At 44.3% G+C, this 51,993-nt stretch overlaps 1 protein-coding gene across 1 annotated transcript; it reads right to left on the reverse strand.

The window, feature by feature from the left end:
• Positions 1-4,983: 4,983 nt before the first annotated feature.
• NDUFA10 (NADH:ubiquinone oxidoreductase subunit A10) lies at positions 4,984-47,255 on the reverse strand. Its single transcript, XM_075153826.1, has 10 exons — positions 47,017-47,255; positions 45,683-45,851; positions 44,851-45,066; positions 43,956-44,042; positions 40,271-40,392; positions 37,544-37,623; positions 33,692-33,746; positions 27,574-27,659; positions 19,334-19,442; positions 4,984-5,446 (listed from the first exon to the last, which is right to left on the reverse strand). The coding sequence occupies exons 1-10, from the start codon at positions 47,101-47,103 to the stop codon at positions 5,378-5,380; spliced, it is 1,080 nt and encodes a 359-aa protein (XP_075009927.1). The 5' UTR covers positions 47,104-47,255; the 3' UTR covers positions 4,984-5,377.
• Positions 47,256-51,993: the final 4,738 nt, after the last annotated feature.

The following is a 51,993-nucleotide window of genomic DNA, read 5'->3' on the forward strand; positions in this document are numbered from 1 at the left end:
CTTCTGCAGCAGCCAGGGCTTCTAGGAAGGCAAAGCCAGGACAGACAGACTCCACACTTCTGTCTCGGCCACTGACAACAACAGGAGCCTGAGTTTTACCCACATCCCAAGATAAAAGCAAAGGACTTTGTCAAGTTCCTTCTTTTTTACTCCTTCAGATGCTCGGGTCTCCCCTGTAAGCAGAAAACAGAACCCGAAAGCAGCAAATGGAGTCTCTGTTGCAATGGCAAATCCCACCGTGCTCAGCAGTGGCTTCCACCAGTTTCTGAACGCCCTCACCTCTCACGGGATGACAAAAATCAACCTTGTCTCCCAGAACACCCAGAGACAATGGCAGGCACCAGGAAATGGGCACAGCCTCGGGGCCGACATGGGCCATGCCAGGGCTGGACAGGTCATGCTTACTTTATCTTAGCACTGTTTTGTGCTTTTTTTTGCAGGCATCAACTTCCTTTATACAACAGAAACTGTGAACCTTATATGTAAGAATTTTGTTCCCAAAAAGAAAATAAACTTCCACACAAAATAGTAATCTATTTGAACTAGCCTTCTTGCAAGCAAGAAGAGGAACCAAAAAAGAGCAAACCTGTGTATCAGTGGCTTGATAAATCACGCTGACATCGCATTTCTTGAAATGCAGTGGCATTGCTGCGCTATTCTGGCACCACAATGCAGTACAACCCTGTCCCCCTGAAGAGCTGGTTCCCCACGAATGCTGAAAGGAGGACGCTTACAGCAGCAAGATAAGGAACCCAGAGAAACCAAAACCCTTGCTCTATCGCAACTTTTAGCCCACAGCTGGAAGAAGCACGCTCCCATTTGGCATGCCTGCGACCCCACACGCAGCCAGATCCACCAGTGATCCTTCCTTGGCCACACACTCACGTTTCTCTGCCTTACGCCTGTGTGCGGAGACACAGCGGAGGGCTGGGAAGGCTCTCCGGTAGGTGCAGCAGCCCACACGCCAACCAGCGGATGCAGCCGTTATCCCCCATGCAGCACGACTGTCTGGGATTGTGTCTCCAGGCCATGCTCCATGAACTGCTGATCCAGGAGCAGGTGGAGGAATGAGGTGTGGTGTCTGCCTCACCTGGAGGGAACCACAGCGGCTGCCACAGATTTCAATGCCCGGCTATCTTTGAAGACGCCTGGTACCCACTAAGCTAATTGAGACGAAGTTTTCTCCAGCAGGCAAGATCTAGGTATCATTTGTACCTGGAGTTTTTGTTTGGGAGGGTGGAGAACACCAGCAGGAATCAAAAAGTCAGGAGTGGTCCCATCAGATAGAAGCAGCTAGGCTGGGCTCCAGCACCTGCAGAGGAATTACACAGCTTGTTTTGATCTCACTGTGAATATGTATTTGGCAAATAAAGACTTAAAGCTGGGAACCGGAGCAGAACCTGCAAGTTTCATGCCATCCTGCCACCTGTGATGCTCACACAATGATGCTCTCTGAGCAGCAGCTATGTAAAGAATGCTGACCTCTTATCAGGGTTAAAAGGGTCAGAGCAAATTAAGTGCTTCTCACTGAGTGACTATGAGGGGAAATAATTTCCCTTTCTCAGGAAAGCACTCTAGCATGAGCTCCTTTCTCTAGCGTGATAGATGACACCAAAACTGGAGCAAAGCAGTCTCCCGGGTGGCCAAGGCTCTGCTCATCACTGCAGCGAGACTGAGACATGGCACCTTCTCGCCAGTGCGGCAGAAAGACAAGCTGGGACCGCAGAGCTGCGCCTTTCTGCCAGGGAAACCTAGACCTTACCTCCCTTCAGCCCCGAGGAAAGCATCAGAGAACACAATTTTGAATGTCTATCCCATCTTTCAACCAGTGTTTTATAAAACACTCATTTCACATACGAGCTAAGCAGGGTCACGGGAAGCAGCACTGTCAGATAGACTCAGTTTTGACCAACATGGATGGGAGCTCCCAGGGCCATGCATCTCTGAGAAGTTTGCCCAAGACCACGTGCAAGTCAACAGGACAGGAACATATGGAAGAGTCAAACCTTTTCATTGCCCTTTGGACCTCCTTTTCCTCCAAGACTTCCTTTAATGCAGACGGCTTTTGAAGTTCTCCATAAATGCTCAGCTTACACTAAACCTGAGCAGGCATATTTCTGGAGAGCAGCCTGTCAGGTTACAGTGTGCCATCCCACCTCCCTCTGCTCTGGTTGCTTCCATTAACTTTTGCACAAATGATTCATTTTGCCCAGTCTTTTGTAAACAGCATTCAAAGCCAGCTGGAATTTGTTGTGCACCTAAATTACACTTGCTCAGCAAGCTCTTCCACAGAAGGGATTCATTTCAATCTTTGCCTGTGGTGGGGGCACAGCAACGCACATCCTTCTCTTTCACTGCAGCAGCTCTTTCACAGAACTGAAGCAGCATGGTTAACATCCAAACCTCACCGCTATTAAAACATGAAAGTTACACCTTGAAGGAGGAAGGGGAAGAACAAACTCACTGGATCTCTTAATTGTAGCCCTGGGCCAAATGTCACTGCTGAAGAGCACAAGGTGGGCAGGGGCACGTGAGGAGCCAATACCTCAAGCTGAAGTGCAAAGCACGAGGACGCTCAGACACATGCAGTATCTTCAGCAGAGAGGCTGACCTTGTCACACCCCAGACAGTTTCAGCTGTCCCCCAGCTGATGAGGAAGCTATTAATGGACACATTGGGAAAGCACAAACACTCACCAGTCAACCACAGCAAAGGCCAGAGGGGGATGGTTAAGAGACCAAATCTGAAATGCGGTAAGCCGAGTTTTTAGAGTGGGACAGGTGTTGGCATGAAATCACAGGTTCCTGAGGCTGAGAGGCAATCTTCACAACCTCATCTGAGGCTGCAGCGTGTCAGGCCTTCATTTTGGAAGCAGGACCCATTCCCACCTACCTCCTCCTTCCTTTCACCCCTGCTGTGCAACCATTAAGTGAACCCAAGGGGGAGTTAGTCACTGGACTACTGGACTGACCAACTTCAGCCATCGGGAAAGCCAGTAGTTCTGCCCATAAAACATGGCCGATAGCTTTAAGCGAAACACCACCATTCTCAGGGAATCTGCCTTTGCAAAGCAGGCAGAATCAAGCACGGTACATGACAGGCAAGAGGCAAACTTCCCCATGTGTTAACATAGGCAATGGGAACTCAGGATAAGAGGACAGACTGCAGACGATATCACATGCGCACCTACACAGAAGCGTGGAGAGGACTTGAGCCATTTTATCTTTTCCAATCTAATAAAGAACTGGAGATAAATTCATCCAGTTGGCACAGCATAGTCTTCAAAAGCCAAAAACTTTACAGCTGGCTTGCTAAGAGATGTTTTTTTGAGGTGTTGGAGTGGGAAGGAGGGAAGAGAAAAACACAGCTAACGCTCCTTCCTACACCAAGGGGAGAGAAAGTTATTTCCTTCACAGATTTAGTTTATAAACAGTTCTACTTTTAAAGCAGAGTTAAAACCAGGATAAAAAAGTATGTTCAACATGCATTTTGTCATACCACTGTTTGCCATACAAGCCAACACTGCTCCTCCTGACTGGAATTAAACTCCTTTACATCCAAAGCTCAGCTCCGGGTGTACTGCTGGAGCAGGCAGGGAAGGCTCTTAGAAATGCTCTGCACCCCGCTGTGGCCCACTATGGTGAAGTTGAACACAACAGCTTCACCAGCACTACACACAGCACAAAATGCCTTTCTAGGAGATCTGACATCAGGTTGCACGCACATTGCCAAGTGAATTACAGCACCTGGAGAACACAGCAATACTGAGATGGAGGACACCTGTAAAAACAGATGTGGACTACTCCAAAGGGAGCCTAAAGCCACAGCAGATGTTCTTTTCAACTCCACACACATTACTGACTGCTGCAAGATGGTACTCTGGACAGGTAAAGAAAAGTTAACACTAATTGCTCAGGATCTCATTGCATAGGAGAAGACAACAGTGGCTCAAGCTTGCAGGTCCTCAGGCACCCTTCTTAGTGCATCTCCTCCTTAGGGGGAGACATGGGATAAGGAAGTACACTGCTGAGCTGCAACACGCATAGGTCCAGTGCCCAATAACCAGCCTCTGGAAGGTGAAAACGCACAAAAATCTTGCAACAGTTAAAAAAAAACGCACAGCCTCGCAGGACTAACTACACCAGTTCTGCTGCATTTTCACACAAGTCCAAGGCACAGTGCCGGCCTTGCACCCCAGCACTTGCTCATCATTGTGAAGCCACCAGCTGCATTAGCGCACGGTGGCACCAAAGCAGAGTCAGTCCTTTTGCGACCAGAGGTGAAACTCTATAAAGCCATAAAACATGGAAACAAAGAGCTAAGAGATCAGTGAGAAGAGCCACATTTCTATCCCACTGCTCATTTATTTCAGTATCTAACCAGGCCCCCGAGGCTCTTGTTAAAGGAGTCTTTTCATACTAGTTTTGATACGAGAAGGGGCATGGGCAAGACTTGGTTGCTTAATTCAAAGGCATTGCCCTGAATACTGGAATGCCTGGCAGCACTTTTACTCAGTGATTGAAGTAGTTAGCCCCTTGCTGGAAACGCAGAATTACTGCAGACTAAATCTAGACAGCATTGCTTGAACCAATGCCAAGGTGCCTCATTTGTGTGACTAACTAATACCAAATGAATCATTTCTTTAAAAAGAACTCCAACTTGGACTTTCAGGGACTTGCAAAAATAATAATTATGTTTGTCTTTTATACCCAACATTTTGATCTATAGCACCCATTCAAAGGAAGAAGCTATGAGTACAACTGCTGGCAATTATTTTGAGTATTGTTTTATACTTTTAAGCAGATATTTTGCTGTTCAAATTGAGATCAACGCTTATTTCCTTCTCTCAATAAACTTTATGTTTGCCTGCTTTGATGCTGACGTCCAGTAAGAGGCTTTCAGAACACGATGCAAGCACGTTTTTTTAGCATGTGTACTCTTCTAATGAAACTAATAAAACACCATGCATGACAGAGCAAGAAATGAACTTTGTGAGAGCCAGGAGGATACAGGTTTAATTTCTCTTGATTCAGCAAAATAACAATAATCCTGTGTAATAATATGCCACAGTCTTGATGAAGAGAAAGTTCAGCATCGATCTTAAGTCTGCCCCTGTAATACCAGATCACTTTGCTATCACTCATTGACTATCAAACATCCAAAGACAAAGCACCCTGAATTCATCAGGGAAGAACAAACCAGAATAAAGTGATTTCCCTTCTAGGAGTCCATTCTCTTATGCTGTAGCTGGAAGATGATTTAACCAGCATTTTCTTCGCACTACACAATTGATGCAGAGCAGGCAGACTGAACTCCGCTTCTTCTTCACTCAAGTTCTGCGGTCCATCGCGGTTAGGGCTCCAAAGGGAGGCAGATCTCATTTCAGCCAGATCCACTTGTCACCAACATCAGCATTGTAGCCTTGCCTAAAATTGCGACCAGGGAGCTAGAGAAAGCAGAAAGTTCAGTCAGAAACATTTCTCTTTTCACTCTTTATGGAAATTTTTAGATTCTTTACAAAGTGCCTCATGGTATCTGCAGAAATGCAACGTAAAATATTTTTTTACAACATAATGATTAGCACTCATAGAAAAATCAGTCCCTTCGAAAAATTTGAGCCGTGCAGCTGGAGGGGGGGTCCACAAAAACCACTATGCCATAGTATATATAAATATTAGGCCAATATGTCAACGGCACAACAGCATATTCCACCTGGATTCATCCAATTCTTCTCCCCTACACACCCATGTGCCCGGTTTTAGTAGGAGATGACCCTTCTAATCGTAGCATGGAGTAAAGGAATTGAATCAGCCAGTAGAATCTCATACCAAAATAGGCACACATTATTAAATACATGAAATATTTCATGCATGAAATACTGAGTTAATTACTACATTAAATTAAACCATTCAAATGAAATTGCATATTTAGCCTTCAAGAGCTGAACTTAACTTTATTAAAGCAAAAGCAGTATCTGCCGGTCTTCACAAGCAAAGCCAGAAACCACTACTTGCTGGAAAAACTGAAGTTTCTCGAACCCCGTACCCAAATTTCACCGGTACCCTGGGCCCTAAGCAACATGCTGCCTCTGAACCTTGCTGACCTTTCAGGCTGCAACTCTTCTGCACAGACCCTTAATGCTGCTGGGAGCAGCCTCCGCTTGGGCAGCTCAGGCACACAGGTTAGCCTGACCGACCTTCCTGTACCCATGGTTCCAAAACCAGGGCTCAGGGAACCAGTGCTGCCGCATGAAGTCACCTCTCTGTACAGTTCGTTACACATCGCTGTACGCGAGACGACAGAGGGCTGGGGACCGCAGCGGGAAGCCTTTCCTTCTGACAGCATCTCAAGAGCTCGAGCTGGTTGTACAGGTCACAAGAGCATCACGCAAGGAGTGGTTCGAGCCCAGCGAACCAAGAAACACAAGAGGGAAAGGCTGGATGGACTGGAGCGCTGGGAGGGGGACATCAGATGTACTAGGAAAGCTGGACGGTCCGCACACTCACCAGGGAGGGAAAGCAAATTATCACAGAGACAAGAGCAAACGGAGGTGAACAGCAGTGGCCTAAACAGAGTCTTAGCATTTGGGAGTTCAAGAGTTGTGTCTAGACCTAGAGATGAGGATCTGTTACCTCCAAGTCTGTGAAAGGACGTGAGACACTGAAGCACACAAGCCCCTTCCTGGTAGTCCATCTAGCCAGCCAAACAGATGTCCCACAAACAAAGCCTTCCACAAGGTTCAGGAAGAAGGACACACACAGCTGTGCAGACCGTGCATCGGGATTGAAAGCCAAGCCTGGCTCCTCTCAGCCTGTTGTCGTGTGCAGCCACATTGCAAAAGCACTCAGGCAGCATTACAGACACAAAAATTCAGCAGCCAAGCCGTTCTACCTTCAGCTTTAAAGATTTGGGAAAAGAGGCTTTTTAAGTAGCAGCCATTTTAAGGGATTACAGACACAGCTCACAGGACTACAAGAGAAAGCCTGCCAGTACGGTTAAAATAGCAAACTCCCCTTACGCAGCGTACATGCTCTCTCTGCAGGCCAGGAAAGCGCTCCTCCAGGCCAAGCAGGGCTGCATCAGGTCAGCAAAAGCACACTTATGTGACAGAAGACTCACCACAAGTGTGCCAACAACGCTGTCATCAAAATCATCTCCTACCAACTTGCTTTGCAAAAGCAACACAAATTTTTTGTGCGGTTTCAGCCTGAATAAACATAAACCAGGCTCTGTACCCGCTAGATAACTAAGCCACGGGAACAAAACCTGCCAGTGACAGGATCAGTGCAAAAAGTAGCCCCTTTGGCAATTACGCTGAACTGAGTGATCCTACAGAGGAAACAGACGTAGATACATTTCAACCTTTGAGTCTCAGGTGTTAAAGCAGTCCCCATCAGAAAGTACTGACCATGACCTGAAATGCCAGAGATGGTTAGGTCCTAGCTCCAGAAGGAGAGTCTACCTCCAGAACCTCTCTTCCTATCTCCAGGAATGAAAAAGAGACAGAACACAGCGTACATCTTTGAGATACAATACTGGAATCAAGGAGCAAACCAAGATGAAAAAGCAAATGAGTTTTGTGAGAAAGTCTGAAGCAAGCAGAGATGCTATAATAAAACCCTTCCTTTAAAAATAAGCTATCCACTGGCAGCCTTTACAAATAATTAAGCACAGATTATCTGCTCATGTCCACAAAAACACTGGTTTCACACAGGACCCCTGACTTCTCCTGATGATTTTTCCTTTCAGAAAAAACTGTAAGAGTATCCCGTTTGAGAGAGCTGCCCCTGCAGAGAGAAGCAAGACCCAGTCTTGATGAAATGTATACTCAGGCCACAAAAACAGCTATTTAATCCAGGATGGGGGCAGGGGGTAGGGTGGGAGGTGTTCTTTTTCTTTTTTTTTTTTTTTTTATTTGAAGGTCAGAAAATAGGACACTTCTTTCCCTGAAACATCAAGCTATCAGAAGACTTCTACCTCCTTCGTGAGACATTCCCCACCTTGCTTTGTCACAAGCCATTACAAGCCATTCTTGATCAGTTTTTCTAAGGTTTCTCATTTAAAGTTGTCTTTAATGTCTTGCCTAAATATCAGAAGAAACCATGCAGTCCTGTTAAGAGTTACTCCTGCTGAGCAAAGGGGAGATGCGAGATGAAAATAAATGATTACTATCTCTGTCCCGCAAAATTTACAGTGGTGAGCTAGGGAGGACATTAGACCTGCTGTGACCAGCCTGTATCTATTAATTCTAGCACAAAAACAGCTCTCCCTCGTCCTCTCCAGGCAGCACATAATTGGCCCTTTGATACTTCAAGAGATTCCCAGATAACTAGATTATTAAAGCAACAGGAGCTCTCTGGGAAAATACGGGAGTTTACAGTTTTGTGTCTGGGTAAATCTGCCCTCTTTAAAAGATACAATATCAATCCCAACAGAATTCAAATTCATTGTCCAAAACAAATTCCCCATGTGCCTTTGGTTAAAGACATGCAATACATCAAAGTGAATTTTATAATAAGTATTCATCCATACTCCATCGTTCACAGTGGGCCTTGGCAAAAGCAGACGAGTTTTGGGATATGTTACAGCCAAGCTTTCAAAATAGCCCAAAAAATGGGAAGAGGAGGGCACAGTAAACAAATCCTTTACTACCTAGCAAGCAGAATGATGTGAATTTATGTTCTGCGCACTATCTGCACCAGGTACAAGTAACACAGAAGACTTCCCGAGAATGGGTTCTTCAAAGCTCACATTTTACAGCCATGTCCATAGTAAAAAAGCTGCACAACTAGGAACAACGTAGGTCTGTCCCAGAGGGAAGGAAGCTGGTGATCTTTTAGCACTTATTAAGCATTTGGAAAAATACTGGAACAGGAGTCATTCCTGTTCTTGCGGTCTTCTGCCTCCCCTCCAGCTCCTCACAGGCCCACCTCCTGCCAGAACAAGCGTTTGCTCAATGTCACGAGGAGCCTGGATTAAAACAGCCAAATGAAAAGCGTTGCAGCGATGTTGCACAGCGTGGCTGAATGGACTGAATAGCATGATGCCAACAAGAAAAGGTCCTGCAGTACCCATCCTCTCATCTCTTTTCTGCGCAGTCCAAGCCAGTTCTGCAGCTTTGCTGGATCATTCCACAAGCTCAATCAACCCCCTCGCCCAGCGAGAAGCTCTTCACCTCTTCTGGCTGCGTTAGTTTTCAGTGACTCTGCAAGCTCAGTCAGCCTAACACATACCAGACCGCTGCAAAGAAGAGTGGTGGGAGCACCAGGAAAGATCTGGGGGTGCGGGGCAGGTGGTAGGATGTGCTTTTTTTGGTGACAACAAAGGGTTAAGTTGATGCTCCAAACTGCACCCAGCTGAAGTTCCCAGCCTGTTCTGCCCACAGCTGCTTAGCCAGCACAAGGGCAGGGATGGGAACAAGCGACCAGCCCTGAGGCTGCTGGTATTGCAGCCAGAAGAGGTAAACCATGCAGCCTAGAAAAGAGATGACGGAAGGGAGATAGGACAAAGCTCTGTGTAACTTGCCAGTAGCTGTGAGAACACAGAGAGGGACTGAATATTCACTGTCTCTTCCAGTACAAGATAAAGGTGCCATCAAATGAAGTCAATGGCTTGAAGGACTCCTTGCTGAAGGATACTGCTGACACAAAATTTAGAGGGTCTCGATGGGAAACCAGGCAAGTAGTTGGAAGTGACTTGCATTTCCCATGCGACTTGTGCATTACGAGTAAGTTTCCCAGTCAGAACTCTAACGAAAATCAGCAAGGCCACATCATTTGCAAGTGGCTGGCACTTTCACAGCACTGCTCCATGTTTGTTACCTTCAAATCACACTTGAGTAAGACTAAAGAAAAGGTGTAACTTAATGGCCACATTAAAAATAATGTAGTGCATCCTATTACACATGATTAATTATTAACAACACACTTCCACAGGTAAGTAAAAGGAGTAGCATACAGGGTCAAATAAATCCCTTCAAACCGTCTTAGTTCCTTCACTGACATCAGCCCAAAAAAACCTATGGAACCACCAACAGGTTTGTCCAGCACCAAGAGGCAGAGAAACCAGTTGACCATCACACCAAAGCTGAACCATCTTTCCCAATAAAGTAAGAAAAGCTGTGTTGTTATCACAGCACCCATCTAGACACAGATTTTGCAACACAAGAATTAAGTCTCTGCCCTCAAGAGCTTACAACTGAAGCAGCACTGAACAAGCGAACGGGAACAGAGATCCCACTAGACAAGTCCAAGAGCTCACACGTATCCCTGCGGCAGGAGGTAAACATGAGCTCCTGCAAGGTCACTGCCAAGTAACCGATTTTTCCACTCCATGGAAATGGATGAGATAGAGAATCAAGTCTTGGTCTGCTGCATTACACTGTGCAGAACTTAAAAGTTGGCAGCAAGGATTACCTCAAGAAGTATGCTATAAAATCCACCGCACAGAGCATGAAACTAATGAAATGAGTTGTACTCAAAGGTAGAGCCAGCTCAAAAGAATGAAACTGCTCAACTTTAAAAGAGCATCAGTAAAAAGATGAAAACAAGATCATCTCATCAGTTAAATTAAGAACTCTGCCACAGAAGTGTCTGTCAAAACTATAAACATGATGAAAAGCCCTATAAAGTGGCATAGGCTGCAGAGCAGCAACAAACAGCTTCATCCAGCTGTTCGCTATACTGCGGCTGCATTTCATAGCTCCTCAAAATAATTTCAAACCAGACATGTACAGGTAGAGCTCTGGAGAGTTTTAACAATCTGAAAAGGTCCACATCCATCAATTTAGAGCATATCTTGTTTTCCAACATTTCAGGAGCAAAAAGAATTATCATTTTTTCCCTTCTATTCCTGTGCTTCTTTCTACTAATGGCTGGGCTTCACAGCTAAAATAGATCTATAAATAGCATGTTTTGAGCAGCGCTGATCAAAGAGCACTTAAAAACAGAGTCATTACTCCACAAGCATGGGCTCATTCATCATTATCCAAACCTTTTCATTTAGTGGCTGTTTATAACAAGCATAATAATAGCACCTTCCATCACTGCTATTAGCGAAGACTACTGCTTTTTCCAGTAGAAAACCTGACTTCCTCAAGTTTATTGTCAGTTGTTGGCACACAGCTAAAATCTGAGAGAATCTAGAAACATGTAGCTTCATATACTGGCTGTATTCCGGAAGGGTTTGGGTCCTATGTTCCAGAGCAAAAGATATGAGGGGAAGGGGGTGTGATAGCCCCCAAACACACATTCAAGGTGTATATGGTTTGGTTTCCAAAGGATTGGCATAGATAGATGTTTGTTTACAGCTCGACTCCTGCCATTCTTTACTCAAACAAAATTCTTAATGCTGTTAACATTCATTATAGCCCAAGTAACAAGAGTACTCAAAAGCTTTACTGAATTGAGGTTAGAACAATCCCAGTTTGCTGAAATTGTTTAATGAATGTTGTCCTACCCTTCATTCATTCATTAAAAAAGACAGACAAGACAGTAGAAATCTTTTGGAAAGAGAAGTGTCCATAAGGAGGACACAACATATTTCTTTAAAGCCGAAGTATTTTTTTATTTCAAACAGCATAACTGAGTTTAAGCAGGAATCCGATTTTGTGACTTGCAACTTGAACAACTACAAACACCATAAACAATCTAATGTACATCTCTAGTCTTACTTTTGCAGGACAGCCAAGAATAAATAAGCAACAGATTATGGCTAAATATTTTGTTGCAGCTTTTTTCCACAGGGCCTACTTGCCCTAGTGACTATCCTCCATAGTAGCAGAATAATATCTACTTTGGTTTTTTCTCGGCAAATTTGTTAGAAATGCCAGTTATCCACTACAGAGTGCAAACCTACCACAGGAAAAAGCCAAGTAACTACATCCAAGCCAAATAAAGTGTTATACTAACTGTAGACTTGCTTTTCTAACTGGACAGGTAAAATGCAAAAAGCTTCTTACAATAGCTTTCCTTATATTACATTACTCAAAGTAGCAGCAGGTCTCAGCAATGCCAGTTCTACATTAAAAAGCCCAAAGGCACTTATCAGCAGAAAAATGCTATCAGGAAACAAGGAAAATAACATACTAATGCCATCCCAACCAAAATTGTACCACCTCACCTGCACAGTTCAACACCTCAAATTGACACTATTTCACAGTTTAAGATCCATGAAGATGTTACCCCTGAGAAGCTGGAGTAAAGCAGGGAGAGCGAGAAATAAATCCAAGTATACTTATCTTTTCCTGATCTAGAGCATGATTTTCAATATAAGATACCACAATGAAACTGTCCTCTGAGGGTTGGATTATTTTTTTTTTTTAATTAAAGTTTCCTAGGAGATACAGAAGAGGGGAGTGGGAGCAGTTCACCTGCAACTTTTCTCCACTTTGCTTAATCACTAACAAAAGATCTTTCTTCCAAGCTATTTTCCTTGTGGTTTTATTTTATTTTTTTTATTTAATACAGGTCTACCCTGGAGATCACATTCCTACATGGGTATGGGATTAAGAGGGGTTTGGGAGAGGGAGGATGTGCTGCCACATAAAAAAAGTGGTTTCTTTCTTAAGGCTCAGTGGCGGACTGTCAAGTTTGAAATGGATTATTTTAATGCCAGTGGGATTTTACTGTCTTTTTGATTTACAAGGTACCCAGTGCCTGGGACAGCATGGTCTGTCATCTAAAACAAAACAGACGCAACTACCAAGACCAAGATTTGAGATAGTCCCAAGGTCTCTCAGGTTCCTTCCCCACCGTATCTGGGATAGATATCCCTGCCAATTGCCCATGATAGTTTGTAAGGGAAGAAGGGTAGAGAAGCTACACGTTTTTAAAGCAGCAGAGGAGCTGCTCTCATGCTCTCTTCCGTACCTACAAGATTGGTGAAAGTGGAGGAGGAGTGGGAAGGCAGGAAGAGAAGGAGATAACATGCCTATTCCCACCCCTTTCCAGGTACCCTTCAGGAACAACTTTGTCATTCCTAGGTTTGAGTTATTCTTCAGGTTCTTCTGGTCTTACCGATATTTAGCCAGGCAACATCTTGTTACTTTACAAAGGGCTAAAAATATTTTTGCAGAGATAAAACAGGAAAAAAACTTAAATTAAGCCTTTCCTAATTTATTGGGTGTCTGTTTTCATTCCTTCCTGGGTTCAAGAGCAGACAGGGCTGGGCATTACAGCTGCCAAACACCTCCATTAAAATAAGAATTAGGAAGGGAGACCTTGATCCTAAAAAAATGAAAACTTCATCAAGCCAAGAAAAAATGGCAGGAGAGAGAAAACAGAGGATTGTATCAAAGACAGCCACTATGGTAACAATCACAAACATGGAGAACAAAGACATCCTAACCTCCCTACTTCTGCAAAGGCAAGAGTACCATGGGAGACAAGTCATGGCTTAGATAAGGCTTACTGTAGCAGTTGTACTTTATATGTACGTATGGGTAATGTCCTTTGCGCATACAAGTGGAGTTGGTCAAAGGGATTTTTTTAGAAGCCTGTAGCTTTTCTTATAACCCAAAACCTGCAGCCAAAGGCCAAGATGTTGAGGACCCCACCATGCAGTATCACCACATTAAACCTCAATGCGTCATTTTGACACAAATACTCCCTGTTGTTGATCCAGACTCTGGCTTCCTGAAAGCACAAGTATTTCTTTTGTAGTTCAGGCTATTTTAAATGGGGGATTTGTGTGTAAGCCAGGAGTGCTCTGCACTTTAAGAGGAGATGGGAAAGCTAAAAGACTTCCTAACCCTCCCGTTTGCCAGCAGCCATCCTCAGCCCCTTGCAACCACAGCTGCCCAGAAGGCTCAGGGCTGCACTTCACATGCAACCTGGGCCATGTCAAACCTGGAGAAAGCCTTCCCCTAGTGTTCTCTCTTTTGGGCTACTTACGATCTTCACATGATAAACACATGTTCCTACAATACTCTTGTTTTTGTGTTGTGAGGCTGGGAGTTGACTAATGTTGCAGGCTCACCTTCCCATCACTCAAAAGCACTCTGTGTTACAGATGTTTCCCTGCAACTAGCAAAGCAGACATCCCACACTTGAGGACTTCCCACCCCTGAGGTTGCGTCCTTATGAAAAAGAGGGAAATAAAGAGCCTGGGGGAATGGGCTTCTCCTCCCCTCCAACCTGTTGCTGCTTCTCCATGGCTGATACACAAGACTGCAGGGGACTGCCAGCCACACGCTCCCAGGTCCTGGGGCAGAAGGGAGGAGGATGAGGAGCAGGAGATGAAGATGCAGCTTGACAAGGCAGTTGAGCTGGTGCAACTGCTGTGGAAAGGCAGCCATCCCACCCCAGCCACATGCTGCTGCTACTTCCCTTCCACAGCTCTGGTATTCACCTAACTGCAGAAACCCATTCAGTTTGGCAATCTAGCATAAGACTAGTCCAGGAATAAAAAAAAATAAATCCCTGCTAGGTTAGCAATCTGAAGGGACTTGCCAGAGACACAATTATGGGAGCTAGATTGCACCTTGTAGCAGTAGCTAGGTCTTTGACTAGCTAAAGCTTTCCTTGCCCCACGCTCAGCATACCTATATTCCAAAAGCAGCCTTCCACCAAAGGAAAAGGGTGGGAAAAAAAATGACAGCCTTCTCTTTACCTTTCAGTGTCATATTTATTTGCTTTCTTGATGAGTTAAATGTTAGGCAGAAAAATCTGAGCCACCCATTTTGTCTCTGCGTAATATGGAGCTGCACTGACAAGGATGGATAAGGGACAATCAATACCACTGCCAAGTAAGAGTAAGCCTCTGCTTTCCTCATGTGGCGAATATTGCACACGTGCAAAGTTTATCTCACCGCAGAAAGTAACATCGCACAATTAGACGGTTCAAAGGAGGACGATGAGAACCATCAAGGAAAGGAGCCAAGGGATGGAAGCTGAAGTGTGCCAGGATCAGTAAATAGCCAGTGCATGGTGGGGAAAAGCAATAAGAGGGTCAAGAAAGGAGGGGAAGTATGTGGCTCACCATTTCGATGCAAGAGCAGAAGGACAGTTCAGACTGAAAGATGACAACTAAAACTGATCTAAGAAAGTCTTACACAACTAAAACTGATCTAAGAAAGCACTCACTGGAGCTGGAAGTCATATTGGGATAGGAAGCATCTTTGAAGGTAGTTCAAGAGTGTGGAATAAATTCTTCAAAGAATTCATCACAACTGTCTGCTTCAAGGGTAAGGCACGCATCCCTGACTTCCTTTTTTCTAATTGTATAAGTTAGGCTAACAAAAGATACAACATTTTGATATGGGATTTGCCTTAGTACAAAAGGAACTTCTAGATGCCTTGGCCTGTCTTGTCTGAAGAAGAATCTGCGTGCCCAAGCATTTGGTTATTTTCTTTAATATACACACAAGCAGTTATACTTAAAAAAAATCCCAGCAAACTATAAAGAAGATAGGATACCCTTCCCAGCGTGCAATCTTACACCCCGGAGAAAGGATGGGGGAGGGGGAAAAACCCAAACAAACCCTAGAGCATGAGATGCAAGCCACAGTTTTTAAGCATACTACTGAAAATTGCCCTCTTCTCCTTCAGGGTTTCTTAGACTTGTGTTTAAAGACATTGCGGCAAGCCATTGGACAAACAGAGGAGCATGAACCGAGGTCGGGGTGAGTGGGCTAGCACAAATGCTTTCTGCTAGGGCTGATGACATGAGAAAGGAGACTAGGTTTTAAGCATTTTGCTTTCACCTTGAGTGAACACCAGCAAACACTGGACTCCAGGCTCTGGTACACCTTGTGATAAGCAGCCCACTGTTTTGGGGTTTTTTTCAGTCTTTTTAAACACGAAGTTCACATAAATGAAATGCTGATCATTTCCCTATGATCTGCAGTGAAGGAAGAGGTTGCAAAGACTATTTTAAAGTTCTCCAGCTTTGTTTTCAGAGGTAAAGACGTAGGCGATGGCTTGAATATGAATCTTAGACAGCTGCACTTTTATGTATACAGAAAAGAGCATGCACGTAAAAGAATCCTTTTTTCACCACCCCTAGGAGATTCAGCAGGACTTGCCAACAGCATTCGGGAGTGTGAAGTACATAAGTACATTATTTAAGTACACTGATTCCATTAAACAGAACCGTTTGTTTTCGTTTTCTCTGCAAACACATCTGCCTAAGTGCTCCAGCTTCACAGGGCGCACATGGAGTTTGGAGCACTATCCATGGGGATTGTGCGCGGTTGGAAGAAAGCAGAGAGATACAGCAGTTGTTAGGAAAAAAAAACCAGAGTAGTCAAGTCTTTACTAGTCTGACAGTTCCTAAAATAATGTTGCTTCACTTAAGAACGAACATGCTTATCTCTGTGATCTACAGAGGTAGAGACTAAAAGGTTACTTTTCTCTTGCCAGAAGAGCATCTTTAGAAGTTTATGAATGCCTGAACAGAATGGCTGAACCCTGCCAGATGACTTTATGGTTAGAGAAGGAGGCAGAAAGCCACCTCCTCACATGTGAAAAGAACGCTTACAGAAGAAATTTAGAGGATATACATAAAAAAGCAAGTTTCTAGTATTCAGAGCTGTATGTGGCTACCTCATTATTTTGCATGAAAGGCACATATACTAAAATCTTGGACTCTGAAGAGCGTTTCCTCCTCCTTCTCTGTTGCTTCTGACTAATGCATATTTTGAACAATAAACAGCTTCTGCCTGGAATTTGCGAATCCCTGAAAACCGCCATTATTAGGCAGCATGAATTGTGTGCATGCAACTCTGAAAAGCACAGCAGTTTGCTGCTTATTGGTATGATCAAGGATTTCTGACTAGTTATAGGATTGCTGAGGAAAAAAATCCCCTACGCAAATCATTGTATTTATGTGGTAAACATCATTACACTAACTTTAAAAGCACGTATTTCCCACAAGGAAAAGTTAAAGTTTTGTAATTATACCATAATTAAGTCTTTACTTACAAGTCATGTGAGCCCAAAACCTTTATCTGTCTTCAAATGCAAAAGTGGTAGCACAGCTATAACCATCCCTGCATAAACATGGGCAAGGCAAGGGTTTACGATTCCCTTTCGTTAGACCCAGCAACCTCGTAGCCAAGATTTGTATGTCTAGAAGTTCATCTGCTTTTTCTGTCTGCACTGGTTGGTCTCATGCTATATTAACTCTGAATATAAGCCTTGCCTTACAAAGAAATTCACACCTTCATTTGCTAAACAAAGTTGGAGGGAAAAACACAGATCTTCAAAGTTTCAACACAAAGAATTGAATTCTTAGAATATAAATATAAAACGGCAGGTGGGGCTGGCTTTGTGCTTCCCTTCCCCTTCCAGTAGCTTACGGGAAGTAGGAAAACTCAGCACATTTTGCATTGTGCACCATCCCTATAGACCCCCCCATCCTTGAAGGATTACAAGTGTCTAAGCATTCAGACGAGAGAAAAAGAGTAGCTAGTATTGCCTGAATTTAACAGAATGCTTCATGAAATGTACAACTCCTCCTTATTCCAAAGGACATTATCACTTTCCACAGTACTTTCCTGAATCAGGGCCTAAAAGCATGCCTGCAGAAGGGAGATTATATTTTGGCAATGTTTTTTTGCACTGACAGTGTTCAGCTTCTGCTGTCAACTAACTGGCATCGAGCAGAGCAATCCAAGAGCCCGCTTTCCTTCCCAGGTATTCATATTCCTACTCCTAAGCATCCCTTTGCTACATCTGCAAGGCAAGTCACAATTTTTCCTGGAAGCCAGCTATTTGATGAGCCAGGGCATTCTCAGCTTCTTGCCAGCACAAAGAGGAATGTGCTGTTGTACAGTTAGAGAAAAAAAGGCTTTCAGAAGTATTACCCCCAGTTCTCAGCACGCAACACCAAGGTCACATCTAGCTGTGTGTCAGGCAGCCTCAATAATTCCCAGCTCCACTGCAAAGTGACATTTCAGCCAAAAAACCCCATCATCTTCGAGAAGAAAGGCACTTTCAGTACAGATGGATGTTGCATGCTGGCAACAAGTCATGCAGCAGATCCTTCTGAAATATGTGCTGCACACGCACAGACGTCTCTTGGAATGAAGGACTCCAAAAATCCTTAGTCTGAGCTTGAAGTTTTGGACTTAAAAATCTAAGTGATACCAAGAAGCACGAAATTCTGATAGCAATTTCTCAGATGGACCAGGGAGTTTTCAAACCCATTAGACAACCTCAAGGAGTATCGAGATGATTTCTGCTGCTTTAACCTTTAGCTTTAGCCCCTTTCACAAGCTGGAAAGACTACATCTCAAGTGAGGCAGAACAGCATGAGCCTCTCCACTGTATAGTTAGCTGAGGAGGAGCGAATTATGTTGAATATTTACAGGGACTTCTGAATGGACTATTCCAGAAGAAAAAATTGGTAATCCGGAGTTTCCAAACAAGTCCACAAACCTGTATCTTACATTTCAATTTCAGTAAGAGACTGTATACCAACAGGAACAGAAAAATGATAGTGTTTTGACTATGCAAATCATGGTTTACAAAAATTTATATAGATCTTCCTTCCTTTGTCTTCAGTGATTGCTTAAAAAACACAGTGGCAGAGAGATTATTTCAATCCAACTTGCAAATACACCATCACCTGTAACTTCTGTTTGTCTAATCAGTATTAATTATCATCAGTTCCACAATTTCTCTAATGAGAATTTACAATACCTGGGCCTTAAGAAAACACCGCGTGGTACAAGAGGACCCCATGCCAGCTAAATAACAATAAGCGATAGGGCAAAGTGCTAAGTCAATTGGAAGCTGTTGTCTCCAGAACCAGAAAGGCAAGAAGCTAATTAAAACATTGTGTGGGAGCCTGCATGAGGTGTAAGAGAGCGCTGGGCCACAACAGGCTTTGGATGTGTGCCTGCGTACAGAAACACACTATTTAAAGCAACAACAGTTTTGAGAAGCAATGTAACATTCATACCTCCTCAGCCTACTCCAGAAAAAACACCCCCTCCCTCAGCATTTTATAAGCAGTCGTCTTCATAGAAGTCGCCATGGGTTTCCAATTTTCTTGTTTGACTCAAAGGATTATTTTAGATTTCAGAGGTCAGAGACTAATCGGGGCAGGAGAAACAAAAACAAATGAAAACCACTTATCCTTTAGTCCACATCTAAAGATCAAAAAAAGAAAATCAGCTTATGAAACAAACCATTTGCTTCATTGTGCCTCTAGACTTCAAAAAAGGTGGGGATCTGGGCAACGTCCAGAACTTACTCTTAGAAATGTGTATCCCTGTGCATGAGATTGACACCCAGGCTGTGCACAGGACAGTTACGAACGTGCTTACACCTTGGCAGGGACAGTTGCCTGGCTTCCATACAACTGCTCCCCTTCCAGTATTACTTACCGATCGATATTCGTAATAGATTTTATCATATTCATTGCCTCCAATTGTGATTTCTGGAATGAAGCGAGGGATGGCTGTAGGATCAAGCACTCCATCTTTGTCCTGAACACTGAGGGGAAAGAAAGAAGGAAAGGAAGGAAAAAGGAGCAGTTAGTCCACATCCTGCCCCAAAGACAGCAACATCAATTCTGAGTTTGGCCAAATATTAAAGAACCACTTTTCTGTTAAATAATACTTCCACAGTATTTGGCTCTTTTCCAGTTACGATGAATACATAGTCCTTTTCCTCACACAGTTCCCGTGGGGGTTTTTTACCTCCTTGCCTCTAGTTTGCTCCTGCTCCAACTTCTCCCTGCTTCTCCATTCCCTCCCCCGTGTTCTTCCTCCCTGGACATGCTCTGTCATTCCTGGGAGCCTTCTCCATAAGGCAACTCCGGCTTTTTGCTTTCCTATATAAGCAAGGTAAAACCAGTGGTTTTATTGAATCCCACACACTATCTTGCTATATCAACTTCATTTAATTGCCTCCTGATCGCTTAATTTTCACAAATGAACCCTCACAAGGATTAAAGTAAGGTGGTGATCTTCCCCAAATTCCCATCCTAAATGGATTGACACTGAGGCAATCACACGGTTTGCAAGCAGGCAGTGCCTCGAGCATCCTGCCTGAGAGTAACCAGGGGAAGCTTGCTGCAGCAGCTGTAACGACAGATACCAGGATCCACCAAAAATCCATGCTGCACGGCGCCAGCACTTTCAAATACCCCAAATTTAAAATGTCTGAGAAACTGCTAGAAAGCCACCTTCTGCATACTGGAATTATACGTAGACCAACAGTGCCACCTATACATATTTGGGGAAAAATACATCCATTTGCAGTGGACAGTGACCAAATTCTAAATTCAACACTTGAAACACTGCAAATTGTGTTGTTTTCCATGAATTCCATTTCTTTACAAATATTTACATACACATAAAGCGTATAGCCTGACCAAAGCAAAGTTAACAATCTTTAAGCAATTAATTTTTTTCCCTAAATTACAAATTTCGGGACCTTACCTCACAGCACTGAACAGCTTCAACAACTAGTCTGCTAACGTTTCCTGACACACACACTGCAAATTTTCCTACTACAGACAAATTAGTAAGGAAAGACAATAATCTAGTAAAAGTTGAGGTGGGAAAAGGTAATAATAAATGCCCTTTTACAAGGCCAGGATGAACACCAAAGATGCTTCCTATAAACTACTACATTATCTATCTTCACATACATTAAATGTGTATTTCACATGCTGGAAGCCAGGAAAAGGAGCCCTCCTTTGCCTCCTCACCAACACAGCAAGAGCTCTTTTCATGACATGCTAGCACCAGCCCTCCTGTGGGCCACTCCCAGCCTTCCCACTCCAGGACAGCTTGGAATAACTGAGCTGGGATGGAAGAGCTTGTCCAAAGTGGTGATCTGATGATGCAACTGGTTTTATTTCTGAATCCCAGCATACTTTGGAAGAAGCACCTTTGCACCTACTAAGTCTCCTCTCTCAGGGTTCTGCTGAGAAGGAATCAGCTCTAATATGCACTGCTAATTAACCTAGAACTAAAATAAACATACCCCAGCAGAAAGCAGCGCTTCAGCTACCAGCTCTTCATTCCTTAAGTACAGTCCATACTGCAATCACACTTATAATCAGTACCAACGCTGCGAGCTTTAATCTGCATTTTCATTGTGCAGAGAGCAGAGACAGCAAGCTAAGAAGTTTGATTTCAACAGGACCACATGCAGGCAATGTTTAAAGACCTTGCTGAGCTCAGGCTTAACAGCAGAGGCTGTAGAAGATCCACTAGTCTATCAGTGAATAAACATCTCCGTCCCTTCTTCCCACAGAAATGGGAGAGTCAGCCCTCTGTCAAGTAGGAGCACATGTGCTGGATCTTACAAGTCTGTAGGAGAAAGCAGATAAAATTTGTCCAGGAATATATGAAGTATAACTTGACACATACAGAGTCTAGTAGTCAATCGGTCTGCAGTTAACCCATTCCTTCATGAATCTCAGACAAATGGCAATTGTGGAGGACAATTCCCAGGCACAATTTTAGTTAGTGGCCAAGATGAAAACCTGCTGCTCTTAAAAATTCTTTGCTCTCACAACCACTGCCTCCAAAGCAGCCACTGCACAACAAAAAAACACAAACATCATGCTACCAAAGATGGCTTCTCCAGCTTCAGCTCTGCTCTGTACCTTAAGAAGTAACTTTGAATACTAACTAAAAGCACCACCCAAAGACACCTGCCACAACAATGTCTTTAACCACAAAACCACATTCACTTGCCAGAACTAATTCACTGCTCAGCAGGAAGCATTTAAAGGCACCTTTGATGTTTCCTCAGTTTTCTCTCTCTCTCCCCCAGCACAGAAGTATCACTATTTATTATTTTCTGGCACTTAACCATATTTTCTTGAAGCAGCTCGCATCATGCAGTAGCACAGCTTCCCAGAGCGTGCTTTACCTGCCCATAAGATTATGTGACATTTCAAACTTAACTGAGAGCATGTAAGTAACTGCACGGTCCTAATACCGTAGGAACATTAGATTTTAGCTCACCATTGTTGCAACCGTCCATAACCCTATTAGCTAGAGCTCTTCCCATTGATACACAGGAATCACATTCGTAAGTACGTTAGCAATGGGTAGCTCATCTCTTCTCCAAAAGCACCTATTACACACCCACTTCACACATTATGTCCAGCACGACATGCACGAGCAGGTACTGAGGAATCAGGACTGACACATTCCTGCCTCTTTTCAGAGGAGGAAGTCCTGCTTCCCTTACAGGCAGCTTACAGCAAGGACACACAAATTTTTCAGGGAACCTGCAGAAACCTGATGACACACAAGTAACTTAGCTTTTTTTTTCCCCCACCTATGTATAAAACAAAGTCCCAAGATTGCCTACCGCAATGAACATTAGAAAATCTTATGATCTTATTTGCTAAAGGTGCAAGGCAGGGTAAAGTAGACTGCTTCGAAAAGTCAAGTAAACAGAAAGACCAGTTTGCATAGCCTGAGCCATGATTTCTCAACAACTGATGCTGGCATAATCACAAAAATTGAAGTGACAACACACAGTATTAGAAAACCACACTTTCTACCTAAAAGCATTCACTGGCCTAAGAGGCTTATAGCCAGCAAAACAAAAGCATCCCAAGTTAACTTCTGTGCTTAAACATGAAAGTAACTTGAGAAATAGCAGGTGGATCTCACTGGAAAACAGATTATTTTCTTGCACACCTTGAAACCAGCTTCTCACCGACCGGTTATTATGTTTCAGGTTTGAATCTGAGCGAGTGGGTGGCATTCATTCCTCTGCTATTCACACCCTTATTACCTCGGCCAGGGCTCCTCAACCCCTGCTGCGGTCGGCTTCCCTGCCTCCCATGGGTAGGCTGCAACACGTGCGAGTGAGCCAGCGAGCGTGTGATACGCTCACGATTTTGCCCATGCTTGTGAGAGCAGGGGAAAGGAGAAATGCTCCTGGCTTACACCGTGGGCACATAGAGCTGGGTGGGAGAGATGGTTCCTCCATCCAACTCTTACCGTACTGACCTCCTCTGTCCCTGCGCTCATTCAGCAGGCACGTAGGACAGCAGTGGGCTGTGTGTCCTTCCTTGCCTGTCATTTCTTCCTTGCCCATTTTCTCCAGAACTAAGCAAAGGCAGAGCAATGATGTACAGACCTCCTTTTACCAAAGGGACTCAGACTCCACCGTTCGGTTAGGCAGAACAAGTGTGCCATGCCCAAGGTGACCATGGCCACTCCCTCAGTGAACAACAAGCACTCACCACGAACACCAAGAAAGAAAAAAGAGCTTCCCAAGAAAAGCAGGTTTGCAAGAGAAGGTAAGAAGGTGCCACAACAGTTCTTCGAATCTATAAAAAGCCACCACAAAGAGGAAATTACAAAGAACTGTTTCAGTTGAAGCAAGAGAGAAGCAAAACTGCCAAAGGAAGCAGTTTTTAATAGTGCCAGAAGTTTTACAATGAGTGGTTTATGAGATTTTGGAGTCTCCATGACAAAAAGTTTCAAAACCAAGTCCAATGCACCTCTTGCAAGCACTTCTAGTCCTGCTATTTGAAATCAGACAAGACAGACATTCAAACATGGACACTTCTGCCCTTTGCTAAGCATGCTTGATTACACTGTGAAACAGTGCTGAGGGTCGCTTTCCCTCATTCACTCCCATGCTTCCTCGTTGCAACGTTTCATTTAACCAGAGCAAAATGAACAGAAAGGAAATAGAAGCCAAACTCTGGGGTTAGCAATAGCTTCAAGAGCTAAACAAATGTCAAGAAAACTTAAAAATCACTAGTTACTGCACATACAAGGTCCATCAGTAACAACCTCAAAATATATGTCTGATGTCCCGCCAAATACAATACTGGAGGATTTACTACACAGGGTTTGTGGCACACTAGTAGTTATTAATGAACAAAATTGAACAGATGAGAGTGGCAAACTATTTCATGGCTAGATTGTTTCCAAATGGAAACAGATCCCCTTTTCATCAAGGTAAAACAAATGCCGATACCTATCTTTTTAAAATTAAATTAGTGGTGGCTTAAAAAAGCCGAAAATTTGCCTATACAAAATATGTTCTGCTATAGCAAATTCTGAAGGAGCTGTGGAGATGTAACAGATTTAACCGTGGACTTGTCTGATGAAATACAGTGAGCTGCCCGCAACAGCTGGTAAAGTAACACAGGGGATGTTACACAAACCACAGCTCTTCCTTCCAAAACATTATTTATTTTGCAATGCATGTAGACAGTCACACGATTTCACTGGGAAGGGCACAGATAAAACATGCTTGAGAGAGTGCAGTGGCAACAGAGGAACTCCTTGACACATTTCAAAAAGCCAGCAGAGTGGTTTCTGTTGGACACAGCGCTTGGCGAGGAAGGAAAGATGTGGAGAACATCCTCTGGGAGATCCCTCCAGCTTACATACAAACAAATATATACATTTTTAACCTTTTACCAAGACATGCCTCAGTCCCACAACCACACTACTCTCTATTAGGGCAAGGGAGAGAGTACTCGAGGGCAAGGCGGGGAGATAAAAGGTATCATTATGCAACTGATTTTATATGGGTGCGGCTCACTCTTTTGATTAGCTTCCTTATTTGCATTACCAAAGTAGTCAGAGGCCCTGCTGGGGTTTCTGTGCGTTAGACCCTATATACATGCAATGAAAAAGTTATCCTCACCCCTGCCCATCGATACCCTTCCCCCAGACACGCTGGTAGAAGCTGAAGGTGGAAGAGGTGAAACTGCCAACAGCCACGCCAGCAGCGGAGCAGGATTACGACTGCAATGCCCTGCCTCCCGCCGCGCTGCCCCCCCGACTCCCGGACAGCATCAGATCTGAAACAGCCCAAGTCAGAACGAGTGGGCTGTGCAAAATGCTGGGAGGTCAGCAAAGGAAGCAATTGCGGATGGAAAAACAGACAAATACCTGCTGCAGCATTCCAGAAACACCCACGAGAGGGCAGCACGTGCCGGCATATGGAACAGGCAGCCCACCAGGAACGTGCTAAAAAACTCTTTCCGAAAGGACAAATTAATGTAGGCATGGGACACCTGCAAATCTGCAGAAGGCTGGGTACCATAAGCTCTTTTCTACTTGGGCATTGGAAAAAGTGAGGAAAGCATCAGCTTTAACGTTCATGAACTAGCACCTGAAATTGCCATTTGATGCTCCGGGATGCTATTCCAACACTGAAGACATGCAGCAGACTCCCTGCAGTGTTTGTTCGGTCCTTACACCATCTGTTCCCTGTCTGGCACTGGGCCTGACATGTTTTCATGAGTGAAGTTTGTGCAAGCTGTGATGGGAGACTCATGTCTGTCCTGCACTTCCGGAGTTAACATGAGAAGAGATTATGTCCAAACCTACACATTTTTTATAAAAAGTTATGAAAGTGCTTCTCCCAGGCTGCCCAACATATTGCCCACAATTTCCTCATTCAGCTGAGCAAGGCACGAGCACAAAATTAGCACCAGATCTGTCGTTACACAGTTGATCAATCCCCTAGTACCCCAGCACCAAATGAGGGCTCAAAGCAAACACCGTGCACATTCATCATCTGTCCGAACATGAACACTATCTTGACAATGCTATTCTGAAGGAAAGGGAAACAGCAAAACTCAAACCATATGAACATTTAAGTTAGCAGTTTGTTGCACTGTAAGATCATAACAGCCACACAGTGCCAACAGAAGAAATAATTTTGTATTATCTACAATGACAAGAGCCTTGTACAGGAGACCCTCTCACCCTCCCCCATGGTTCAATGAAAAATTGAGTCCTTATCAATGCAATTTATTCCCTTCTACAGCTGCGAAGTACAATTTTCATACAATACCTTAATACACTGCTCTTTAACTGTATGCTTTCCTTTAACTCCCTCCTACACTCTGCAATTAATAATCCTTTCTTAATACATGTACTAGTGTGAACCTATAGGAAAACAAGCAACTCCTCTTTCAAAGGAAATCTGATTTCGATAGTTTTGCAGGGTCTAAGTCACCAGATGCTATCCTTTCATTACACAAAGAAACCTCTTAAAGGGCACCCGAATCATGACTTGTTTCTCTTAGACACCAGCCAACACTGCTCTTCTGCGATCTACCTTCACCCCTTGATAGAAGGGCCGTAGAAAAGGAACATTATCTCTAATTTTAGGAGGCATTTGAAGTAACAGCACATAAAAGTAAAAGGCAAAGAATATCAGAAGCCTGCAAAAAAGTTTAACTTAATATTCCAATGCCTGTCACAATAAAGACAGAAATTCAGAGGCAGATATTCAATTTAAAAAAATCCTTGTTTCTATTAGCCTGTGAGATAACCAGAAATAACTATGAAGAGACTATAATGCTTACATTTTATTTTAAAAATGTAGTGACTATACTGCACTTGCTACCTGCATATTCAGTCTAAAGATGAAGTTCTAGCAAAATGGGAAGCCTGTCTCACTTCAGTGCAAGGTTATCTCTATTAATAGTCTTGCAAGTGTAAATATATTCTTTATATGGGGTTATCCAGAGAACATTGAACATTTTGTTCATCAACATGACTTCGGAGTGGCACTCCTGATGCTTCATCTGTAACACATGGATAAAAGTGTAGGTCTGATCTCACTTCTTTACAGACGCATCAATGATTCGGTTCAATGTATTTTGGGAGTTTGGAGGACTACCTCTCTTTTCAGCATTGCTCTGGGGGGACATGCAGCCCCACCAGTAGCACCCCACAGCTAAATTGGAGGACAGAATCAGAGTGCTTGCAAAGAATTATTATAATCAAATTTGATTCTATTCCAGCAAGGCACTTTCCACTATCTGAGTTTGATGTCTTCACATCCAACTAGACAGACAAGGATCTTTAACAAAAAAACAACAAAAACCACCCTTAAGCTGCTGTACTTTACAATCCCCCTTGTTATTATGGAGAATGAATAACAACTGCAACTGCAACACTTCATTCCATGAATTAGGATTAAAGCTTCTATTTAGGATTATTTACTGGGAGTCAGGGGAAAGGAAGAAATGATTTATTGAGCTGTCACCCAAGTTTGCTTGATTCCTTTTTCCCCCCTATACTCTGTTCAGCCAGCTTCTTGACTGCTGGAAAGATATTTAAAAGCAGACAGCATAAGAAATCAGTCTAATTTTAGAAAAAACAATCTAAACACAGCCAATCTAAACAGCACCACATATAAAACTTGCTACAAGGTTCCTCTGTCAACAAGCTTTGTTGAAAGATGTCATGCTGCTAGGGCAGTAGAGAAACCACCATGCCAACTGCATAAATGCTCTGTTTTAAAACAAAATGTTTGTGATCACCCAGGAACAGAAGTGCTCACAAAAATACATTCCCAAAAGTAAGAACCAGAGGTCACAGCACTTAGGAAATGCCTGAAGAGTTCTTGCGCTTCATTAATGGCACGGAATCTATTCATCTGGAGTCTCTTGTCTAATCAATTATTAGCAGCAGCAAAACACCACACTATTACAGTGCCAAGCACCAATATTACAAAAGCCTGCTATCACTGCTGACTTCTGACAAAAAAAAACGAGTCAGAGTGCAAATATAAACATACCTTTAAAACCTCAAGGCTTTAACCATTTTCCCTGAGATCTGATGCTAAGTAATGTTCAGTTACTGGAAGACATCATACTTACTAAAGTCTCAAATGATGGAAAGAAACATCATCCTGCTCCAGCCATGGCCCCTTGTCAAACTTCAGGTACTCAATGTCTTCGATTACCTGGAATCAGAAGATAAAAATCACACTAAGAGGTGGTCTGATCAGAACATCCAAAATCAATGAACACGTCCCCCAAATCAATGAAATAATAAAAATATATTATTGAACAAGTCACCCAGCAAAAAGGCTTCACTGCTAAAGCTGTATTAACAATGCAAATGTTTACAGCTAACATATCTCCCAGTCATATTTCTAGAGGTCATGGCCCTGCCATAAGCACTGGGCAGACACATGGGGGATAGCTCTAAAGTTCCTGGTGCTTTCAGCCTTGGTGAGCAGAGGATGGCAGGGAATAAATCAGCTGAAAGGTGCCCTGTTTCCAAATTCTTACCTGATTCAAGACACTCTTCCTTAACCTGCCGTTGGGGCTGAAAGGAAGCAAAGAAGGTACAACCCCACCTCTAAGGTAGAATGAGGAGGAAATGGAAATAAGTCTAAATTTATCCCCTTTTTGTTGCAAACAAAAACCATCATGCTACATAGGAAGCCTGTTGTTTTTTTTTTCAAAATGGTTTAGTGAGACAGGTTGAGAAGCAATTGTGGCAATTGCGTCTCAGTGTTGCTGTGTGGTTCACATCACAGAAACTGAGATATGTTTCAGGCTGGAAAACTCAAACACCCTTGAAGCAGCCATGCCGACGGAAGTCCAAAGGCTCCTGATTTGATCGGTCATCAAGACCTACCCATGCATGCATGCACCCCGAGCAGAAAGGAAAGGTGAAACTCACAGCTCAGCACCCAGAATCATTCAAACAAGTAACACCAGCTCAGCAAATCACTCCTCCAGCATCCCCAAACTTATCAATCCCATGTTTGAGCTTCATTTACAGACTGGCTCCATCAGAAAACAGATCTTGCCGGCCCACTGGGTAATCGCTTAACACGAGCCTGAGGTTATCACACACGACTGACTAGACCTGAAGGAAACCCGAACTAGCGTTGGGAAGATGCACTTAAGGTGCCTGATGAGGTGGAGATAGTACCTTGAAGCAACTTGGGAAGGAGTGGATTGTTACAGCTCCAAACACCACTTTTCAGAGGCTTTTTCCAGAAACAAAGGATAAAGCTATGAGGTCAGGACCAAAATCCTAATGACACACTGTCGATCCATTGACAACAAGTAAGCAGATGCCAGTAATAAAGTGAGTTACAGAATAATAAATGAAAAATGCTTCTATTCTTTACTGTATATTAAATCCACTATAATTATTCCCTGCAATCACAGCAAACACTAAATCCTATCTATTACTACTTAAAAGGCAATAAAAAAGTGCTGTTATAAAGTAGTTTCAACTATAAAGGTCCGCTCTATTACCAGTATTATGTTTTTATGGTGAGAAATAATGGCTTAGAGATATGACTGCATGATCATTTTCCTTGAGGCATCTACATTTCTTAAAGACTAATTTTGCTGATAAAGATTTGCTTAAAAAATACGTTGACATGACATCACCAAAGCATATTTAAAACTTCAAGCAAGTTTAGATGCTCTTTAACCATTTTTGATCTCTTACAAAGAGGCAAAGTTGGCAAACCAGATACTGTAGCTGAGAGCATAGGAAACCTACTTTTTACATAAAGAAAAAAGCCGACGACAAATCCACCTGTTGACGGAAAAATGTTTCAATCTTCAAAAAACAGTACAAAAAACTGCACCACAGACATTTAGAAGAGTTTTCAAAATTGTATTTAGAAACTGCTTCTTCCTACCAAACTGCTGTAACATAACTCCCCAAGACAAGCATTCAAAGATGTAAACAGGAAGAAAGTTGTATGGTAAGTTAGTTCAAATATCCATTATTTATTTTAATTATTTAATTTAAATGCTGAACCTCCACCATACTTCCCATTAGCTATACAAAAGCAATTACTTCTCTACTCCACAGCAAAGCTTTGGAAACTCCCTGCTATGGCTGATGATAGGACTAATAATAGAGTTGCTAACAATAGGGCTCAGAATATGTTGGGGGGGAAAAGAAATCTGGATCCAAATTAGTTTTGCACACTCTGATTATCATATCAGAAGATATCTCTCCCAGCAGCTTGTTAACAATGGTATCAGCCTCCCGACCAGGCTAGAAGAGCAGCTTCTTAATTTATAAGGAGTGCCCTGGCACCCCTTAGGAATTAGCAGCAAATGAATGATTTAAACCTGATCATAGCACAACTTGTGCTAACAATGTCCAGGAGAGATCAGGCCTTAATATATTGCAGAGCATGGTAGGATTTAGGAAAAACAGTTTTCAATAATGAGACCCCTTTCTGTAATCTTTGCAACTAAGCCAATACGAACAGCTTGCAATTTCTAAGCTTGTTTCACAGTGATCTGGTGAGTGCTGTTGCTGGAAGAGCTGGGGGGGGGTGGCAGAAGGTGACACTGTTCTTATTCATATCATTTCTGGGGACAAAGACATCAAACCCGATAGATTGCTCTGTCAGCTGCCTTTTCCCCAAACTTCTTCCTCACAGTTTTCTTCTTTAAGCAAGACATAGACACAAGGAGCAATGCAGGCCACAACCCTACAGAGTTCAGACCAGAGCTTGCAGGAAGGAGCTCAGCCCACATACAGCACCTGCAACTGAAAAATTCATGCAGGCTAGCTCTGGAGCCTTTCACTGTGCCAAGGACACGGCACAAAGCTGGTCTGTCAGCAGCCTCCCATCTTCACCATCTTCTCCAGTTTACGCAAGCTGGTGACGCTGAATAAAACTGATACGTAATACAAAACACTATTCACAAGCACAGAGGAATTGAAACAATTTTGATTAAATTTTTAAGTTATTTCCTTTCTACCCCCACTCCTTTTTTAATATCCAGGGCTTTTAAAAAAAGTTTTAAACATACATATTAGCCAACTTTTTATTCCCAGTTTTATCCTCATGTAAGAGCAGTCTGAAACACCCTAACGAAGCTCATTTCAGCACTTACTACTCCTTTAGTCACCACAACCAATGTTAATTACAATATGAAACCCAGACTGATCTTTTTAAAGCACGCTTTAGAAACAAAAGTCATTTCTAAGTTGTGTATGTCTGCTATGAGCAAATCAAAAGCCATTGAACTATTAGGTCACAAAAAAATCAAGCTCCCAAATCACATAGCAAATAAACTGAAGCTAACTAACAGTTAAACATTGCTATCTATCAAAAAGATACACCTGTGTAAACAAACACCCTACAAGCCAAGCGCTTATTTCCAAATTTCAACTATTTCATTCCAAAGGTAAACTGAATCTGAACAGAAGGGAAAAAACCAACTTTATTCTTTGAAGTGGAAACAGTACCAATCTCTATAGTTAACATCTAACAATGAAAATACGATACCATCTTGTACTTTGACTTCAAAATAATTCTTCCACTAGTCCAGATTTGTCCAACCAAATTAAGAACTACATCAGTGCATACTGATGACCCTATGTACAGTGACGACAAGATTGCTGAGCTTAGCAGACTCTCTACTTGAGCAATAAGAGCTTTTGACTGACTTTAAACCCTAATTTACAGGATTAAAATAAAATCTCTACCAATGGGTTTTATTACAAAAAATCTAGGGAGGAAACAAACTGCTTTATTCTGACCACTTCAAGACATGCTCACAGAGAAGGAAGGGGAGAAAACAAGCAAATAACCCCCCCATCCCAACCTTCTCTTATTTCTTGTACCAAACATCCATGGCTACCTTCTTGAAACACAAATCTCTAATCTTGTTATCCTTTCTTTTATGATACCCTGAAAAATTAACCATAATTGCTCAATATTCTCATCCACACCCTGACCTCGTTTTTTTGTTCATTTCAGCTTCTTCCCATTTCCCTATTTTTGTCCCTCAAAAAAAAAAAAAATTTAAAAACACAGCAGAAAACATATTATTCCTGGGACACTGATCTTTCTTGCCACAGAGGATGCTTCTCACTGCAAAGCAGAATCCTCACTGTGGCTGCAGGTGTGTGAACTTCAAAAAGTGCCTACCAGCTGCTATACACCTTATTCACCTACCACAAAAGCAGGGGCACCCCAACCTTGTTAACACTAGAGCCATACTTCATTTTTTTTTATGCACATAAGAACAATGATGCTGCGCTCTTGACTTTTCAGAGGGGTACTCAAAAGACTGAAACCTCAGACATTCAAGAGCTACTTGGAAACAATTTCAGGACTAAGACAAAATGTGAAGGTTCACCCTCTTCAGTCATTTTTTCCCTTCCTGAAAATGATACAGAAGGATTCACATCAGAATTGTCAGCTGGTAAAGGTCACAGGTAGCTACCTGCATAAATAATGTTACCTGAGAACAAAGGCAACGGCCTTTGTTTTTTGGTTGTTTTTTTGTTTGTTTGTAAAGTTTCCAAAACCACCTCATTTTCAGAAATTTCTTTTTTGCAGTACTCCAAAACCAGCTGTTTGCAAGCAGTTGCCTCCCTGAAGTGTTTTTACAGTGAACTTCTATTTATCTGCTGCCATACTGAAGCCACCAACCCTTTTTGTGGGTATAAACTCAAACTGCCTCACTAAATCTATTGGTTAATAATTATAACTTCTATAACCAAGTGCATGAGTGTCCCGACATCCAGCCACAACAGGGCAGGACCCACAATGTAGGACACCACCACTTTCTCATAAAGGGAAGGAACTAAAAGGCATAGAAACATACAGCAATGAAGCTAATGGGGCTCAAAATTCTAGGACCAGGAAAGTCCTTACCAATATTTCCTGCTTCACACAAGGCTTTTGCATGGGAACCAAGGATACTAGGTACAAGCTACAGTAATGCACGAGGCCAACTAAAATCCACACTTTGTTCCTCCAAAGTCAGGCTTAAGAGAGGAAACTTTACAGCAGACTTCAATTGAAACAGATTTATCATTGACTCAAACAGCAGGAACAGAACTCAGAGATCCAGATTTTTCTAGCTCCTTGCTTCCAGGATTGCTCTGAGAAACAGCTAGTTTGGAAAAAACTGCCCCACCCACCCCGCCCCGTTTTATTGCTGACCATGACATTACATGGTGTGGAATATCCCTTTAATCAGTCCAGGCCAGGTGTCCTGGCTGTGTCCCCTCGCAAACCTCTTGCACGCCCCAGCCCAATCACAGGAGAGACAGCCTTGATGCTGTGCAAGCGCTGCTCAGCAATAGCTAAAATACTGGTGCATTATCAACACTGTTTTGGTCAGATCTAAAGCACAGCACCATATGGGCTCGTGCAAAGAAAATTAACTTGATCCCAGTCAAACCCAGTCCATCAGTGAGTGAGCACAGCAGTAACAGGCTGCCTCCTGCAGCACTTAGAGGCGTTCAAATATGCTTTTTTTTAAAAAAAAAAAAAGAAATCCACAAAGGCATGTGCTATGAATGCTAAGGTTGGGCTTACGGATCTTTAGTTAAGCACTGGCTTGGAGGCTTAGCTAGGAAAGGCTCTAAGACATGTTCCATGGCAAGATGGAAGCGCTCCCACAAAACTACACACAAACCTCTGCAGTAAGATGGCCTGCTACCTGCCAAATGTAGTGCAGGTGGGTGGACAGGTGCTAGTATACTGAAGCAAATGTTGTTTTCTTTTTGCATCTGATTTGGGAAAGCCTGTTACACTTTCCCAAACTTCTCTCCTTCCCTTCTGAACAGCTAAACACTGCACAGCCCAGCAGAGACTCAGGAAATGCAGTTTCCACCTCCCTCACAGGATTTGCTTGGAAAAAACAAACAAAATTTGGAAACACCCACCATAAGTTAGATCAGACAAAAGACACTAAAAAAATTGTTAGTGATAATCATGTGGTCTATAGGGGCTTTGCTTTTCAGATAGCCAGGTATCTTGGCAAAAGGGATGGGGGGTGGGATTTCCACTCTGACAAAGCAACACTCACTCATCAAAATAATTCTAGTACAGACCCAGCCCAGAACTTTGCCATAGCAACAAACACTAAATGCATTAAGTAGTTAACTAAGTTTGTTGTCTAGGACAACATGTTCTCTTTACATTTCAGTCTTGGAAATTTAAAAAAAAAAAAATCAATATATGCAACAAACTCTTACCTTCTCCACATCCTCTGCCTCAGCCGCTGTATACTGCAGAACTTCACTGGTCTCACTGAAAAGAGAAGAAAATTGAATTCCCCGATACAACTGCTCTACCCATCCTCTCCCTCTGCTCCAAAATAAAGCAGAAATTAAGTTAAAAGGCACAAACACAGGACCAGAGTCATTTCAATTTTTTAGAATGCTTACAGAGTTCTTACAATAGAATTCCTATTAGATCTGTAAGTTGCCTCTTTCCTGGTGGAAAACTGTTTCTAAGGGGCAAATGGCCTGTGGTATCCACATAGTTCGAGTTAAAAAAATAAAAAAAAATCCCACCTATGAATTTGTTTCCATTTCACTAATGTGGATACTTCCCCAATTACAATTGCCCAATCTATCTGAAGCCAAGTGAAATCTTCAACCAGCCTAACCCAAAACTTCCGAAGACCTTCCATTTTATAACAAGTACATTAATACCTGTGGGTAATTTTTTAAGATAAGAATACATTCATTCATCATTATTTACTAAGACGGACCTAACTGAACCAATACAATGCAGGCAGCAGGATCTGTAAGTAGAAAAACATTTAAGACAGGTAAAAGCTTCTTGGTTACAAGATTGTTTTCCTATTCATACAGCAGCCTTCATAGAAAAGTCACCTGCAAAGCAGTTCCACAGTAGGAACTCCTATATGAACATATTTCACCACTACATACACACAGCTGCCCTCAGTACAAGTTGTTCCCAAACCTGCTCCAGCTGCCCTGGAAGACCTTTCCTTTAGCTTGCAAAAACTTCAGAGAAAATAAAATGGAAGCCCAATGTGCCCGGTATATCAGACAACACACAGCAAAGCTGAAGAGCATGTAGAAGAATTTGCAGACTTTTTGCTTAGCACAACCGCTTCCAGGTTTAATCAGGATTAAGGCTGGCAATCTAAACAGTGTTGCTGTAAGCACAGTATCAAAATAACTTACAACGGCAGCAGTCCAAACTAGTTCCTGGTCTGCATTAACACTGGTCAGTCAAAACAGTTCTGGTAAAAAAGTTCATTTACAAAATGCCTTTTATTCCTACGAACCCCCAAGCTCTTACAGTCAGCCATTCAACTGGTGCTCCTAGTAGGGGAACTATTTAAAAGAGTTTGTTCTCAACTTGAGAACAAAGCATGAAGCCTCACACGACTCTTCAGTCACAGAAAGAAAATAAATGGCCTCCTTTCAAAGGGAGCTGCTGTGACAGCGTAGCATGCATACTCACATCTTCAATATCAATTGTCAGTAATCAAAGGGAGAGGTCAGACTTCACCCGTCTTATACTGGCAACTGCATTAACAATGCAGATCAAATCACTTGATACTCTGCAGATTATTAAGGCTTTCATTAAGAGAAAACAGCTGCTCCGTGGAAGCAGTATCAGATATGAAAGAGAACATTAGCAATCTTAGGGCTTTGGTCCAGGAAAAGAAAAATCAAACAAAAACCAAAAGCTGTCTGTTCAAAATCACGCGGTAGTACCTGCCACAGCACCAGGCTCACAAATCACTATCAAAAGAAACATTAAAAGACATTCATAAACATGTCAGACTAGAAAGGAAGCACCAATTTTAAGATAGCCAAATATTCACTGTCAAACACACCACTTCAAGCAGCATCAAGTTGCTCCAATTAAATGGAACAAGATAACAGGAATTTTGCTAAGTAACAGACTGGACTATTGTCCTGCTGCTTTTCAAGAAAAGCAAGAAAACAAGCAAACATAAGCTTGAACATGGAAAGTCTATAATAACTCTTATTAGCCTGTCTGAACCAGATTTTGGTCATCCTCAAGAGTTAGGGAATCAAATACTTCTTAGTCTGCCTAGATACTAAAAGCCAGGCATGAATACAGTTCACTGCATCACTCTGCAAGCCGGCAAACAGTTAAAGACAGTTGAAGCTTCTGTATATTTATCCAATGGACGAGCCATCAGCGAGGTCCAGAGATGCGCAAAGCTGAAGTCTCACACATTCACAACTCCCCCACATCAATGGGACAGAGACATCCTTCTTCAGACCCGAGCACAAAGATTGATCTGACAAGCTATTGTAAGCCCATCTGCTGATGAGGATGCCAACCGGAGTGTTTGCTTAACAAGCGTACTGACCATGTACAGACAAAGGGGAAAGAGTTGAAATCACAGCAGGACCTAGGATTTAGCCTCACTAAACACCACGGTATATTCCTGGGGCTCGATTTGATCCGAAGAACAAATAGCATTTTTCTCCTCACCAGTAAATTCAAAACAGTTCTGCCCTCAGGGGGATGACAGTCCCAAGGCTTCCCAACCTCCCTCTCCATCCTTAGCCCCCCTTTCCTTCTGAGAGCCGTGTGCTGGCTGCTAACCTGTGGGGGATGCACTGGGAGGCATATCCATACATCACACCAACAACTTCTGCCCTCTATGAATGACAAGCTCAATACAAAGTTATTCAGTTCAATTGCTGACAACACAATTATACTGATTTACCCCGGGAGATGAAGCAAGAAAGCCAGGGGAAACAAGCAAGCTACAATATACCTGAAGATCTCCTTTGACTTAAATGTAACTCAATAATCAGCTTCATGCACACATTGAACCCTGCACGATTACAGATCGTTTTGATGTTAAGTAGGCCTGGCTCTGTGACCTTTAAGAGTTTCCCTTCCAGAAAGCTATTTGTTTATGAGGGACCAAGACTGCTGACATTCACGTGCTTTTAGATTTTTAGGACAATTTTATTTTTGACAGAGCTCTTTTATAAGAATTGGGATAGCTGGCAAACTGTAATAGTCTCATCTCAAGTTTACAGTGCACACGTTCTTGCTTCCCAGCCAGAGAAAGCCAGAGGAGCCCAGAGAAGAGCACCTTTAGCCTCTCAGAGCAGGTAGTAGTGCAGTCTTTACTTACCAGCACCAACAAGTCCATCAAATCCTTTTAAAATGTGGAAGGCTATCAGGTGTAAGCCTCATGAGGTGGAGAAAGAGAACTAGAAAAGGGAACAGTCCCTTACCTGCAGGCCTTTCTCCTCTCTCTCCATACCACTATCCAGAAACTAGCCAAAGCTATCACAACTGAAAGGAGTTTTTAGGAGAGAAAAATTCCAAACTTTCAAAAAAGGCCTGAGAAAAGCTTATATTGCCTCACACTCTCCTCAGGTCACACAAACACACAGCTATAGCTATGGCATTTTGGACATCACTCCAAGAAAGCACTCCAACCACTGCTGCAAGCTAACAGAAAGAAAAGCAAAGGTGTCAATGCCAAACACATACAGAATACTGTCAGAAAGAGAGACAGAACTTGGTTTTGCAGAGCAAACAGACCATATTCCTGGCTTTGCTCCTGAAGTGGTCTTTTAACTAAGAAAAAGTTTATGCTTCCCTGTAGCTGACTCCATGACAGCAAAGTTGCAATGCCTCAAGACAGCAGGATGAAAAAACATACTGCAGATCAGGGCTCATTAGCTTTGCAACATATTAGGTAGGTCAATTAATGAAATCCAATGAATTTACTACTGTACACCATTTCACCCACACTGAATCTGTTAAGAGTCAAAAAACATTGCTTTATAAAGCTCACACCTAAAAAGACTTCATTTTTAATCTTCCAATATTCTAACACTGGCATCAGGCTTCTCAGATGCCAGAGGTAACTACACACAAATATACATAGTTGTTATGCCATGGATGCAATACCCCATCATTAGAGCATAATATTGTACCACATAGCACAGGGAGGATTTCTCACATGACATGATTTTATTTGCTTATATCGGCAGAGATTTTAGAATTTGCTCATATTTTTACTCAAAGACTTAACAGACAAAACATTTTGGTTTGCTAACCTGATCTCTGGTAAGAAGGTTTTCTTGTAAGCATCCTCAATGTTCTGGAGATACAAAGCAGACACCTTTTTCTCGTATGGCTAAAACAAACAGAAAACAATGTTGTGAAATGAGTTTTCTTTCTTTTCCCACCAGCACAGATTCGAGCCTTAGCAGAAGGCATTGCCAAGAGCTCACTCTTGTATTAGTAGTGAAACATCCAAGTGAGCCACATACACATTAATGAAAGTTTCAAGAATTAAAACATTTGGAGTGTTTAGAATTTCTTCTGTGGCATTAAATATATAGAGTACCCCAAGGAACAAGTCAGTCTGCATTAACCACTGCTTTGCCCTGTACTATTATGTCCACGGTTTTAAAGATTAGCCATATGAGTAAGATTCTTCTGATACACTAGTGAATCTAGAAAGAAAGGGAAAAGCAGGTTAAACAGAAGAATGTAAAAGCAAAAAACTTTCTTCCAATTTATTTCAGTTTGTCACAGGAATCACCTCATTTTCCCTGAGTTCACATGAACTAAGAGAACCCTACATCAACAGCCTCAAAAAGATTACCTTTCCAAGGACTGATCAAACTTAGCTACCTGCACATTCAAGAAGTTATATATAATCATCCAGAAAATAGGAGAAGATTGTCTGAGTCTGCCTTTCCTACGAGAGGGCCAACATGCATCCATTTCCACAGTTTCAGACAAATGCATGGGCAACCATCCACTCCAACCACCCACTCCAAAATCTTTCTTTGAAATTTCATGGATATCATACCTGCTATTAAATAGTTCATCTTCCGCACAGTGTACATTAATGCCATTAATGCCAATTTACAAAATGCCAGGAATTTCTCTAATCTACCATGTGTTGCTTCAGTTCAATCCTAAAATTAAATTACATTTCCTGCTTGAAATGTTCATCCAAGATGCCTATTATGTTGGAAGGATCTGTGTCTCTGCTTGTTGGGCCCACTGGAGGGCTTTTCTTCTTCCAGTGCCCTGCAACAGCACCACGCTGAATACCAATGAAACACTCCATCTGCTGAGAAGGCAGAATTCCCAAAAATACCATCCCCAAACAAGCACTAGTGTTCAGCAGTGCCACTGCCCCAAGGAAGTTACAAGTTACACCAGCAATTTCTGCCAGAAGGCCTCAAAAAATGCCACTGACCTTTATGCTCACAAGGGCAAAGAACGCACAGGTTCCCACGATACATTAAGAAGCTTCTAATTCTGTCACTGAAGTTGCTAAAACAAAAAAGCTATGGTTTTCCTATACAAAAGTATCTTGTTCATTAAAGCACAGAGGCACGTTCAGTCATGGCCCAAACTGCTGGAGGGCAGAAGGGGAGAATGATTCGACCAGCAGACTAAGCAACTCAGGCCACGCAGATCACAAAGCAGCAAGGGCAGCCTTCCATTTACGGTTTTGAAGTCACTTTCCTTTGGCAATCATCAGCCTCCCTCTTAAATGAGCAGGAAACTGCAAACGAAACGCTACTAGCTCACCCCAGCACACTAATACACACACACACACTCTACTTCGAGAGATGCAGGCATCGCCAAGCATTTAAGAGACCTGATAATTTTTTAGTAATAAATCAAAGTTTTCTTTGAATCTGTCAGGCTTTCAACAGTCAAATACTTCACTTGACCACGATTTCCCTTAGCCTTTGAACAAGGTACAAGGTAAACATCATTTAATCCTCGTAACACATCTGAGAACAGTAACAAGCACATGTCCAAATATCACAGAAGGGGGAAGAAGAACCCAAACCGAAAACCTTATTTAGATTAGTCATTATACAAAAGTACCCTACAGCTTTTCTTACCCAAGACTATTTCAATAACCCAGTAATCCAATATGGTGATATAACGAGACAGGTAATTTGAAGACTGCTACAAAACTAAGCTAACTTTCTTTTCTTTTTAACAGTAGTCTCCATCCAATACCATGACTTAAAAAAAAAGACATCGTGGAGAGAAACTATGCCACCTTCAAAGGATTTTGAGAGCAAAAGTGAGAATGTCCCACAACTGTCAAAGATCAACAATACGCAAGAGTCACGTATCATGACCTTAGGCTAGATTGAAGTTGCACTAGTGACAAGAAGCAACTGTATTTCTTATCAGCTTTATATTAGATTAGCCAGAAAGCACCCTGGATTTTACATCTCATGGAATACCTACACAAAATTAGTTTTAGGTTTAAAATTGTTCGTTTCGTTGTGTTAACACAAAAGCACCAAGCAGTAATTTTCTTAATTTCAGAAAGTTAACTGAATTTGCTGATCACAAGTGACCCACACATTAACGTCAACATAGGTCTGAAGCAGCAATCAACTGGGGAAGCTGGAGAAGGGGACAGCCAGTTGGGGCTTCTGGCACTCAGGAAGCACAGATAATCTTAGAGCGTGCTGCAAGCAGCGTATTACTGGACACGACTCCTGAAACAGCAGCTACAAAGGCCAGTTTTTAAGGGCAGATGATTTTTACAGAGCTTCTCATTACAGAAATGACAGCATACCGATGCAGTCAAAAAAGTTGATTTTTGCTTTTTTTACAGCAGGCATACCAGAATACCCACAGAGTCATCACCAACACACAGTTCTTACACCTAAGAGGACAAGACGCTTTTCAGAAGCAGAATTCTGCAGCAAACCCCACAGGACTCACGCATAAGGGCGTGATTACAACAGACATTAACAGGCAGTAATACTGGCAAGAGCTAAAATTACCTCGCCTTTCTCTTGAATCCTCTTCTGCACGTCTGGGACAGGTACATCTATGTAAATGGCCAAGTGAGGTGGCAGGAATTCACAAATGCTGATCTCTTTGATCTCCTTGTAGTGATCAAGACCTGTATAAAAAACAAAACAAAACACATTGGAGAGCTAAAGGCAGCCCACCTGAACACATACACATTGCAAATGAGGACAACTGCGATAGGAACAGCATTAAAATTATAACCTATCAGGTAATGAATCTGCAATCATTTCTTGGGTGTTTTTCCTGCATTTGCTAAACTCATTCTATTTGCAAATAAATCACATCCCCCACCTTTGTATTCGTAGTCTCCTCTTCTTGGCTGATATAGCAAGTTTAGGGTACGCTTCTCCTCAAGTAGGATTCAGGAAGTTTTTAGAATAAACAATCTTCCAGAAACAGAAAGTAAAACACAATTAAACTAAGAAGCTACATGCACTGAGATATAAGGATCTAACATCTGTTATATCAAAGAGGGGATTTATTTCCAACTTCAGTTTACAGAAACCTACGTTCTTCCTCCATCATTTAGAGAGAGCCTCTCAAAACATCAGGAAGAGACTGCAGCACTCGGGTCACCTGAGGTGACCACTGGTGGGGGCTGCCTTCTGCCACAGCCTCATATACGAAATAAATGGCCCCGTCCTCACAAAGATGATAGTGTGCAAAGGTGGTAATGGAAAAAAGTCACATGCTTCAAGAAGACTTTGCAAGAAGTACTCTATCTTCCACCATGGGGGAAAATCCAAGGATCAGGCAGGCATTTGCCTTGTCCTCTGATGCATACACAAAATTATGCTGAGGTAAAGCAAATATTTTAAGAGGTCACCAACCCAACAGTGTCCCTCTTCACCTGTATTGGAGGCATACTCTGCACTACTGTTACTCAATAGCTCTGTGCTCTACACAAGCAACAGCAGACCTTCTCTCCAAAAACACAACCACCAGAGTCCACTTCGGAGGACAGAACTGGAGGACCTCACCTTCCCATATAGAAAAATGTATCTGAGAGGAGTGGGTCAGCTCTGTGCAACTGGGTTCTTCTACCACATCAATAACCTAAAGCATTTTTGGGGTAATAGTTGGTGATTAGGAAGCCATACAGGTTCAGGGGAAGCACCTATTCAAATTTAAGCACAGGCTCCATTAAACCCAGCTCAAGTGCAAGCTTTCCTCAATAAGGCTCACCAGCTTAGCCAGAAATATAGTGCCAAGCTTTCAAATCCAAACAGTTCGTGAAAAATTTAATGCTCATTGTGCTTAGCACCGCAGTAAGCAGCAGTCAGCAGCACCTCTAATCAAGATGTTTGTTGTTGAAGGATTTTGGTACAATCCATTACTTGTTGTTGGAATTTTATATTAAATATAAATTGTGGGTTACTGGGCTTTGTTTGCCTCACCAACACAGTAAGTGTTGTGAGCAGTAAGACATAGTTCATTATAACCAGCTCTCAAACTCATTCAGCAAGAAGTTGCAACTTACAGCAGGTGTTAAGAAATAAATACATACGTCCTAAATCTAAGCCAAATCAAACAAGACAGTAGAAACACGAGGCAGGCAAGGAAACAATTATCTTCACCTCAGAAGTAGCCAAAATGCCAGATGTGCTAAGAACAGGCAGAAACAAGAATTTCAATAGCAATTTACTAAGGAGTCAGCTGATGACTGGGCTTTACAGTTATTTTCTACAGACTTTCAAACTTGTTCAGCTGTAAGTTTGCATGTTTTGGCTGTGGCTGGTCTCCCATATATGTCACATAACTGCTCCACTCCTAGCCAAGGGATGGAGATTCCACACGTCTGCCCACAAGGCACCAGCACAGAAACACTGCACCGCTCAGGAGCTCAGCGCCCATAACCCCAAACCACAGAATCACTCAGCTGGAAGGAACATCCACAGATCATCTGGTTCAACCACTCTGCTCAAAGCAGGGTCAACTAGAGCAGGTGGCTCAGGACTGTGTCCCACAGTATTCCGAGTATCTCCAGGATAGCGATCCCTTAGCCTCCCCAGGCAATCTGCTCCAGGTTTGACACCTTCACAGTAGAAAAATGTTTTTTTCTTATAAATGGAACTTCCTGTATTTCAATTGGTGCCCTTTGCCTCTTGTCCTCTCACTAGGTGCCACTGAGAAAAGACTGGTTCCATCCAATACTCCTCTGCAACAAGTATTTATACACATAAATACCATTAGGTATTTATACACATCCCCCTGAGCCTTCTCTTCTCCATGCCAAAAAAATCCCAGCTCTCTCAGCCTCTCCTCAGACATTGGATGCTCTAGTTTCTTAGTGACCTTCATGGCCCTTTGCTAGACTCGCTCCAGTAAGTTCCTATCTTTCTTCAACTGGTCGCCCAGAACTGAGCTCAATACTCCAGATTTGGTGATCACCTCCCTTGACCTGCTGACAACACTCTTCGTCACGCAGCACCCAGGATGCCGGTGGCATCCTTTGCCACAAGGGCACGTTGCTGGCTCAAATTCAACTTGGTGTCCATCAGGACCCCAAGGTCCTCCTCTGCAAAATTTTCTAGACAGTCGTCTCCCAGCGTATATGAGTGCCTGAAGTTATTCCTTCCCAAGTGCAGGACTTTGCATTCCCTTTTGTTGAACTTCATGAGGTTACCATCCAACCATTTTTCCAGCCTGTCCAGGTTCTTCTGAACAGCTCTAAAAACATATGGTGTGTCAACCATTCCCCTCCCAATTTTGCATCACCTGCAAATCTGCTGAGGCTGCACTTTGTCCTGTCATCCGTGTTTTAAACCTGGTTCGGCCCCAATATCCTCCCCTGAGATACACCACTAGTTATGGGCCTCCAGCTGGGCTTTGCACTGCTGATCACAACCCTTTGAGTCCAGCAGTTCAGCCACTTTTCAACCTATTACCCACATATCGAATTCAAACTTCATCAGTTTGTCAATGAGGAGGTTATGAGAGACAGCACTGACAGCCTTAAGGTAAATCCGCTCTCCACTCATCCACTGAGCTAGCCTTCTATGAGGAGCTGACCATCAGGTCTTTAAGTGTGATTTCCTTTTCATAAAACTACGATGACTATTCTCCATCACCTTCACATCCTCCGTATATTTGGAAATGGCTTCCAGGAGGATTTGCTCCATCGCCTTCCTGCAGATCAAGCTGATGCTGACTGGCCTGTAGCTTCCTGGATCCTCCTCCTTGCCCTTCTTGAAGACAAGAGCAACATTTGTGTTCTTTGAGATTCAAAAGGGAGCTGGCCATTTAAGGCAAGTAGGCCAAACCCTGTTGACCCATTATTTACCTCCCACCTAATACTGCAAGATCACAGTCTGCCTGAAGAACTTCTAGTCTTCATCAGCATGCTCACCCATGTTTCCAGGGAACTACAGGAGTCTCTGGCTGACAGGACACAAGGAAGTAATGCACAGAATACATGTTCTTTAACATATAAGCAGAACCAAAGCCTTGAATTAAAACTGGAAGTCTCATGGCTTGAGGTTGGTCCTTGATGCATGGAACAGCAAGGTGCTAAGCACCTTATGAACAACTCTAAATATTCAAAGGAGTCCATCTTCCAAGCAGGCTTTTTTGTTTCTTTTTTAAAAACTAAACTACCACACTTCTGGCTGAGATTATGGCAGAATAACTTCCTTTTGCATGCAAGTAACTTACATCGCTTGTGGATGTAGCCTTGTTTAAACATTGCATCCAGAAATACAAAGTCGCTGTAGGGAGAGCGCTCCATCACCACACCTTGTCCTGCAATTGAAAGGAGGTTCCAGTCAGCAAGGCTCAAAGAGACTGCTGGCAGCAACACTTAAAGTTAAAGATAGTACTGCCCTTATGGTCAATTTTCTGAGTGCTTTTCTAGAAATTTTAAATAAAACAAAGGAGCAAGTTTTTGGCTCACACAAAAGTACCGGATATGTATACTGAACATGCCTGTCTCACTCATATTCTCCTACCATGCCTATCACTACAGTAGCTAAGTACTACTATATTTAAGGAGTACATTTACATTTGTGCCTGATACTTTCTGGTATTCACAACTTTTCATCTTTTTTGGAAAACACTTATTAAAGCACAAGCAACAGGTAAATCAGAGTTGGTATAGGAAATGTTTTCTCACCAGAAGACACTCAACTTGTAACAATACCACCACAAAAACAGTATTTAATGAAATAAAAAAGACTGAACAAAAGATGCCATCAGGAACTAAGTCTAGGGAGAGTTTTAAAAAGGCTGTACAATTCACAGCTGTCTTGGTATGTTTAAAATGTTTTTTTGAAAATAATCACCAGGGATTCCCAAATTAAAACTAATGAAATTGGTAACTGGTACATATTTCCTTCACTAGAAATGATACAAGATATTGTTCTAACAAAATACGCATGGTATTTTTCTAAATGGACTGTTAACCTGCACTCACTAAAGGGGAAAATATAAAAAGCTTAACAGCCTTTCATTTAAAAATGCAGATACTAGCAAAGCACTTCAGAACAGCTTACTTACAACTTACATTCATAAGTTAATTCAGAAATGAAATTTATTTACTGTGAAATCTAACCTGTCGACAGCAGATGCTCCAACGCATCAGCATACTGTAAGACACGATTACCAAACAGCCAAGCTTGCAGTCGATAAGAGTGTCCATCAGGGCATTTCGGATCATTGTAAAATCTCTCTAGGTTACAGAAACCATTAAATTTCTCAGGCAGCAATGTTCCGTCTCCCGTGATTCTGTCTAAGTAATGGATGTCTGCTTCTGGGAAATACTTCATTCCTGACAAAAAAGAAACCCACAACTGCACCAATCAAAATAATAAGCTCTGTTCATTCACAGTAAACCTCTATTTAGCTCATGTAAATATATAGCTTTACTTTAAACAACACCTGAAAACAGCACAAAATCCTTTGGTCAATCACATCACAAAGGGCACACAAACCCTAATTTGAAGTATTGCCACCTTTCACCTCCCCGGTGAGAGCTGAGCTATCGTTCTAAGCAGAATCTTTTTGCCACCAATCCTCTAATCACCTTGATGCTCTGCGTACACCCATGCAGAAAATCCTAACTCTCAAGGTGCTCAGTGACTCCACCAGAGCTAGGAGCTCAGCGAGCAAACTGACTTCATTAGAAGCAAAATTTCATTCACAACAAATCGTACTTACACAAGTATCCCGCAGATCTGATAAGCGTCCCATCCTCATTTCAAACCTCACCAGCATTTTATTCTCCCCTTATCTATAAGCCCTCCACATTAACTGTGGCATTGCCCAACTAATAATTTCCTAGTCAAGAACTGCTGGTTTGGTGAACTAACTTTCTTTACACAAGAACGACAATCACACTGTTAAATTCTATTAACTATTACAGAACCAGGGCAAATAAGATGTACCTAGTTTTTCTGCTATTTGTTGTGCAAGCTTGCCCTTCCCAGAAGATAAGTTTCCCTCCACAGTAAAGATTTTGCTGTATTCAGTGAACTTTTTTGTAGCTCTGTCTCCCAACATATAAGCCAGCCAACCATACTGCAAATTCTGCTCAGAGCTGGTATGAATTCTTGCCTGAAAGAAAACACAACAACAAAATTAGCATATTTTAGTTTTCTTAACTGAACTAGGCATGCTCAAAGTGCAGCTTTTTCAGACCTTCTGCACATGCAGAAGGATACACACTCGCACATCTAATACAAGGAATTTTCATACAGTAAACTTAGCACTGCCATTGCAGCTCACCAACTGAAGCAGTGTTTCGGCTGAGCAGCTGTTTATGAAATGTAAGACTGAGAAGACAGAAACCATGCAACAATTTTCAGTGTGCTTAAAGCTTGAAGCAGGGCTGCTCTGCCAGAACTCTGCTCTGAATCTATGACTGAAACTTCCCAGATTTCCTGAAGGCCACAGACACATGACACAGCCTGAAGGCCTGCATTCCCAAGGGAGATCCTAGAGTAGGCTTTTGTTTGCATTTTTGTTTGTTTGTTGCTGGGTAGAGATTAACATTAAACCCTCTCCCAGTCTCTCAGGACCCTCTCCCAGTCTCTCAGAAGAGTTACAGCTTCACTTCTGCACAACACAGTTCCTGGAAAAAGGTAGAAAGAAATACCCACCCGGCCTATAAAGCTGAAGGCAGTACCTTACTGAGCCCTGCTCAGCAAAGCTACCGTGAGACTTTGGTAAAAATTGAATAAGCCTTATTTTAAGCAACGTAGTGACCTTGCTTACATACGTGAGATTTTATTTTTATTTAATGTTCTTCTACTTCCACGTCCAGAGATCACATTCACAGGCTGAAGGTCACCGGGTCACCACATTCTGGTCTCAGCTATTTACTTGTGCCTCTATCTTAAATCTCGCCTCCTCTCCGAAGGTCCTGCATTCGCCCATTGGGAACGTCCCCTTCTAAGGGGCCGCCCAGCCCAGCCTCCCCCCCGGCGCAGGGCCATCCCCAACGCTTCCAGAGACACGGCCCCTCCCGACCACAGGAACGCTGCTGGGAGCGGAGGCCGGCTCGCAGGCCCAGCCCCGCTCCTAACAGGCGGGGAGAGGGCGATACCACCACAGCCCGCGCAAGCGGCCAGCCCCCCCTCTCGCCGCCAGCCCCGCGGGAAGGCCGGAGCGGCCCGGGCACCCCAAGGTGAGCCCGCCCGGCCGCGCTGAGGGGCGGCCGTCGCAGCCAGGGGAACCGCGGCTGGGCGCAGGAACCTCCCCCTTCCCTGGCCCCGCTCACCGCCGGCACGACGGCGCTCCCCAGGCGGCCCCGAGCGGCGGCGGCGGCGGCCGCGGCCAGGCCGAGCTTGCCCAGCCACAAGGACATGGCGGCGCCGAGGAGACGCGGCCGGCCCGCCGCGACGGAAGGGGGGGCGGGCGCAGAGAGATGACGTCACGGCAGAATGGCAGAAATCCGCGCGGAGCGGCTACGAAGGCGCGGGTCGCCCCGCCCTCCGTCCTCGGTTACGCCCCCCTCTCGGGCACGCCTCCTACGCACCGGCCACGCCCCCTACACGCCGGTCACGCCTCCCTAGGCGCTGGCCACGCCCCCGCCGTGCCGTGCCGCGCCGCGTGGGCTCTGCCTGCGGCGGGCAGGGAGGCAGGCGGGCAGGCTGCCTGCACCGGCTCTGCCCGCAGCTCCCTGCAGGGGCTGGTAGCTGCGTGACCGGCTCTCGCCGCCCTGTTCTCCTCCGGCAGCCTTTGCTGGTGCTGCCAGCCCCTGGATAGCCCAGCCGGGGCGGGGAGCAGGGCAGGCAGCAGGCGGGCAGGAGCGCATTGCCTCGCAGACGAGCATGCCGTGGGGTGGGAGCTCCAGGGGCGGGAGGGGAAGCCCTGGGGGAGTGCCGGTACAGGCAGAGCTGGCAGGGGGGCAGGCAGCGCCAGGAGCAAGGCAGTCCTGGCCTCTCCCGCACGCGGCAAACTTTGGCTTCCTCGCGCCTGGAAAGTCACTTCCTTGGCAGATGTTGTTCCCTCAGCAAGTCGCAAGGCGCCGGGAGGAGAACCGGTGGTGGGACAATGACACCGCTGCACCGATGTCCCTGGTGGCTCCTCAGGCCTTGACCCCTCGGCCGAAATGGGCGGGAGGTCTCGAGCCAAAGCCCCTCACGCTCCCCCTGCCCACTGGATCTGTGAATCAGGAGGAATGGGATGTCCGGGGCTTGAGCTCTGGGGGAAGCAAGCCGCGTCTCGCCGCAGATTAACTGCTTATTCCTGGTTCTTCTGCTGCGATAGGATGTGACTGGACACCAGCCACGCTGTACCCGTCATGTCACTTTCCATCAGCCGCCATGTAATCGGAGGTGAAGGATGCAGCTTGTGTGCTGCCCCTGCCTCCTCACTGCTGGCCATGGACATCAAAGGCAGCCCCAATTCCTGTCCCCTCTCTTACCTGGCAGGGGGTAGGCAAGACCACCACTCCCCATTCCAGACTGGTGCGTACCTGGCTGTTACAACGAAGGCCCCAGTGCCTGGCTATCTACACTATTCCAGATTTGCCAAGCTGAAGAGGTGGAAATCAAGATCTACCTCCTTCTCCAGCTGTATGGGAGCCAGTGATCTGGGACAGTTTCCAGTTCCCCATCTAAAACTTCCTACCCTGTGCTTTGGGCCTTTGATTTGTGTTGTGTTTGCTAGCTGGGTACAGTGTGACACCTTCCATACTGGCACCTCTGAGTGATCCCATCTTGTCTGCATCCTTACATGTCTCACTGTTCTCCCTGGAGAAGAGGACGCTGAAGATCCACCAACCCCCATATGCATTTGTCACTCTTCGTGATGCCACCAGCTGCTCCCAGCCTGGGGTTGCTCGGCCACAATGGAGAGGGGATCCCCGTCGCTCTCTGCAGAGGGAAGGGCAGCTGCCTGGTGCTTCTCACCATTGCTCTCTGCTTGTGGCAGAGCTCCCTGGGCCTCCTTCAGCAGGGAAGGGGGTGAGCTACCTTGATGGCCTCCAGAAATGGAGGGGAATGGAGGCCATAGTGAGGTGGCAAAGAGAGGACATGGGGGAGAACTCACCAATGTGTGCTTCTGCAGTCAAGGCATGCCCAGCCTGTTTGCACAAACCCCGCAGCAGGCTCAGCGCTCAGGTGACAGCAGCCGAGGACAAGATCCTCATGCATGCACCGGAGCTGGCCGGTGCGACTCCGGCCAACCCTACCACTGCTGCCTGCGGCTGGGATTGGGAGTGCTGGAGGAGAGAGGATGCCTTAACAGGAGAAGACATATCCTGGAAAGCACCCTGATGCCCACACAGTGGGCAGACGTGGTGGTGGCAAACCTCGCTGCTGCTCTTGGAGGTTTTCCTGATCTTTGCCACAAGATGGGGCTGGGTAATGCTGAAGGAAAGCTGCTTTCTCCCTGGCTGCCCCATGGCTTGTCCCACGCCGTGTTATGAGCACCAACCAGTCCCCGTATTGCCCAGGGCTCACTGGAGACTCTGGAAAAGGCTGCCAACACTGCTGATATCTGGGGGTATCACATTCAAAGCACCTTCTCTGAAGAAGCTGCTCCTGTCTCTGTACCCCTGCAATGCATTGTTGCTGGAAACCACGTGGGTGGCTTTGCTTCCCCTTCTTTTTTTGTTTTGCACTCCATGTTTGCCAACAGGAACACCGGAGAAACCGCTCTGCTTTGGGAAGCGTTGAGAGCAAATTTGCTTTGCGTCTGGAAAGATCCATCTGCCCAGCCAGCCTGACGTCCCATGTTGGTGAAGGAGTGGAAAACAGCAGAGAAACCTCTGAATGAACCGGAGACTCTGGCTTTCTAACGCTCAGCTCTTGACCGAGCTTTGAGATCTTGGAAATGCCTTGTTGAAACAAATGGGGAGGAAGAAGAAGGATCAAGAAGACGTCAGGTGGGAAGAGACAGCTGTGCTCCATACCAGGTGTCTTCTCTGTACTAGAACCACACTCCCTGGGCTGGGGTTTCTTTTGTTTGCTGGAAAAGAAACTCCTCCAGAAAAGTAGAGGCTTCGTGCTGCCTTGTGCTGCCTTGCAGAGCACGTCCACTGCCACTCCAGGCCAGCTTGGGGAACTGGGTGGGCAGAAAACCATTGCTGTCACCCGCAGGGTTAGTCCCTGCAATGCTCTGCTGACGCGCAGGGCTCGGCGCTGCTCCCTAACCCGTGACCAGTCTCTGCCCAACTTCTTCCTCCATAATCAGATTTCTTTGTCTATTTATTTCCTGGTTTCAGCCATCACATAATTTGCAGCCTGTTGTCTCCTTAGGGATTTGTATAACCTGTGGGTGAGCAGGGCAGCTTCTCGTCAGTGCTGCTAGGGAGTTGGCCACACTTCCAGCCCTGAGCTTCATCCAGCAGAGGCTGTGTGGCCTCTGTCAGGGTCCCCATTGGCTCCTAGCTCATCATCTCATTGCCTCCACAATGAGTCCTGGCCTGCAGATACTGCAGGGTCTTGCCCCTGTGGCTCCCCTGGATCTTGCCCTTCTTCACTCCCCCAAACCCTGCCTGCCTGTGACCCTGGGCTCCATAACTACCCCTGGCCTTGGGGCTCCTCAGTGTTGACTTCCACCCCCTCCCCACCCAGCCTCTGGGGCATCTTCATGACTCCCAAGACCCCATGCTATGTCCCTGCCTTGGCTCCGTGTCACCCTGACATAGCCCCATGGTGACCCACGGCACCCACAGCACTTCATAAGGGACACCTCCCTCCACGAGGGATGTTGGTGGACCGTCTGCCAGGGCTCTGTGAGCACCAGCAGGTCTTAGCAGCCCCGGCCAACCTCACTCTCTGCTCCTGACTCTGTAGGGGTCCATTTAATGTCAGCCCCAAGCACCTAGGCTTGGTCTTAGGCTGTACCTTTACCCCTGTCTATCTCTGTCCCTTTCTAACCTCCCTGTGCATAGGTGGACCTTGGACCTACGCTGCAGGTAGCCTTGTCTCCAGCCCTGTCTCCCAGAGAGACCTTGGACCTAAGCTGCAAGCTGCAGCCTTGTCTCTTGTTCAGCCTCCACCTCCTGCTGCTCCTGGGCTCCCCCCGGCTGAACCATACTCTTTAGCTCGCCTTGCCCAGGGCTGTCACCGGAGGCTGCCCATGCTGCCACCACCTCCCCTTGGGTGCTGCTTCAGGGGGGGCACCCATGGCTCATCCTGCCCCTGGCTCTCGTTGCTTTTTGGCAGGGAGCTGCGATCTTGAGCACAGCAAATGCTCAGTTACACACTGGACCTGTTTCGATACTAGAGATGAATTATTTTTTTCCTTTTCAGCTTAGGCATCTCCATGGCTTCTGAACTGGACAAGAGGGTTTCCTTTCTGCCATCTCTTGCTGTCCTTAAGAGCATCACAGTCAGACTTACCTCTAGGGATACTCTGGCATTGGACGGCCAAAAATCAGTGCCCTGCTGAAAGCCAGTAACAGACTTTTGACCCTCCTAGCTATCTGCTGGAGATGACGAGTATCATCAAAGACAAGGCAGCTCTACCAGTTTTTACTGGGTGAAGGTTTGCCCCCACGCTGCCCTGATTAGGTTTAGGCACTTTTCTCATAGAGCACAACAGCCAGCGTCTCTCCCTTCACACATCACTTATGCCCAGCCCCGTGCTTGCGGGAGAGATGGATACAGGCAAAGTGGTATAAACCCACAGATGCTCACTTCTGCCTTTTGCTTTGATAGAGACGCGCAGCTGAGTTTCACAGTTGGTGAAATCTGGACCCAGGCATGTCCACAGCAACCTTCCCCCTGGCTGCAGAGCAGGCAGCCGATCTCCAGGTGAGCTGACTTGTCCAAGCCAGTTTTACAGCAGGGAGATTATTTTCTTCTGCCTAGGCTGCTGTCTCTTTCAACATCTGTACACTCAGTTGTCCAAGTTCCTGCTGCGCCCTGCTTTGAGATGCTTGACCAGCATCTCAAAGCTTCTCTGCCTGCAGGTGAACCCACATGAACAGGCAGGGACAGCCCCGATGACATCCTGCGTTGTTCACCCACAGGATCGTGTCCTTCAGATAACCTCCCTGCTGACCCACTTTGATGCCTCGTGCCTTTCCTGCGCCAGGTGGGAGGTTGGGCTGGAGACCTGCAGAGATCCCTTCCCACCAAGACCTCCGTGAGTCTGTGTACAGTGGGTGATGAGCAATCCAAGGCAGGTGAGCAGGGAGAAAACAGGTATAGCTGTATGGTTTTGCCTCTTGTTCAGTACAGCTCCAGGCACCTGATTTTGGGGCCTGGAGCTCATGTAGGACATTCCCAGCACCCTCCCT

The sequence above is a fragment of the Calonectris borealis genome, chromosome 6 (genome assembly GCF_964195595.1).
Source record: "Calonectris borealis chromosome 6, bCalBor7.hap1.2, whole genome shotgun sequence".
NCBI classification, from domain to species: Eukaryota; Metazoa; Chordata; class Aves; order Procellariiformes; family Procellariidae; genus Calonectris; species Calonectris borealis.

What these genes read in the sequence shown, in the direction of transcription:
- NDUFA10 (XM_075153826.1), bottom strand. Translation starts at nt 47,103, where the DNA reads ATGTCCTTGTGGCTGGGCAAGCTCGGCCTGGCCGCGGCCGCCGCCGCC. An exon ending in GGAGCGCCGTCGTGCCGGCG is followed by an intron (nt 45,852 to 47,016) that starts GTGAGCGGGGCC and finishes GTTTTCTTTCAG; the next exon opens with GCAAGAATTCATACCAGCTC. An exon ending in TTCCATCATTTGAGACTTTA is followed by an intron (nt 19,443 to 27,573) that starts GTAAGTATGATG and finishes CTTTCCCCTCAG; the next exon opens with TGTTCAGGACAAAGATGGAG.